Below are 72,089 nucleotides of genomic sequence, written 5' to 3'. Positions count from 1 at the left end.
ACCAAAATATATATAAATTAGAGAAGGCCAGTTCTGAGAGCAAAAAGCAAACAGCTATATTAGAATGACGGTCACTTAGGTTCTATGCAGTCACTAAATAAACTATAAATTTGGCACTGAGCTTCCTGGTTGCCAAAGCAAAAACGGGGAAAGTCATCAGTCACATGATTCTCGAGGTTCACAAGAAGAAAATGTATTGGATCTTCAGAGCAAGCAAAATTTCTCCTGGCACTAAGTCCTGAAGAGACTAGGTCTACAGGGCCACTGATTAATGTCAAACCCAGTGTCCTTTACAAAATCCCTGCAGCAGACAGAATAATGTGCACCTTAAAGCTGTTTTTGACTGTTTTAGAGGACCAAGAGTGTGACTGAAGGGGTCAATGCAGCAGAAACAATTCTCTGCGGACCTGGAAAACATGGTTTGAATTTTTTTACAGTCTGGGTAACCTAAAAATTAGTAGTATCTAAGCTGTATTTTTAAATGGGGTGGATGATGTAGATTGCAGGCTATCCTTTCTACGCATTACTTCTCTAAGCCAGTTAGAAAGTTTGAATTTACTCTCTGCGATGAGGGGCCAGTCCTCTTTAAGTTTATAAGTGTTCCCCCCTTTTTAACTCTTTTCCTTAATGCCCAGCATGTTATGCAGGGCCCCGTCTTCTACTGGGGATGTTTACTGTCCCCAAACTCTCACCTACAGCCTCTATATACAGCTCACTTCTCCTTTTGTGGTACTAGACAGCTTGTGTGACATGTATCCTCCCACTGGGAACTAAATTAAGACATCAAAATCTTGTCACATCAGGCACTTAATAATTGCTAGTTGTTTGCTAGCACTGTTCATTTGGGATGAATGCAAAATTCTGATCCTGAAAGAAAGCTGCCAGTTTCCATTAACGGTAGAAGTCAATTCAAATACCCTGACTGTGGCTAAGGGTGGAAAGCTGATAGAGAAGGGGTTAATGAGATTCTACCCACACCTTGAACTAGCGTATCCTGATTCAAGGACTGGTGATCCTTCTCATCAGTGTCCTACTGAACGCTATGTATGGGTGCAGCTAAACAGGAGACTGGGGCGGGGGTGGGGGGGGTGCGGAGGGCGGGGGGAAAGGCATGCAATAATGACCTAGCGATTATTACTATAACCTACGTGATTGGTGCCAGCCACACCCGGTCCCTCTCTGCCACTCTCTCATCGACTTTCTTTCTAATCTTAAAGTTGTCTTTCCTTTCTTTATTGATTGTCTACCTCCTCCAACTAGAATGTAAAATCTTTAAGTGCAAGGACCTTGAGTCTTTGCTATCTCCAAGGCCGAGAACAATACTTAACATTTCATAGACACTCAATTAATACGTACCGGGCTCACTGGGTGAATAACTGAGCAACTGAAATTTACCAACTAGCTTGGTGATGGCGGTAAATCATTTTTCTTCTATGGGCTTTTGTTTCCTCCTCTTGAATTTTTTTAAATTTTTTTTTATTTTATTTTTTGAGAGAGAGAGCAGAGCAGGGGAGGGGCAGAGAGAGGGGGACAGGCTCTGAAGTAGGCTCTGTGCTGACAGGCTGACAGCAGCAAGCCCAGTGCAGGACTCGAACCCATGAACCATGAGATCATGACCTGAGCCAAACTCAGATGTTCAACTGACCGAGCCACTCAGGCGCCCCCTGTTTCCTCCTCTTTAAAGAAGGGGTTTGGGCCAGTGTGTCTGAGATTGGCAGCTGCACACTAACACGTGTTCTCTCTTCTTCTGTGTCCTCTCATAGGGGATATAACTGAGCACGTGGCTACCCAGAAGTTGGGTGGTCATGTGGCTAAGCTCCTGCCACTGGAATGTGGATGGAAGTGATGTGTGCATTCTGTGCTGTAGCTTTTAAGGCAATAGAGGTGCCTCCTCCATATTCTCTTTTCTCCTTTCCTGCCAACTGCAAACTGTGCATAACAGCCCCCCACCCTGCATGAGTGCGGTGAGAACACCCAGGAGGATGCCAGAGCTGTCCAGCCAGCCTTGGCACCTGCTATCCTGGACAGAGCCCAACTACTCACCCCAAAGAGAAAAATGAGTCATTGCATTTGGGGGTCTCTTTGCCAAAGCAACTTAACACCCCCCAGTGAGTACAGCCAGATAATCTCTGAAGACCCACTCCCGCTCAGAAGAGCTTGATTGGTGACTGATGTCATCGCATCTAATCACTGGCTGCATTTAAGAAAGCTGTATTCTCAGGGACCATCATCATGTAAAAAAGATACACTTAAAATGTGATCTTAAGATTTTTCTCTACTTACAGGAAGGTGCATTTCTTGGAGACAAAATTTAGTTTTCACCTTTGAAACAACCACCTGTACCAGCTCAGTGGAATCAGGGTCAAACACTTGGCTTCTTCATGAATCACAAGAAGTACAGTAGCAATAATCTGATAAATCGCTATGGTTTTGCATAGAGAACACTACCTGTTCCGTCACGGCTCAGAGAGGTTTCTAGCAAGTGTTCCCTCAAACTGTGGCAAGCATACCAGAAACGAGATGAGATATTGTAGGCAGGACACAAATTGTTTTTAATTTAATAGCTATGTTATTTTTTTTAAGTTTATTTATTTATTTTCAGAGGGAGGGGCAGAGAGAGAGAATCCCAAGCAGGCTCCATGATGTCAGTGCAGAGCCCAACGTGGGGCTTGATCTCACGGACCTCAAGATCATGACCTGAGCCAAAATCAAGAGGTGGTCACTTAACCAACTGAACTGCCCAGGCGCCCCTAGCTATGTGTTATTTGAATGCATATTTAGTGCGCCTTCTATTTATGGCAAGCAACTGTGCTTCTCAACAGGGTAACATAGTTTTCCTTAAAAACTAATTTAAATAAATAAAAGATGAGTCCGTTTATAGAAAAGCACGATTAGCATAGGAAATAACAAAAATTATGATGGTGGTATGCACACAGCTGAACCAGAGAAACACAACAGTAACTACGGGGTAGACAGAGAACACGTCACAATATCCACATCGTGGGGATGAAATCATGGCTCTCAAGTGGCATTGCTCAACCAAATCAGCAGACTAAATGATTAACTCAAGTTGAGATAACTGATAACTAGCCCTTGTAGGCACCTTTAGGTACAAAATGCTTTTTCTCGTTATCTCTCTTAGTTTCGTAATCGAATGTATTCAAATGTAAGATTGGAGCAGGTGGAAAATAACACAGAGTTCTATCTTTTGAAAGGCTGAGTATGTACCATGTTGTGTAGAGCAGTGGTAAAGGAGAGTCCTTGTGGGCTTTAACAGCCTAAGATCTATGCTCAGAATCCAGGTCTGTCACTCCCAAACTGTGGGCCCCTGGGTCTCTCACTCAACAATTGTAGGTAAACCCTGGCTGAGAACCTGTAACATGACAGGCAGGGATTTAGTGCTTAGGATACATCCATGAACAGACCAGCAAGCACCCTTGCCCTTGGGGAGCTTAACTGCCAATGAGGGAGACATACACTAAACACAATAAATAAGTAAATTATATAATGCACTAGAAGGCCAGAAGTGGTCTGTAAAAAATGGGGAAGCGGGGAAAAGAGGAAGGGAACTGTATGACATAGAGGGATCATGGCAGGATTCAAAGGGAGGTGGCATTTGACAAAGACTTGAAAGAACCTGGGGCATGAGTTAAGTGAGTGTCTGGGGAAAGAAGGATCCAGCGCCGGAACTTCCTTAGCACATTGTAAGGGCAGGAATGATGTTGAGACAGTTTTCAGGGGCCACCTCATTGCTGTCCCTTCTCCCTGGGGGATTTTATGCTGGGTATTATCCAATTTCTGAAAACCACTGATTTATATGTTTAGTTTGTTGTTTAAGGTGGAGGGGTAAATCCAGCCCCTGTTTCTCCCAAGTTCAGTTCTGAACGTGTTGAGTCTGAATGGCCTACTGGACATCAAAGTAGAGACAGAGGGTTTACTAACATGCATCTTAGCTCCAAAGGGTCCGATTCAGTGGGTCTGGCCTGAGGCCCAGGTGATGTTGTTGCTGTTGGTCAGGGACCATTCCTATGATTTTTCCCCACAGTCTGGCCAATGTTCTTCTTATAAAAACATAGATCTGGGTGGCTCGGTCAGTTAAGCATCTGACTCTTGATTTCAGCTCAGGTCATGATCTCATGGTCCGCGAGATCAAGCCCCTCATCGGGCTCTGCACCAACAGTGTGGAACCTGCTTGAGATTTTCTCTCTCTCTTTCTCTCTCTCAAAACAAATAAATAAACTTGAAGGAAGGAAGGAAGGAAAGAAAGAAAGAAAGAAAGAAAGAAAGAAAGAAAGAAAGAAAGAAAGAAAGAAAGAAAGAAAGAAGAAAGAAAGAAAGAAAAAAGGAAGGAAGGAAGGAAAAAGAAAGAAAAAGAAGAAGAGAGGGAGGGAGGGAGGAAGAAAAGAATGTTACTTCCCTGGTAATAACCTGAGCTAGCTGCAGAGATCTGGAATGTCTGAACCTTGCTTTCCCTTGCCAGTCTTTCTAGCCTCCCACCCCACCCTCCCCCATATCCCTGTGCAGGACCATTTGTGCAGTACCCTGCAAGCACCAGGTCCTGGGGACCTCGCCCACTGCCTGTCCTCATGCTGTGTCTTCGTTCTAGAAGGCCCTCCTCCCACCACCATGATCTGCAAGAGCAAGTCTTAGTCATCATTCCAGTCCCTTCTGTGAGCCCTTCCCTTCCCCTTCTGTTGGCTCCCATCCCTCTGCCACCACTTGGCACAGAGTTTTGTTTTTTTTTTTCCAGTGGGAGGAGGGACATCTTTAATCCACCACTAGTAGAAATAAGAAAGGAAAAGATCGATTAGTACAAGGATAGAAAAACTCTGAATGTCAGGTGGTTCATAAAACAATAAAAGTAAAGGACAAAATTGGGAAAAATCTGCAATTAATATGATTAACATAAGCTTACTTTAACACCGTCAAATGTAGAGATTTGGGTTATGCTCCTTGGTTCATAGTACATTATTTTTTCCCATCTGTTAATGGAGTCGCCACCTAGTTTCTTCATAACTTATTTAACATATCTGTCTTCCCCCACTATACTTAGAGCTCCTTGAGGGTTAATTATTTTTTAATTATTCTTCATTGAATCCCTTTAGCTTTGTTCCTAATTGGAAGGTAAAGACCCCTGCGAACTTCTTTTCAACTTGCAGGAACAGTGTTAATTGTCACGATAAAGTGGGGTGAGGAGGGAGAATCAGCATGTAGAGGTCAGAGGTCACCAAAGCCTCGAACAGCACAGGTTCACACTAGCAAGAATGGTCCCATGTCCCTTGTGATTTCCAAATGTCCCTCTAGACATCATGAGAGTGAAAAGCATGTTTCTCATTATCTCCACTTAGAACCTGTTTTACAATACACGTAAAATATTTTTTCCACAATTTTAGCATACACTGAATTTTCCTGGATTGCACCTACCACATGAATGGAGGAAAGCTTGGACTTTGTTTTGCTGGGAGCTTGGCCAAGAAATGTGACCATTCGGAGAAGTCATATTATCAAAAGCAACACTCTCGGGGCGCCTGGGTGGCGCAGTCGGTTAAGCGTCCGACTTCAGCCAGGTCACGATCTCGCGGTCCGTGAGTTCGAGCCCCGCGTCAGGCTCTGGGCTGATGGCTCAGAGCCTGGAGCCTGTTTCCGATTCTGTGTCTCCCTCTCTCTCTGCCCCTCCCCCGTTCATGCTCTGTCTCTCTCTGTCCCAAAAATAAATAAATGTTGAAAAAAAAAATTAAAAAAAAAAAAAAAAAAAAGCAACACTCTCATTGGACTTGAGCCTCCAGGACGTGAAAATCACTCACTCTGCCTTCAGGGCTGTTTGTGCCACGACAACATACAGACGCAGCATCTCTTTTATTACGTCGTCCAGAGCAGCCGTGCTTAAGCATTCGAACATTAAATGCTTATTTTTTAAGCTACTTACCTTCTATTTCCCCTTTCCTTTAGAGCTAGAAGGCTAGATGGGTCTTTTTTTAAAAAAACTATCTCTGGAGGCATGTCATTCCATTTCATTGCAGGACAGGAAAGGAGCTGCACTTAATTAGAAAGTGTTACCAAAGGGTCATTTCATATGATAAGCTGTGACCACCGTCTACAGAATCATAAGGTGGCATTAGAAGCCCTTCGCTCTGATGCCTCTGCCCAATCTCCATTCCAGCCTTCTTCCACCTCACCTTCTCCAGCCATGGGGACTCCCGGCTGCTCCGGAGACACCATAGGCTCATCCTTCTTCACACATGCCCTAACCGTCCCCCACTCCCCTCCCCTGGATGTTTTTCGCCCCTTCTATTGAGTTTCCACTGAGCCCTGCTCAGATATTAGCTCCACTCTAAAATCTTGTCCAGCTCCTCTTCAGGGCCGTCCTGGGCCCACTGGTCGTATCATTCTGTGTCAGCACCCTCACCCTGGCTGTAATCACTGGTTTACAGGTCTTCCTGTCCCCCCAGTCTAGGGGCTCCCAAGGGACTGCGGGTTGGTGGAGGGCTTTGGCTTGGAGTCATCCAGCTGGATTCAGATTTACCTCTGACATGCTCTCCATGGGTGCTCTTGACTGTGGACAATATAATTAAGTTTTCTAAACATCAATGTTCTCATCCGCATAGTAAAAGAAATAATGCTTACCTATCAAAGAGTTTGAAAGAATTAAATGAAATCGTGTATGTCCAGCAAGCACCTAGCTCAGTACCTGTCCCTGAGTAAATGCTCGCAAAATAGTAGTTATTGCTGTCATTGCTGTTAGCTTTCATTCCTTACACCTTGCATATAATATGACATATAGTGGATGTTCCGTAAGTGTTTGCTGAATGAATTAATTTGCTTCTAATACACTACTCCTCTAAAAATAACTTGTTTTTAAGAATCGCTAATTGTGGAATACCTAACCTCAGTGAAAGCTATTGAGAGATTAGCCAGAAGATTTTTCTCTCTCTAGTTGCACCACGAAGACAATCCACTGAGCCAACCCCTCCCTGTGCCTCTCTTGACCATTTATAATTAATCTGGTTGGCCCAGATCTCAGATGAAGGGAATTAGCCAGAAAAGTAGAGATGGTTGCTCTTTTTATTCAAGCCTCTGTGCCAGAATATAGATAATCCTTTTAAAGGGGAATTTTTAGACTCTGTGGGAAGACCTGTCTCATACTCTGTTCCAATTTAAAGCAAGCACTGGAATTGGAAGGGAGTCAAGGACTCCGACATGGATGGGGGAGGAAGGGAGCATGCTCATTTCACCCACAGAATTGGACAGAGGGAGTAGAGGGAATTCATAACAATTCCAAAAGGAGAATTGAAGAAGGAACGTGCATTCAATCACAAAAAACAAACCAGGGAGATTTTCCTACTCCCTCCTGCACTGGCAATTACATTGATTCTCCACTCCCAAAAATAAGCAAAGAAATGAAGGATGTATTTGGATTAGAATCATTTTTTTACACAATTACCCAGAAATGTCAAATAAAAGTTGGTGTTATTGAAATAATTCTTGTATTCTGCCTTAATAAGGGCTAGATGTTCAGAAACTTAGAGAGATAGAATTTTAGAAGAATGCTAAGTGATGATTTCTTCCTGTTACTGTCTTTATGTTTAAATGCCACACAGGCGGCATTTCTGCAATTACCGTTACAAGTTTGATAAGAATGGGTTTTCCGGGAAAACCATTCGGAAGCTGATTAATTTTTCAGCTGTCCTTTACCAGCACTTTGGTTAATTGACAGCATTTGGTGCAGTTGTCAAACTTCCTTAGAAAAAAGAAGCTGATCCAGGTAGTTTTTGGGTCCTATTAAAATATAATTTATTTCAGGGGTGCCTGGGTGGCTCAGTTAAGCACCCAACTCTTGATTTCAGCTCAGGTCATGATCTCAGGGTTCCTGAGATGGGGCTCCTCATCTGTGCTGACAGCACAGAGCCTGCTTGGGATTCTCTCTCTCCCTGTCTCTCTGCCTCTGCCTTCCTTGCTCTCTCTCTCTTTCTCAAAATAAAGAAACATATATATATATATATATATATATATATATATATATATATATATATATCTCACTTATTTCAAGTATCTTTTATCTATTATATATATCATTTATTTCAAGTATCTGTTATCAATTATATACATATATAATCTATTTCAAGTACCTTTTAGTTTTGCGTTCTATTTGCTAGATATAAATGCACTTAGGGTGTGAGTGGCTCACATCAGACTCAACCGCAGTGCATCATTAACTAGCCAATAAATGCTTTCCTTGTTCACCCTTAGGAAAATGTTTTCCATCTCTCATGCTGATACTTGGGATCTCTCTATGGTTCCACCTGCCATTTCTCCTTCTTGAATAGACAGAGGTTCAGACAAGTCTCAAAATTAAAAATCCTGAACTAAAACTGGCCCGAGCACTTCTCGGTTTCATGAGCCTTCCAAATCCCTTCAAGCCCTGGCCTTTGTTCATCTCTTCTATTCACTTTCCATCCTTATCTGGCTGTTTCAGATTCCTTTAAGTTTCTCAAACATGCTCCACACATTGTTCTCTCCGCCTGAGATACTCTTCTCTTTCCCCTTCCCACTGTGGCTCATCCTTCAAGCCTTGGTTTAAACCTCACTTCTTCCTGAAGGCCTTCCTAGAGCCCCTAGATTGGGCAAGAGGCTCATGTAATGTGTCCTTGGCACGGCCTGTATTTCCCCACTTATGTAAGGATCAGTTTCCTTCACTGAATAACAGGATTTACTTCTGCCTTGGGCACACTGCTTCTCCATTATTGCTATCTCCATTATTACATACATTCTCTAAACACTAACCGAATGAGTAGATCAGTGAGTGAATCAGCTGTCCCGCACACCTTTACATGGTAAGAGCTTATTCGTTCTCGAACGTGAATTAACCAAGGTCTAGCGAGCGGAAGAGATTTGCCCAACATCACTGCAGCATTTTGGCATCAGAACTAGTATTTAAATCTCCAGCAGCCGGTGCAGTGCTATTTCCATTCTTTCGAGGATTACAAAACGTCCACTAGGGTAATAAGTGAGATGGGAGGGGCGTAAGACCACACGCAGGGGAAGGGGTCTGTGATAAACTGAATGATGCACACCCACTATTCGGGTTGAGTCAATTGTTGCCATAGAACAGGGTCCAGCGTTGCCAGAGCTTACTTTTGTATTTTAAGAATGATAAATCGAGAACTTTGTGTGAAAACAGTCTGATGTTTCACTACCAGCCAAAAAAAAAATTTTTTTTATCGTAATATATTGTGCATTCCAAACAAAACACTCAAGGACCAGGCGGGGCCTCCAAATCCCCATTGTGCTACCATCACATCTGTCTGGACTGAGCTCCTTCTTGCTACACAAGTCAGCCCCACCCTTGGAGTCACCCTCCTGTTTTCCAACAACCAACACTTGGCAATTCCACAGCCACCTCCTGAAGGAAAATCACTCGAGAATCAAAAAATTCAAGGAAAGACATTTGCCTTTTCCCAGTAAGAAACGCTTAGCTCCCCTGTCTCCAACTGCTTCAGAATTGATGGACCCCCACAGCATTAAACTCAGTTCCCACACAGGCTATGATGACTTTTCTGATCTCACGTGACAGAAACCCAAAACGACAAAAGCAGAAAACCAATTTTAGTCTTCACAGAAGGGTCCAAAGGACCACTTATATGAAGATGGAATTCTGGTTTTTATTTCTGGGAGAAGATGGTACCAAAGTTTCGACTTTCCTTCCCGGTCCGTTATGACTAATCAGTGTGTGAGGGAGAGAGAGTTCTAGCATCAGACTCAGAGGGGTTGGGTTTGGGGTCTGTCCCTTGCACTCGTAGTTCTGTGATCTCAGGTAAGTGGTGACCTACTGAGAGCCTTAGTGTCCTCATAAAACAGATAAAACAGGAGGCAGAGCTATCTCCACATAAATGTTGAGTTAACAATAAGCACCGCTAACTGGACTTTGTTATTCCTGTGGTTCTATTCTGGGTAGAAAATGCCTGGTCCCCAAATCACTGCTCTGTGCCTGAGTGTGGTACAGAACCTCAGTGGTCCAGAGAATTAACTCACCCAGAGAGGAAATCCCACTTCTGTTCCCTTGAGCCTGTTCATCTAATTTTCATCCAGTTACTCTCCTCATTCAAATACTGGCACAAAGTCATGAGTCCTCCCCACCACTAGTTCGTCACCAACCTCTCTGTCATTTCTCAGGGCACTAACTGATGTTCCTCAGGCTGCTGCAGACACCATTCTCTGCACTGGCCTGTGTTTGCTCATTTGACCCTCACGTCCAAGCAAATGGGTTGAAACCCCCCACAACTGGAAAGTGGTGAGGTCAGGATTGGAATCTTGTTTCTCTGGTTCTTGATGCTGAAGAGATGCCATGATACTCACTTCCCGCCATAATATTTACCTACTGTGGTACTTACTTCCCCCTTGACCCACAAGAAAATGGCCCCACCATTTCTTCGTTCAGTCATTCCTTCAGTCAACAATTATGGGGGAAGTGTCTACAGTGTGCCAGGCCTCCATGAAGCTTACAATTCTAGTGGGTAAGCCAGTAATAAATACCAAAGAGAAAAAAAAAAATGCAGCAAATAAGATGGATATGAGGTCTAGAGCAGAAGACCAGGCTGGTGATTGGAACATGGAGATCCACGGGCAGCTAGTTCAGCAGCAGGCACAGAGGGCACATGAACCGTAGAATAGGGGGATCTGTAGGAAAGGAACCTATTAAGTCCCAACTCTGTGCCGAACACAACGTGGGCAATGTACGTTGTCTAATTCGTCTTCTACCCATCTTATTTCTCTGAAACTATTATATCAATTAAGAAACCAGAATCTTTAATAATTTTATTTTAGCATTATTGATACTCCTCCAAGGAAGGTATTGTTGTCCCCTTTCACAGATAATGAGGTGAAGATTAGGGAGGTTGCCTAATTGCTCAAGGTTACCCAGCTGAAAGTGACAAGAGCAAGATTCAAACCCAGGAAGGACCTCAAAGCTGAACATCTGTCTTCCAAACTACCTTACAATGGTCAATAAACAAGGAGGCTAGGTGGCTTGACAATAGAAATTTATTTCTCACAGTGCTGGAGGCTAAAATTCCAGGATCAAGGTACCAACATGTTTGGTGTCTCCTGAGGCCTCTCTCTATGGCTTGCAGGCAGATACCCTCTCATGTGGCCCTTCCCTGTGTGTCCCTGGAGTCTCTCTCCTCTTAGAGGAACAGCAGTCACATTGGATTAGGTCTCCATCCCCGTAACCTCACTTAACCTTCAGGCCCCTTCTCTAAATATAGTCACGTTGTGGGTTAAGACTTCAATGTATGGATTCTGAGGGGCCATAATCCAGCTCATAATAGCAGGTGACAGAACTCCAGCTCTTTGGGAAGAGGGAAGAGCTGATTGAGAAAAGCACAGCCCCTGCCCCATTACAATGAGAGCACAAGCTCTGGCCAGAGGGAGATCAGGGAGATGGGGCCGGGGTGGGAGCTGAGGGGCAGACTGACCCTAAGTCACCAGCATCTGATGCAGAGCCCTGTACGTGTGCTCAAGCAGCAGACTTATGCCCTCATTGCCTCAACCTGCAGAGCCGCAGTAGGAGGGGTCGTAGGCAATGCGGCTACGGATTGCGGCTACGGATTCTCCAGGGAGCTGGAGAATCATTTCGCTCTGTCCAAACAGTTGGCCTCCATACCCTGGCATGTCTCTGTCAGCTCACAGCTCTCTTTACCCAGCTATCTCTTGTCGCTCGTTACAAAAGTGTGTGTGTGCGCGCGCGCGTGTGTGTGTGTGTGTGTGTAACTGTTATTGTTATTCTAACCAGAGCCTGCATTTCTTTGCACTCAATACTGGTGTATCTATTCCCATCATCAATGAGCTCTATTTAATCCATGTACACCAATATCATCCTTTTCAACTGTGCACATGTGTGTTTATGTGTCTGTCTGTCGACCTGGGAGAGTTAAGCAGAAAGAAAGAATGAGCTAGAAAAGATCAAGAGAAAGAAAAGAGGGAAGAGAATGAAGTAAGAATCATGGGGCAGGGAGAAGGGGGAAGGACAACCAAGGAATGAAAATCCGGGGAGCCAGGCAGGGGTCCGTGGCCTGTACAGTCAGGCAGATGATGGTGGAGGAATCCAGAAGGCTCTACAGACAAGACCAGTTGTCTTGCCTATGGGCCTGTGGTTACTTGACTTATAGAGTCTAGGCCAGTTTCCCAACCACCGTGCCATGCTCAGCATAGCCAGGCTACGCCTGGAGGGCTAAAGCCTCTAAGAGCATCTCTGGCAATGAGCAGCTTGTAGCATCTACCCAGGAGGCCAAAAGAAAGATTATTGTTTTGTATTCATGACAGTTCACGGAAAAGGTTAGCGAGCATTGCTCCAGACTAGCATTTCCCAAAGCAGGGGAAAAAAGCGTTCTGCTGTCATTTTAGGACATGCTGTATATTGTATTCCCTTTTGTAAATACACTCACAAAATGGCATTAGCATAGTAATTGCTCTGAGGAGTCCTAAGTGTGGGGGGTTGAGGTGGGGTTTTAACTTTGCTTAGGCCTCCTGATATCATGCTGGTTAGCGTATGTCCTTAAATCTAGTTCAATACAGCCAAGGACAGGTGCTATGATAACTCCCACCCCAGACTGACGTTCTTTCTCTGCGGGAACCCTGACCAGGTGACCTGCTCTGAAGCAGATACAATCTCTAGGATCACGTGGCCATCTTCCTGGCCAAGCAACATGTTCTGAGCAAGTCAACCAAAACATCCTTCCTGGCCTAACCTCATGCTTCAAAACCCAATACCTTCTCCTGCCAAGAGTTCATAGCTAGAAATAAACTTGTTGCAACTTGTATGTTGAAGCTTGGCCAAACAGGAGCTTGAATTCTTAAGGTTGAGAATGGGGCTAAAAATTCACTATTTAAGTTGTAGGAAAGTCGTGTGAGCCTGAGAATCTAGAGAATGTGTATGATTCCAGACAGATCACAATTCTCTTAACAGGCCTCAGTTTTCGGGGCACCTGGATGGCTCACTCAGTTAAGTGTCCGACTTCAGCTCAGGTGATGATCTCACGGTTCGTGAGTTCGAGTCCCACATCAGGCTCTGTGCTGACAGCTCTGAGCCTGGAGCCTGCTTCAGATTCTGTGTCTCCCTCTCTCTGCCCCTTCCCCTCCCCCCGCTCAAAAATAAATAAATATTTTTAAAAAACTAAAAACAGGCCTCAGTTTTCTAAATCTAAAGAGTGAGGAGAGGAGAGGATGACATTAGGGGCTGAATTGTGTTTCCCCCCAAAATTCATATGTTGACATTCTAATCCCAGTACCTCAGAATGTGACTGTATTTAGACATGGGCCTGTATAGAGGTCATTAAGGTAAAAATGAGGTTCCATGGTTGAGCCCTAGTCCAATATAATTGGTGTATATATAAATATACATGTATATATATATGTGTATATATATGTAAATACAATATACATGTATTTATTGTGAGGTGAGGGAGGGAGCAGAGAGAGAGGGAGAGAGAGAATCCCAAGCAGGCTCCTTCCCATCAGTGCAGCACCTGACTCTGGCCTTGAACTCACAAACAGTGAGATCATGACCTGAGCTGAAACCAAGAGTCAGACGCTTAGCCAGCTGAACCACCCAGGTGCCCCTAACTGGTATCCTTATAAAAAGAGGAGATTAGGACACAACCATGTGAAGACAACTGGGGAGAAAGCAGCCATCCATAAGTCAAAGAGAGGCCATAGAGGAAACCAAACCTGCTGACATCTTCCACTTGGACTCGAGCCTCCAGAATTGTGAGAAAATAAATTTTTGTTGTGTGAGCCACCCCAGCTCTGGCATTTCACTCTGGCAGCCTTGGCAGACTAATACAGATATCTGGATAGACCCCGCAGAGCCAGCACTTGGTTACCTATCCAATATCCATTCCCTCCTATTTTCTTGCTGACATAACCCACTTTTATTCAAAAATCTACCCTCTCCCATGTGACAGAAAGGAGATCTGACCACCAGCCCACAGGCACCATGTGAATAAGCAATTGTGTTCAGTTTATTCCTGTTGCCAGTGATTAGCTCAGAAATAGGCAGAAGACCAAACTCAGGCCGGAGGCCTGGGGAGAAATCTCCTGGGGGCTTCTGGGAAGGTTTCACCCTTCATGGAGAGACACAAAAGATGTGGTCTCTTGCTCTTCTAACAATTCAAGTGTCTAAATGGGACGTCTGAAAGATCTGCAGCTATTGGGGACCTAGCAGGAAGCCAGCCTGAGGGCAATTTCCTAAGGATGGCAAAGAAGAGAGGCAGGTGCAAAAGCCTCTGATATTGGCTCAAGCAATCCTACAGTACATCCCAGCTCACCTTCCAGTGATGGCAGATGGAAAAAAATGTCCTTTTAGTGAAAATCAACCAGAGTTTTCTGTGGTTGCAGCTGAAGGCATCCAATCGGATGCACTCACTGATCCTCTCCAGCCCTGTGACCTCCTTAGCAGCTGTGTTCCTAAGACTCCTGGTAACAGCTAACCCCTTACAGAAAAACTTACAAATAGCCCCCTGCAACCCTGTGAGGCAGGGACTATCTTTAGTCCCATTTAAGGAAATAACAGTGTTCAGAGAGGTTGTCACTTGGTTAAAGCCACTCTGAGATGCGGTCAGTACATGAGACCCGTCTGGTCTGGGATCCTTGCTTTACCCACCATCCACCAGAACCTCTAAAATCCAGAAATTTTCCAATCATCCAGAGGACCCGTGGGGGCCATGGGAGAAAAGTCCTTGGCCACCCAGAGGGCTTCCACTTGACATATTTACCTTTTCAGAATTTCTTATGCTCTTTTAAATTCTAAATCGCTGCAAAATTATTAGGAAGAGCTAATAAGCAACAAATTTAGTGTTGTACTCAGGATTCTTCAGCTAAGATGATAAATCTCCAACTAATTTCTACCACCTTTTCCAAAGAGATTTTACCATTTTCCAAGCAAAACATTGATATTTTTTCAATAGTCCAAAGGCGTATGGTTCTCCTTTTTCTCTCCAACGCCCCCCCCCCGACTTTGGTTAAATTTTGGTAATTGTTTGGGAATTTTTGTACAAGTTACTGGAAGGAAAAGAGAATAGAATGTAAAGAGGAAGTGATCTATCATAGAACAGAAGTAATTGACCTTGAAATGTAACAGAAGACTTTATAATGGACCTCATGAAGGAGCCTAACCAGAGGGGCATGAAATACTGAAAGCATTAGCAAGAAAGCCCATGAGAAAATCTTTCATAGAGTTTCAAAAACAAACCAAAACAAAACAGAGGTCTAGAAATTTTAGGTACAACTTTTCTTGATTGTGTAGGAAAAAGACTAGTTATCCAATCATTTGGTTACAAAGAACCCATCCAAACTAACTTAAACAGGAGGAATTTACTGGAAGAATATAAGAGTATCCTACAAAAGCCAAGAATAGGACCATCAAAAACAAAAAGTCATTCAGGAGCCAAGTCAAGTTCTCCCTTCTCTCTCTCCCTCCCTTGCTTCTCTTTCTCTCCTTTTCACCCTCTTTCCTTGGTCATTCCATTTGTTTCTAATCCATTCCCTCTGCAGATGAACTTTCTCTGTGCTGCTCGCACCTGGCCCTCCATGTCCCGGTATGGCCCTCTCAGACTTCAGTTCTGCATCACCTGACAAGGCTAAGACCTACAGCAAGCTAAACCATCCTCTCTGTGATCCAAGTCCAGACTTCCTGGAGATGGTCTGACTGGTCCAGCCCAGCCTCTGGGCTGGTTTTTCCTGAGTCAGGTGTCCGCCCCTTGCCCAATCAGCCATGACAGAAGAAGCAAGAGTATGCAATAAAAACATGGCTACAAGAGTCCATCTCCGTGTGTGTAGGATGGGATGGAAAGGCAGAAGAACGACCCTCAGGTTAGATGGTGGGTGTGTCCTCCAAAAGACATTCCCAACATGTCTTTAGAGCCTTCTTCCATCATGAAATTCTTGGTTGGGAGAGTTTAATGATGGCACGAATTTGCCCAGTCCACTCCCTTCATTTATTACCCGGAAATGCAAGCAAGCAGGAGAAAGGGATGGGAGGAGGCACCCAGCCCTGCTCCTCAGTTACAGATACTGGGCCCCAGGGTGGTGTTTTCCCCCACATGGGGCGGGGAGTGATATAGTATCTTCAGCCTGAGCAAGGAAGCACAATCTCAGTAGCTTGCTGGCCTCCCCTCAGCTAGTTAGCACTTTCATCCTCAGCCTCTGGCTCAGCCCCCAGACTAACCCTTTCACTCCCTCCATGAGTTCCAGGGGATGCCGGGTTCTCAAGTGCTCCTTGGCAAATGTATATCAGGAGTGGGGCAGTGCTCCACTCAGACCACTGGCCTACGTCCCTCACCCACACTGACCAGGGTGAAGGCTCTCTCAAATGAAAAGGGAAGCCCTGCAGGAGACACCGCCCACACCATGACCCTCACTGCACGCCTGTGGTTCCCTAACCTGCAGCATGCGGTTCCTGACCAAGCAGGTGGGCATACACTATTCCTCCCGCCTAGAGCCCATCTCTCTTCGGTCACAAGTTGCTGAGGCCCCGCTTCGGCTGTGGTGTATCATACGAGAAGGGTATTACTTGAGTTCATGTCTACCTCCTCCCACTGAGTTAACTCCTTAAAGGCACTTACTCAGGCCTTGCTCTCAGACACATTCCCTGGGCCTCAGGTGATGCCTGTGCATCAGGGAATGTTTGAAGAAAGTGAGAGAGAACACAAGTGAGGGAGGGAAGGAGGGAAAGGAACAAGGAAGGGAAAGACCCTCCTGCTCCTTAACAGTGACCCTGACCAACTCTGCCAAGGGGTCTGGGAAAATGGAGGCTGGTGGTAACCAGGAAGGGCAAACTTCTTCCATCTGTCATAACATACAAAGGCCCACCCCTCTGAGGCCACCAGCAATTATCCCAATTTTACAGAGAGGAAGGACAGGAGCTCAGGAAGGAAAGGGAGTTGGAAGGCCACCAGTCGATCTCAATGCCCAGAGCCAAGGGGATCCCTTTCTGCCAAGAGGACTCCTTCCTGGCCAGCAGAGATGCCAGAGCCTGGTGGCACCCTGGGCTGGGCAGCCTCCGTAGGGGGCAGGAGGGGGGACCTGGAGGTGGTCCCACTTTGAGCAGCCACCCGGGAGCCAGCCCTGCTCACTGTCCAGTCCCTACCAGGCACAGACGCTGCCTTGTTCCCCTGGGTCCAGCAGCCTGACGCCTTCTCAGCTTTCTGCCAGCCCCTGCTCTGTCCTACATCTGGGAAGACAGTGAATAAGCCTTCCTTTCTCTCTGGAGCTTGTTGCCTTCAAGGTATTTATAGACCGCTCCCGGCCCTGCTGAAGCATCCTTTCCCTCCTGTTTAAATTTAGCTCCCTTTGTCCTCTTCTCCTGACTTATCTCCTGATCCCGCCTGGGTCCCCTCTACCGCCTTTGTTCTCCCTGTGTTTGTTCCACATCTTTCATCTGCTGAGCCGAAACCATCTCACCAAACAGTTGCTCTGGAGCCTTTATGTAACTTTCTCCAGGCTCAGACCTCTCAGCAGGTCCCCCTCTCTGCCCACTTTCCACCTTCTCTTGTAAAAAATACAAAGGCTTCGTCTTCATCGTCCCTCAATCTAGCCTGTTTACAGAAAGGGAAAATGGGCATGACCAATTTGCAGACAGAGACAGAATCCACGGTTTCCCAGTCTCGTGTGCCCGAGGCTATTTTGACTTCTAAAAGTTCCCTGTTTCAATGCCTGTACCCTGAGTCTCAACCCGGAATCACTTTCACTTGTGCACGGAGAGATATGTCAGCATCTTGCACATCTTTGTTCTCTTAGGCCCTGAAACCTTCCCTAAGACAACCTTATCTTAGTGCTGGCAAGAGCGGCTGCTATCAAAATCCGGAGGAGGGGAATGCACTGCTTTGACTCTAATAACATTTAATAACATTTAATAGACATAATATAGGTTGAGACTAAGTGTCCCAAGTTCAGATTGTCCAGGGGTCTCCAATTCCAATGCCTCCAGGAATCAGGCAGGTAAAGAAACAAATGAAGCAGCCACCGGCCACAGGCAGTAGGGACCTACAGCTTGCGCGCTGCATCTAAAGGAAGTTGCATGCCACGCTGCCCAGATTTTCTCATTTTTCCAGAGAAGCCAAGAATCTGGACTTTTAAACATTGGCAATTATTGAAAATTTTCAAAACACTGTATAAGAAGAATAGAAGATGGGCCACATGACATCCACAAGCTTCACTCCTCACCAACTCCCTCGCCACGGCTTACAGACCAAACAGCCCTTTCAGTTCCACTCAACATTTTTGTGGCTCTCAACACGTGTGGCTCCCTGTCAACCCTTCTGCTATAACCACAGAGCTTGCCTCTAATCCAAGCTTCCTGTTTCCTCTCTGTCCTCTCTTTCTGCTTGGCAAAGTGATATTCATCTTCAAAATTGTCTTCCAGAAGGCCTTCTGTGGTGTACCAGTCAGGATGAGCTAGGTTATACTGCAAAAACAAATAGCGTTACAATCGCCATAGCTTAAAATCACAAAGCTTCACTGCTCACCCGTGCTATGAGTCCTCTGTGGGTCTGCTGGGGCCACGGCTTCAAGCCCCTCTCAGACTCAGGCTGGTGGAGCGGCCACCATCTGAAACATTGCCGTCACCATGACGGAGAAAAAATATGATGAACGACAGACTGGCTTCATTTTCTTCACTGAAGTACAGTTGACGCACAATGTTACATTAGTTTCAAGTGTAGGTGCACTGGCTTTTAAATCCGTTCCCCAGAAGTAACATTCATATCCTTTCTACTCATCCAATTTCCCAAAGTAGATGACATGGCCATATCCAGTGTCACAGAAAGTGAAAGTACATCATTTATCATTTACCTGGAAGGTGGGAAGATGGAAATATTAACAAACAGCACTTAATGACGTCCACATTTGGCATTTCCACTTTTGGAGAGGTTTTTAAGTGCTACTCAGTGGTTCCAAGTTAATTCGTTTATTTATTTAACGGTAATGACTGAGCAAAGTCCTGAGGTCGCGATGTGGGGACAAGAGTAAGAGCTTGTCTTCCTTGCCTTCAAGCGAATGTGACTTATTAGAGGGCATCCATAGATCTGTGTCAAACACTTGAAAACAAGGTACAACATGGGAAGCACCACAGCCAAGTGTAAACAAAATACCGAGCACAGGAAAGGCAGTAAGCATGGAGAAGTGGTATTCGAGAAAAATCCCCAGAGTGGGGGAAGGGAGGCATGAACAAGAAAGACTGTACATCCCAAGCTGAGTCCCTCCATCCCCGCGCTCAGGACCACATGGCAGGTCAAAATGCTACCCAGGCACAATGTCCTCATAACTAGTCCTACATCTTGGTAACCCCCACCCCTGTCTAGCTGCCAAGCCTAGACTGGAACCAGTTCTTAGATTCAAACTTCAGCTCTTGTAATGACTTGCTAGATGACTTTGGGCAAGTCATCGAACCACTTGTGTCTGTTTCCTCATCTGTAAAATGCAAGTATTAATAAGACTCACAGCATTGACGTGAGAGTTGAATCCACTAATAGAAGGTTCGGTGCATAACAGACATCAGGGCAGTGGTAGCTGGCATCCTGTTCTCCTCTTGTCATTGCCTCAGTCTGCTTGTCTTCTTGTCTCTTCTTTCTTTTTTTGTTTTTTACATTTTTACATAAATTAATATAATTTGTTGTCAAATTGGTTTCCATACAACACCCAGTGCTCATCCCAACAGTCTCTTCTTTCTTCAAACCCTTGGTTACAAGACTGCTTTTCATAAACAGTGGGCTCTTAGGTGTTGATTAAGATGGCTCTTGCGTGCTCCTTGGAAGAAGATTTGATCCACACAAAACATAAGGCAGAGGAAGAGGGTCCTCTGCCCTCAAGGTAGGTCCCCCTGAGCACATCCCATGTCTGCCTCATCACCTGTGAAATTATCATAAATCTTTTTTCATATACCCCCCTGCCCTAGTACTCTGTGAACTTCTAAACAAAGTCAATTTTTCAAAGGGACATGCCACAGAGTACAAATCTCACAAGACGGACTCCAAAGGAAAAGGGGCTTCTGTCCTATACTGCCCATAGGAAAGTCCCTTTTGGAGAAGGGCATTTTGTTTCACTTAATCCAGCATTTTCTGGGTTGAATTCTGACCATGATAACTTTATTTTGCATCTTGTGCACATTAGGAAATGGTGTGCAGAGGCAAGAACTATTTCTTATTCATCCACTGATCCACATAAATGTGGATACTGTGAGGAGTGTAATCAGCGTGGGGAAAAAGCCAATAAATTGAACTAAACTTGTTACATAATCTCAAAGAAAATGTTTCCACCCTGGGCTTCAATTTTAAAATGAAAGAATTGGACTAGAGAGTTGATAAGACTCTTTATATCCCCTGTTAGTAGCCAGTCTTTCATTAGAGGTTTTTCCTTGCCCCCTTCCAGGTCATTATTGACCCTCGTTATTTTATTCAAGATGAGAGCAAGAGCAAAACTGTCAAACCCCCACAGGCAGGAGGCTGGCAGGGGAAATGCTCAAAGCTAGCATTTACTGGAGGGCTTTCTGGGGGTCACGGCACCTCATTACAACAAGCAGAACAGAAATAATTCCCATTTTACTTAAAAGGCATCAAGGCATAGAGAGACTACGCTATTGCTTAAACAAGCCTATCCAAATGGCAGCGATGGGATTTGAATCCAGGTCATTTGACTCCAAACCCATCCTCTATATCATTAGGCTACACTGCCTCTAGGGGCGCATGAGGTGCAGGAGATCAGTCTAGTTCACTCTGTTTCCTGTTAAGAGAGGATAAAAAGCTCCAAAGATTTGCTTCATTTCTTCAGAGTGACTCAACACGTTGGCTAATGTGATGTTTGTCTATCCTTAGATTATGACTTTCTTTTTGGTGTCAGTTTTCAGGAAAGAGTGCAGGGAAGAATAAAATTCCATGCATTTCTTTTTGTCAATTACCATTTTAATAATTATCTAGAGCACTTCCGGGAAGCACTCTCATATCCATTATCAGGTATGGTTTTTACACCGGCCTCCATGTTGACTTCACAACTGAGGGAACGGAAGCTCCAAGAGGTGGTGAGGCTTGCCTAAGGCCCCACGCCAATAAATCATGTATCCCGGATTTGAATTTGGTCTTTGGGCCTCAGTGAAAAGGTCCTGAGGAGCTCTCACCATGATCCGGGGCACTTGGCTGCCAAAGTCAATACAGGTTGGGGGTGGGCCAAGTTAGTAAAGCTATAGGTGTGAATTCAAGAGGACTTGGCATGGAGAACCTGGAACTAGTCGGGAAACCCAACATGACAATCAGAGGGGAAGGAGTGTCCCTCTCTCTTCCTTGGCATTGGGAGGACGGGGACACTGGGGGTTAAAGTCCTCTTCATACGCTTGCTCTTTTGCTGCTTCCTCTCTAACCTTCCTTCCACCATCTTAACCACTTCCCAAATCATGGGACTGGGACCACTTTTGCGTTCACCCACAAACATACACCGAGACCCTTCTATATGCCAGGCCACTGCGACATGTGCTACGGGAGACTAAGATGCGATACGTACGAATCACTGGACTCCGGGGAAGGTGACTGACTTCAGGCTCAGGACACGCAGAGGTGGCGTATTTGGTCCGAGTCTGGACGGAGCCCAGGATAGGCAGGAGCCCTCTGGAAGGATGGTGTGGGCTGGAACAAAGATTGGGCCAGTAGTATTTCAGGCAGAGGGAACATGTGAAGAGATCTGGAATGCTTTCTGATTAAAACACATGAGCGTAGAGGGCAAGTGTCAGGGTTGAGGCCGGAAAGGAAAGAACAGCCAGATCTTGATGGGCCTTGAGGTCCAGCTGAACACATGGAACTTTATCTTTCGGACTGAGGGAGCATGCCCTATGAGCTAGGGTTGGTTTTCACCTATCTTTGTTGTCCTGCAAGTCTGCTTATAAGAAGCCCTCCCAAAGACCCAGAAACTCATTCAGAAATTCTCATTGTAATTAGAAAGGAATGTGAAGACCAAAGAAGAGAGAAACAAATATCACTCCCCTTGGTCACAAAGGTAACCAGAACTTAAGGCATACCATGCCATGGGGTCACCAACAGGAACAGCTAGAGGTCTCCGTCCCTTGCCTAAAGCCCGGGAGGCAAGTAGAGGCAGGTCCTCAACACAGACCCTCTCCTCTCCCCTCGATGTGGCTCTGTATGAAAGGAACATGAGTGCTTATCCTACATCCTTCCTAGTGAAGCCAGCCTCCCCATATGAAAAGCTGAGTAAATGACAGTGGTGAGCCTCTGGGACAGGACTGACCCCCTGAGCTCTCATCCTCTGTAGCCTTAGGGAGCAGCTTCTCTGAGTGTTATGCACAAACTCGGCACAGGGAGGCAGTGTGGGCCCGTGGTCAGCCTCAGCCCAGACACCTTCTAACAGGGACCAGGGACAAACACATGAGGGAAACACACCCAAATAACAAAAGTAGGAGGAAAGGGAGAGGAGTTTCTACAACAAATTTACTGAGGTTTATGTTTAACATAAGAGCTTTTCCTCTGGGAAGTACCTCTAATCTATGAATCCAGTCCTTTGAATCTTGAGACAGAACCCTGACAAGCAGAAATCTTAGAAAAGTCCTCAGTCCTTGCTCATTTCCTGGGACTGGCGCTTAACCCCACGGCCACCTGGTCTGTGCCTCCTGTACCAGTTTCTTATCCACACAGGATGCTCAAGCCAGCTTCTCTTCCCCACCCAGGCCCTTGTCTGTGTCTGTCCACCTGTTCTCTCCACCTGGAACAGCCTTTTCCAAAAGACCTCTCCTCTATTCCATTCCTGATCTAACTCATATGTCACCAACACCATGAGGACTTTCCTGACCCGTCTCAAGCCAGAAATCACATCGTTTCCCTCTCTTTCTCTCTCTTTCCCTCCCTCTCTCTCTCTCTCCAGTGCTTCCCAGAACACTCTCTGCCCCCCTCTGCCACTTGCCACCATCCGCCTTGCGTGGCAGTCGTTTGTATGTCTGCACAGAAAGCTGTCTTCATGTGTCCATAGCAGGCACTGACTGCATGTGGGCCTTGCTCTTAAGTTCTGTCTGAGGAATGGCCGGGGACGTTCCTGTTTGCCATCCAAGAGGTAAACTTAAAAACAAAACAAAACACAAAAGGCAAAGTACAGAATACTATAATGGTGCCACATCATTCACTGAGGAGGGAAAAAATGAAATTTTGTACACATACATACAATTGCACATAAATAGAAAAGTTCCGGAAGAACAGAGGTTCTATACGGCCTATACGTCCATGGGGTCAGGTAGCGAAGCAACGTAACAGGGCAGTTCCTGTTAGGAATTCCAGGAGGAAAGGAGAGAGAAAAAGGGTCCAAAAAAATATTTGTGGAAATAGTGTACAAACTCCCCAGGGCATGTCAAAAGGAGAAGCACAAAGGTACTCACACCTAAACACATCGTACTCAAATGACCAAACGCCAGAGACAGAGAAAGTCTTGAAAGCAACAGAAGTGATTTACCTCATCACTTACAAAGGAAAAACAATTTGATTAATGACGGGTTTCCCATCAGGAACAATGGAGGCCAAAAGGTAGCGGAAAAACATATTCAAGATACTAAAAGAAAAAAAAAACTGTCACCAAGCATTCTCTAATCAAATACAGAGCTTTCAACATCAAAGGTGAAATAAAGACATATCCAGAAAAATAAAAATCAAAAGAACTCATTACTAGCAGATCCTTATTATAAGAAATATTAAAAGTAGTCCTGGGAGCTGAAAAGAAAAGATATCAGATGCTAATTAGCATCTACTACTAATAATAATAATAATTTTAAAATACAAAAAGCATGAAAAACAGTAACTATGTGGGCAAGTATAAAGGCTAGTATACATCTGTTTTTCTCTTTTCTTCTTTTAACTTCTTTAAAAGACGTAAGATTATGTAAAGCAATACTTGTGACACTGAGATGTTGGATTATACATATAAAAATGTCATATATATGACAATAATAGCATAAAGGAGAAGTAAACGAAGTTATGTTGGAGAAAATGTTTTATATTTTACCAAAATTAAGTTAATATTAATATTGAATTAACTGCTGAGAAAATAGCTTTAAAAACATAGTTTAAAAAAAATCAACCCAAAACTACCAGTTAGGAAGCAGATTATTGACAACCAGTAAAATAGCAAAATGCAACCATATGCTGACTATGAGATGTGTACTTAAAATACAGGCACATATTGCTTTAGAAGAGAAGGATGAAAAAGAGACATTTTTTAGTGAGAACACTAAATATAACAAAATCTTTTGTGACTATAATAATATCAGACGAGGGGCACCTGGGTGGCTCCGTCGGTTAAGTATCTAACTGAGGCTCAGGTCATGATCTCACTGTTCATGGGTTCAAGCCCCACATCAGTCTCTGTGCTGACAGCTCAGAGCCTGGAGCCTGCTTCGGATTCTGTGTCTCCCTCTCTCTCTGCCCCTCCCCCGCTCACGCTCTGTCTCTCTTTCAAAAATAAACATTAACATTTTTAATAAAAAATAATATCAGATGAACTAAATCAGAGTATTACCAGTTTCCCCACGGAATAGTAAGAGGGTTAAAGGCACTGAGACCTGTCTTCCAGCCCTGCTCAGCCTCAGATACCAGGCAAAAAACTGATAATAAGAGCTACATCATACCAAACACCCTACATGAATTATCTCTAATTCTCACAAAGCCCTATACAATCAATATTATTATCCCCTTTTTTCCCCTGTATAACAGCATGGTACATAATAGATACACAGTTCACTATAATAACAGTAATCATTATTTTTATTCTTATTTTTCAAAAAATTCTTACTATGTGTAAAGCACTATCCTGGGCTCTAGGGATACAGTGATAACGAGACTAAAGTCCCTAAGTTCATAGAGTTTATTTCTAGTGGAATAGAAAACACCGGGGTAAAACAAAATTACAATAGTTAATCAGATAGTGATAAGTACAATGCAGAGATTTAAAGGAGAACAATATGATAGAATGATCCGATGGGTAATTCAGATTGAGGAAATAATATTTAAGCTAAAATCAAAATTATAATAAGAGACATGAAGATCAGGAAGAATAGCAGTGTTGGTAGAGGTAATAGTACAAAGGCCCTGGGGCAGGAGCAAGCTTAGTATATTGGAGAAAATTTCACTGTGGCTGGAGATGTGGTGTAGGCATGGCATATGATATGTGATTAGAGAGTCTAAGTGTGCAAGGCTCTGTAAACCTGAATAAGAGGTCTATGTATTATTCTACATGATAGGAGATAATCAAAGGGGTTCATGTCAGTTAGTGATATAATGTGATGCACATTTTTAAATAACATTGTCTGTCATCTCAGAGAGGAGAACAGAGTGCAGGGAAGCATGAACAGATGCAAGGAGATCATTTGGGACTCATTGTAGCAGTCCAGGAAAGAGGAGGGCAGGGTTGGTGAAGGGAAGTGGACAAATTTGAATGGATTTGGAGGTAGAGCTCATTTGGTGATGGGCTGGATTAGGATGGGGGAAGGGAGGGAGAGGAATCAAGGATGAGACTCAAGTTTGGAGCTTGAACAACTGGGTGGATGGCAGTGTTGTCTACCAAGAAGAGGAAGACGGGAATAACAGAACCACTCAGGGTAATGACACAGAGGCGGGGTGGAGGGGTGGAATCGGGGGTCTTACTTTAGCTATGGTGCATTTGAGAGACCTAGCAGGCTTCTTTAACTATTTACATCCAGGCAACAATATAAGCATGAGCAAGACAGCGTTCCCATCTTCCAGGAATTCACAAGCCTACTGGGGAGAAGAATGGATACATTAGAATTAAGAGAACTGCAGGTGCTTTTTGGAAAAAGATAACAGGAAAGCATGGGGTAAAGAGGGATAGGACCTACCAGGGCCACAGGGCACGGGCATGTGGGGAGGTCCTACAGAGTAACAAGTTCTGAGTTCAAATTGTAAGCATGGATGAACTTGAACAAGCAGACTGGAGTGTGGATAGACTGCAGCAGAGGGAGGAAACTTACATTTGAGTTTTTCTAGAAGTGAACCGCGCTCAAGGAAGGCTGAGCAAACAGGTGCTATTAGGGTTTAGTGTGTGTTAGGGGATGATGATGGAAGACCCTGGAAGAGTAAGTTGGAACTGAATCAGGAAAGATTTGGAAGGCAGACTGGAGCCATGGCTTTCTCCTGGGGCCTTGAGTGTATGGGGAGATAGAGAGACTTTTAAGCAGAAAAGTGACCTGCTTAGAGATATGCATTAAGGCCACACTGGTGACAGTGTTTGAAAAGTGGTGATGATGGATGGCAGAGATGGGGACGGGCAGGAAGAAACAAAGCAGGAAACCAGTTCTGAGATTATCCTATAGTCTAGGTGAGGGTAAAGAAAGCCCGAAGGAAAGCATTAGGAAAGAAAATGAGGGAAAGGATGAGACCTGATGGAGTCTGAGAGATAGGGTTTGGTGATTGATTAGATATGGGAAAAGAAGGCCAAGATAACTGAGACTGAGCATGAGTGTCTGGGAGAATCATGGTGCCATGAACCCAGATAACGGACCTGCGAGAGAAACAGGATGAGGAGAAAATGGGGAGTGAGAGAGATGGTGAGTGATTTTGATCAGGTTTAGTTGGATGTGCCAACGTGACATTGGTTTCCAGGCAGAAATGATCAGTCGGCAGGTGGACATTTGGGCCCATGTTCAGGAGATGGGTCTAACCTCAAAGTCAATATTTGGATGTCTATGGCAACAGTGATAATGGTGACTGATGTATCAGGAGCTGAGTTAAATCCTTTACATAACTATTCCGTTTCCTCCCCTATAACAGCCCCATAAGGTGAGTACTATCATTATTCCCATTTTACAAATGAGGATGTTAGAAGTTCAGGGAAGTTAAGCCCCTTGCCGAAAGTCACACACAAATTAAATGTTAAGGTCAAGACTTGAGCTCATGTACCTGGGTGCTTCCCTGCATGGTAAAATCAGGGGTGCAAGGGGGTCGGGGGTCTCATAGGTGCCCCTCATCCATTCTGCTCAAATGCCCATGGACCTTAGGAATCCCTGAATCTCCCTCTCCAAGCTCACGGATGACACCGAAGCCCAGAGAAGAGGGATGGATTTCCCCAAGGTCACGATGACCTTCCTATAGCCTTACTCCTTATACTTGATATAAAGTCTAGACTCCAAGTTCTACACACTTGGCCTCTCCACCTCTCCAGTCTCACAAGACAAGCACACTCCCATCTCAGGGCCCTTGTGGCTGCTCTTCCGCCTGCCTACAGGGCTCTCTTTCAATGTTCTCATGGCTTGTCCTTCTTATCGTTAGGTCCCAGCTCCCATGTCACCTCCTCACAAACACCTGCTCTGACCAGCCAACCCAGTACAACCACCTCAGGTCCACTCCCTGTACCCTGACATAATTCAATTTTCTTCCTGACAGTTAGGGCTATCTAACTGTCTGTTTGAATGTCAGTATTCATTTTTTACCCATCAGAATGCACAACAATCTTTTCTGTGTCCCCAGAATGTGGACCAGAATTTAGTGCTGGTGAGAATTTAACACTTAGTGAGTGCTAAGTGAAGGAAGTGAGAGGGAAGGAAGGATGGATGGAAGAGACGGAGGGAGGGAAGAAGGAAAGAAGGAAGGAAGGAAGAAAGGGAGGGAAGGAAGGAAGGAAAGGAAGAAAAAGAGCAAAGGAAGGAAATAAAGGAAGGAAGGAAGGAAGGAAGGAAGGAAGGAAGGAAGGAAGGAAGAGAAGGAAGAAAGGAAGGGCTTAAGAAGGGAGGGAACTCTCCCAAGGATATAGGGGGCAAAAGACAGTTTATCCAATGCCTTTACTAATGAAGGATCCAGCCAGGCCTTCTTGGAGCCCCACCTCCTCTACTGTGATATCTCTACCCCACTGGCTAAAGAGAGAGTCCTGAACTGGGAAAAGCCAGGGCTGGGCTGAAGAATGAAGAGAAAGACATCATGCAGGATTCCCCGCAGGCCGGCCATCTGGATCAGAGCTGCACTAGTGCAGGTCTCCCTCTGCGTGTGTCTCCTCCACCCCACTCCGGCCTCTTATCTCCTCCTCCTCCCTTTAATGCATGCCCCCATTCCCCATGGGCCACCCTCACCCTGCTTCTTATCTGCTCACCCCCCCATCACGGGCTCCCAGGCGATGTCCCCCTTTCATCTCCCCATCTCCTTATCTCACTCTTGCCCCCCCAGCCTGCTCACATCTGCTTCCTTTGGGCCCCCCCTGGCCCCTTATCAAATGTCCCTCTCTCCATCACTGCCCCCTTATCTGCTCATCCCTCGCCCACATGACTGTTATTTTTTGTCTTCTTGATAGAAGCCCTACAGGAAATGGCAGAAGCTCAGAGGTTGCCTTCCAGGCTCCCAGGCACAAGGGAGCTGAGGGAGGGAATGGCCGGCCCCTCAGAGTCAGGAAGAGGGTGTTTCTGAGCCTTTCTACACAAACCAGGACAGGGGCTTTGGAATCGGTCCAGGCTGGATTCCTCCTGTGATGCTTGAACTCTCCCTCCACCACACACTAAGAGATGTTGGGCAAATGGCTCCGACCTCCCTGAGCTTCATCTGTACAGCCAGACTTAAGAATACTTCCCTCCAAGGATCAGTGGAGGCCGAGGCTAGTGCATGACAAAGACTGGCCTTCTTCCAGAGGCTGGGTGGTCATGCTTCCCCCACTACTGGCATACAGAGGCACCTTCACTAACTCCTGTGATTGTTAACTGCTGTATACCCATGTAACCCCTAGCAATCCTGTAGGGTAGAGGCTGTAAGTGCTGACATCCCACGAGTGATGGAGCTGAGACCCATGGCCTGACATCACAAGGTCTGCCCCCAGTTGGCCTAGAGGGGAATCCCCCACCTTTTCCACGGAGGGCATTAGCTCTCAAAAATAGGGGAGGAAACTCTCAGCACACTCCAGCCCATAATTGTCTGCCATGATTCTAAATTCCAAAGCCAAATGGGCCCTACCATGACCTTCGCTTCACCTGGAACATTTGCCAGGTTCCCAGGACAAAAGGTGAAGGCGAGAACAGAGTTTTCTCTAAAGAAATGTAAGGGTCTGCCTATTTCCACTGGCTTCTCAGGAAGTGACGTCAGCAGACCCACTTGGCCCTTTTTCTGGTGTTAATCATGTTCTCACACCCAAGAACACGTTGTCCCCACCTCCTGAGCCACAGCCACCTCCTGAGCCCTACTCTTCCTGACAATAATTAAGGATGTCACCTGGGTGTTGCTGTGAAAAGTGACAGCAAGAGCCCTTTACATACCTGCTCTGGGAGGCAGTGCTGAGCCCAGACCCAAGCTGCTGTAAGCTTGCCCCATGGGGACAACAGGCTCGAAGGTGTGGTGGGTGTCACTGTACCGGTGGCATAATGAAGCAGCACCGAGCAGACTGGAGCTGCTGATCACACTTCTGGACAATCTGGGCCACTAGAGAGAAAGGGTCCTGAGGGACCACCTACTGCAAACAGCCACCCTACTTTTTGGATAAGAGCACTGACACCCAGAAAGGGGAAATGCTTTGCCTTGAGTCATACAGCACTAACCCGCTGGTGTGAGAACCCAGGTGTCCTGACTCCCCAGCTCATGCTCCCTACTCCACCCACACCCACATTTAGGATGGTGGTTCTTAACCAGGCTAATCTTGCCTCCCAGGGAACATGTGGCAATGTCAGGAGACAGTTTGGGTTGTCCTTACTCCAGAGGGGGCCATGGTAAGAAGGCAAGGATGCTGCTGCCCACCCCCCAACAGTGCACCCACCGCCCTCTGATGCAGAGGATCCATAGTGCTGCCATGGAGAAACCCTGACTTGGAAACACTGCCACTGGGGCCCATGACTCCCAATCACATCAGACGCCCTTTTACGAATCTCCATCAGGCCCTCTTTGGCAATGGTTGGATTTGGACACAAAAAGAAGTGTATGAGGAACCCCAGCTCCCGTGTAATCCAGTGACTCTGGAGGAAGAACATTCCTAGCACTTCCCCACTTCTGTGCCTTTGTACAAGCTGTCCTCTGGGCCCGGCAGGCTGTCTCTGGCCCTGTCTCTGTGTGCCAAATCCCACTCATCCTTGTAGACTAGTCTGGTACCGCTGCCTCCAGGAAGACATGTTGGTTTTCTCCTGCTGGAAATCATCTCTGCAGCTCTAAACTTGGCAACACATCAGCAGTTCCTCTTCTGACACTAAGAGGAGCCCAAATTGTATTAGAGCAGGAGACAAGATAATTCCATATCAAGTCTCTGGGCTCTGGAGGTCAAAGCCCTGAGTCCAAATCCCGGCTCTCCTACTTCCTAGCTGTGCGGCTTTGGACAAGTTACTTAACTACTATAGCCTTATATATAAAATGGGAGAGAAGGTGGTAGCAGCGGCTGCTCATTGGATTATTGTGAATATATCATTAGCTGATCCACGTAAAGCACTTGACACAATCCCTAATGCATGGTTAGCGGGCCATGGAAGTTAGCAATCATAGTTATTACATCAGAATATCTGCCAAGCTCTGTGCGAAGCCCTGTGCATTCATTATCTCCGAGAAGCCACAAGCCTGAGTCACAAAGCCAGTGCTTTTGCATCTGCAGTTTACAGGTGAAAGCTCCGAGCCCCAGAAATGTCCTTCAACAGGACCTCGGTCACACAGCTATGAAAAGCCCAAGCCAGGACTCAAAGGGAGGTCTGTCTGACTCCCTGGAGCTTGTGTTTACTGAACTGGGCCACACCACTGTTGTCTGCTGTACTCCATCATGGAGCCTTTCCCAGATGGCCCACACCCACTTGCTCGCTTATGCCCAGGCCTTGCATCGGTACCACACTGTAGTTTTCAGGACTCATGGCTGGTGATCATGGCTGGATTTCTCCGAGCTGGATACCTGCATTAACTCATGCACTCTTCCTAGCAATCCTATAAGATAGATGCCAGTGTTGACTTTCTACACAGGAAAGAACTGAGACCCAGAGGGGCTGGGCTGCTTGCCAAGGTCACACCGCCACCAAGGCAAAGCTGGGACTTGAATCCTGGTAGTGTGGATCCGGAGTCCACAGCATGGCCACTACATCCTAGTCCTCCTGCCACCTCCACACCATCTACCCAGACCCCCAAAGATCCAGAGGACTTTGGAACTCTCTAAAACAATGCCAGCTCATTGTAGGTCCAGTCTGCTGATGGGTGGTGAGGGGCTGTCCACAGCCTGGTCGGGAAAGTGGGAAGGCAAGAAGGTGGGAAAGAACCACAGAAATGGAGGCTGGGCTGATGGGAGGGGAAAAGGAGAACAAATGAGGGAAAGGGAGAGGAGAGGGGTAGCTAAGACAGGCCTGGAATGGAGGACCAAGAAGATAAAAGAAAGGAGGCTGGGAGGACAAGAGAGGAGGAGCAGTCTTCCTGAGCTATTTTTGTGAACCTGAGTGCTGCCGATTTCCACGTTTAGCATCTCTTTGCATATTGAGGTCAGAAGGTCCCAGCTCCTCATGTGAAAATGAGTAGGAATTCATTAGTGCAGCCTTCTGGAAGGCTCCTCCACACACACACTGTGCCCAGCCTTCCCTTGATGGAACAAAAAGAATGGAGGAGAGAGAGCTAGTCCACCATCCTGCAAGGGTACATGATGTGCACACCCACACTGCTTCTACTCAACGGAACAGGTGGTTTCACCTCTGGTACCTCAGTTTCCCCACCCCCAAAAGGAAGTGAAGTGAGCTTAGGGCTCTGGAAGGAGACTAATCAAATTAAGCAAATCATTCCATTAATGAATTCATTGAAAGAGTTCCTACCTCAAAAGAGGATGGAGTCCAAGGGCATAGTAGGAAAGCCATTGGCCAGCATCTCAGATGCCTTACACTTTGTCCTGAATCTTTGGATGTAAGGAAGGGAGAGAGGAAGGAATGGGGGTGGGGGGGGAGGGAGGGAGGGATGAATAGGAGAGGGAGAGGGGATAGAAGAAGGAGGCAGAAAAGGAGGAAAATAGCTTTCCAAGCGAACTTATGTACTTGTCACTTGCATTGTCCTCAAGCTGCTTTATGAAGTAGATACTCAAAGACACCCTATTTCTAGATAAGGAAATTAAGGCTTGACTTGGCTCAGCTACTTGCCCATAGTCACATAGTCACTAGGGGCAAAACTACGGTTTGAGCTGAGAGTCTGTGAGTGCAGAGCTGACACTCAGGTATTGCTTATACTGACCGGACAGATACACAAGGATAGATGATAAAGGAGAGTCCCAGCATGTGCGATGGGAACAGAAGTGGCCCACAATGTCTCTCCCTCTCTCCCCACCTTCTCTCCGCACATCTACTCCATTAACTTAGAGCAGACCACTTTGGGGAGTTACTTAGGGCTCCTCTGTGTCCCCAAACCTTTGGCTTATTCGGAGTTTTGGTTTGTCATGGAAGGAACTCTGACCTTAATTGTATGTAACCTCTTGTTTCAAGTCACCTTCAGCTGACTGACTGAGCTCCAGTGTCACTCAGTTCTAATCCTTCAGACAAGATGCTAGGTGCCCAGCCCATCCTGTGGGAGGATCCTCAGATATCCACGCCTGGCCCACCTAGTAGTGGCCTGGAGAAACAAGGACAGGGAGTGAGAATAGGAAGATTAGATGCTACAGGTAACCAGGAGGGAGAGACAGCGATGCAGCAGGGAGCTGTGGCTGGCTTCTCTCAGGGTTCACTCTGAAAGACAGTGGTCTCTGCTCGGGGTGGCCTTCACTAAAAGGGAGGTTCATTATCTCTACTCAAGCTTAGTTCAAAGGGAGAGTAAGCAGTAGAGAAGTTCAACAGAAAGAGTGACCGCCCACATGAGAAGACAGGAAGGCACTAGAGCTCTTGCCAGAAAATGTCTCCTCTCCCTGCCTGCCTAGTGGCTGAAGATCTACCATTACGGATGTTCGTGTAACCTTTGACAGGTCGTTTGTCCTCCTTCTGCATGAAAAGCATCAAGGGCAGCTCTAGACATTTTGTTCTGAGGAGAGGGTTGGAGCCCACCTCAGTGTTGGAGCAGAAAGTGCTGGTTATCTCCCCAGTATCCATTCTCCCTTCTATAAACAGATGTCTTCTCTGGGCACATGGCCACCCAGCTAAAAACCAAGTTTCCCTATCTCCCTTGCAGCTAGCTGTGGCCAACTGCTTGGATTGAGGCCAATGCCTTATGAGCAAAAGCCATGATCAGGCCCTTAAAAAGAAGAAAGATCCTTTGCCTTCTCTCCACTCTTGCTTACTGGAAAGATCCACATGGTAGTGGGAGCTGAACTGGCCATCTTAGCCACCAGGTGGGACGTGCGTTTTAAAGATGGCGTAGCGACAAGAAAGAAAGTTCCAGGTGCCCCATGCTGTAAGGCCATTGAATCAGCCCTGGGTTGCTGGTGTTGACATTGTTACATGGAGGAGACATAAACTTCCTTCTTTGGCATGTCGGTCAATGTATTTCCTGGCCTCTTTTAAAGGTACCCCTGGTGCCCATTCCCACACCATTTGGCAAGCACAGCTCAGTGCCCTTCACAGAGCCAGCGAGGGAGGACCTGGGCCAGGTAGCCTGAGTACAGCCCCAACTCCAACTCAGAACCCTACCCTCAAAGGCCTCTGCTAGGAAACTTTATTTTCTGATCTGCAAATGAGGTCCCATCCTCTGACAAAGGCTCTGGAGACCTCTTTGGGGAAAAAGAACTCTAAGAGATATAATCTGGATGATAACATGTCAGTATTTACAGGACATTCCAGAGAAATGCCAGAACACTAGCAGTCTACGATGCCCAGTTACACTAAAAAATGCAGGCTGTACAACGTTTAGTTTAGGACAGGCGTGTACTCACAGGCCCACCCCTTCTCTCCTGTCTTTCACCCCACCACCTCACACATTTAAAGTACTTCTCTGCACTGGGAAAGTATTGATTTCACAATCTCTAGGGTAAATGAATCAAAGTAGAAAGTGGCCCCAAGAGAGAGGGTGGTCTGCAGGAACCCCAGCTTAGACCGGCCCTGAGTTCCCCAATCCAGTCTTCAGTGACAGGCCCTCCCACTGTCTCCATGCTCCCAGTCAAAGACTAAATATTTAAAGTCCCAGGGAAGGAGTTTCTGTTTGTCTGGGGCCCTACATACACCAACTGGTGGCTTTTCCTAAGAGTGGGGAAAGATGTATGTAACTGGCCCTCCCTCACTTCCCTAGGAAAAGGTGAACACTGGGAATCATTTCCCCACCAAAACCCATTCATATAATGATGGACAGCTCCTCCCTCCACATTAATTTTCAAATCCCATGGAAATTTGGGGAAGGATCCTGGGAAAAGCAGTGGAAAGTAGCCAAGAAGTGGAAAAACACCTATTAGGTCCACTTCATCCACCCAAAAAATAAAAATGAAATCAAATAAAGCAAAGGCAGAAGAATAAAACCCCAAGGAGAAGCTCTGCAGCTAAAGGGATTTCCTTTCCCACAGAGATATTATCACCAGCGGCCTAATTTGATTTTCAGGCAATGCCTGCGATTCAGTAAAGGAGAAGGAGTTGACGTTGTTAGCCCAAGTCACAGAACATCATCAGGGTATGATCTCACTGTGGTCCTCAGGAAGAGAGCCTTGAAAGAGGAGCTGGTGGGGCACTTGGGCAACTCAGTTGGTTAAGCATATAATTCTTGATTTCAGCTCAGGTAAATGATCTCATGGTTAATGAGATAGAGCCCCATGCTGGGCTCTGTGCTCACAGTTTGGAGCCTGCTTGGGATTCCCTCTCTCTGTCTTTCTGTCTCTCTCTCTCTCTCAAAATAAACACTGAAAGAAAGAAAGAAAGAGAGAGAGAGAAAGAGAAGGAAAGAAAGGGAGAAAGAAAGAGAAAGAGAGAAAGGGGAAGGAAGGAAGGAAGGAAGGAAGGAAGGGGGGATGGATGGAGGGAGGAAGGAAGGAAGATAGAGGGGCCAGTGGTGAACATTCAGATATCAGCACCATGCAGGGAAAGGACTGCCTAGGGAACAGGCCTGGGTACAACGGTCCGGTTTTGCGAATTTTCCCAGACTTCACATTCTCTGGCAAGATTCCATGGTGCCCCCTCTTCCACCTGGACCTAGTAGGCTATCTCTAGAAATGTAGTTTATCTTATTACACACCTGAATGCCACTCAGCTGTTCTTGCAGACAGAAGGGACCATGTTTCCTGTCATTACCATCTGGCCACCTGCTATGCTTCTCAGTAATGCCTCCTAAAAATACCCTTCTCCAATATCCCCTGTGAATTTAGCAGAATAAAAAGAAAAATTAATCTTCTCGGATTGGCTTTCCATCAAGGAATAGTTTTGTAATGTGTGATAGAGTGGGAAAGCAGAAACTTTAGAGACAGATTCGAATTGGAAGGATAAGTGTTTTTGTTATTACAGCTAACATGGATTATTACCACGTGCTGCCACTGTTCTAGTCACATAATATGGACTATCATTTCACCTTCTCAACAACCCTCTGAGTTGAGTAACATTACGTTCCCCCATTTCACAGACAAGGAAACTGACACATAAGTATTACCAATGTCACCCAGCAAGAAAACAACAGTGGCAGTGAGACTCCAGAGCCAAGCTTCCAGTCTTCCGTCTGCAGAACTGCTTCTGGATGAATGTTGCTGCCTTTCTTATCTCCCAGATCCTGGTTCCGACAGACTCAGGCGTGACACAACTGGACAGGAGAAGAAGGGAGGGAAGACACAGTTTGAGAGGACAGAGGGGTGGGAAGCCAGCAGCCTGGTTGTCCTGAGGACCATCAGACAACAAATAGCACACGAATGGGGTGGGGGCAGTTTGGGCAGCCACTGGTATCCATGGGGAGCCCATGAGGCAGCAGACATGTCTGTAAATGACACAGCTCCAGCCTCGTGGTTCTGGGCTCTGACGAGAGCCAGGCAGGAAGGAGGTTGTCAGGGACTCAAAGGGCCTCACCCCAGCATAGACAGGTCATGGTCATAGATGATAGATGATAGATAGATAGATAGATAGATAGATAGATAGATAGATAGATGATAGATAGATAGATGATAGATAGATGATCCATCCATCCATCCATCCATCCATATATACACACATACATACATGTTGGAGCCCATACTGTATCAGATGCTTAGCCACAGAGGCAGAGCCATCTGTGAGGAGGTGGGCATATGGATGACATAGGCTGGTACAGCACGAGAAGGTGCCAGACCTCTGACAGAGGGTAGGCTGGGGCAGCTGATATACCTGCCCTGGTCAGTGTGACCTCTGACACTGGTCTGGGCACAGCCTCCTGACAGGGGCTTGGGGGACTCAACCCAAGGAGGGCTTAGCTAGTGTGAGATACCACCTTCCTGCCCCTTCCCACGTCTGGGCTCCATGTGGGACTCCAGTCACCCCTCTGGCCTACTGGTCACCATTCACAGGTATGGGGCACTGACTTTGTCTGTGGCTCAAAATGCCTCACCTCTGATGTTTCATTAAACTGTCTCAATAGGCATACGCACTAGTCTGTCATTTTAGGTTCTCAGGTCAAAGGTAACAACCCAGAGACCTTACCCCACTGTCTCTCTCTTTACCACGGTGTCCTTGAAGGGCACATATTTCAGCAAAGGAAGGTTTAAAAAACGGCCCAACTTCTTTCGGCCTTTAAGAAACTGAGAGATGAACTTTTATCATGTTAATCCACTGAGGACGGAAGATTAACTTATTTACGCCGCTTCGCCTGACGAATACACTACTCATGACCTCATGGGTTTGTTGTGAGCACTGAGTTTATGGACGTCAAGGGTTTATAATCTTTCCTGAAGTGCAGTCAGCACTCCATAAATGCCAGCTGGTGTTAATATCATTCTTTGATGACAGACTACTGATATTGATCCCCAGGGAACTTGAGATCTTATGGAGGCTGGCGTTTATTGCCCCAGCATGAACCTCCACTCCGTTCCTGTTCATAACAGCAGCGCTAAAGATGCTTTATGTTTGCAAAGGGTTTTATTGGTTTTCTTTAAGAATTTTACAATAACCTCAGACTCAGAATCAGAAAGGACCATAAAGGTCACCTTGCCCATCCCTCACCTGGGGCTTAACTGCCTTCTCCACCTTCAGCCTCATCTAAAACACCCACAGGGCCTACCCAAGAGCTCTCACTGCTACAGAGTTTCTTCCCTGGGGCACCTGGGGGGCTCAGTCAGCTGAGTGTCCAACTCTCGATTTCAGCTCAGGTCATGATCCCACGGTTGTGGGTTCAAGCCCTGTATCGGGCTCCGTGTTGAGCATGGAGCCTGCTTAAGATTCTCTTTCTCTCAGGGCGCCTGGGTGGCTAAGTCGGTTAAGCGGCGACTTGGGCTCAGGTCATGATCTCATGGTCCATGAGTTCAAGCCCGGCGTCAGGCTCTGTGCTGACAGCTCAGAGCCCGGATCCTGCTTCAGATTCTGTGTCTCCCTCTCTCTGACCCTCCCCCGTTCATGCTCTGTCTCTCTCTGTCTCAAAAATAAATAAACGTTAAAAAAAAATTTTAAAAAAAAGATTCTCTTTCTCTCTTCCTCTGCCTCTCTCACTCTCTATGTCTCCCCCCCCCCCGCCAAAAAAAAAACAAATAAATAAAGGAAGCTTCTTCCTTACGCTTGCCTGACTGTCTCCAGTAGCCCCACCCTGGCCAGTACACCTGCCCAGTCAATCCAGTGGCCCAGTGACCATTCATTCCATTCATTCAGCAAACAGTTACTGAGTTCCTACTTTGTGCCTGGCCTCGCTGCTTCCTGTGGCCTCAAGTGAGTTACTCACCCTCTCTGAGCTTCCAATGCCTCATCTGTAAAATGAGAGTAATAACAGCACTTGACTCACTGAGTTGTCATGAGGACGGACGAGATATATACGGGGCACATATACATAGTGAGCGCTCAGTAAGGATTACTTTCCATTGTCACTGCTGTGGTCGCAACGTATTAGGAAAAAATAGGAGCCGGGTCAGTATTTACAAGTCTGGGAAGGCCTTGCAGAAGGCAAGGGTGACCCGTTACAGAAGCGCTGACTGGCTCTGAGCTGGGTCCTATTACTCCACAGGAAGAGAAATGCCTCGGCTGTCAGCGGACCCTCGGAAGGCCTAAAACACCAAGCCAAGAAAAGCCACAGTAGGGAGCTTAGTGCCCCCCCCCCTTGAAAAGCCCCAACATACACAGTAGGAGAGCTGTTCGTGGAGGCAGCAGCAGAATAGGGCTGGTGGCATCCGAACCAGGAGAAGCTCAGGATTCAGTGCGGAGGCTGACCAGGAAGCAGGATGCAATGGTGTCCACGACCTGCTTTTGTGCTGCATAGAGCAGTCCCAGCAGCTTAAAACAACTGGACAAGAATGACACCACAGACAGAAAACAGACAAGGCAGGATGGCTTGCACCTTAGAGCTCCCTGACAGGGACGGAAGCACAGCCAGGGACGTAGAACAAGGAGAGACACAAACCAAGGCCCCCACCCCACCCCACCCCCCACTGCTGCCTGTGAACAGCTCCTGCTTCAGAGCCACTGCTCCCCTTCTGCAAAAGGAGAAAGCTGGGGGAGGGGGTGTTGGGGACAGAAGGAGGGACTGACAACACGCCCTCGCCAGCTCGCCAGCTCGCCACGATGGCCCAGCCCCACTGTGGAGTCAGACCAGCCAAATGGAGCACACGCAGTGGGAGGCAATTGGCCCACTCCCACCCAGCGCCCTTCCAGAGCCTGGTTTGTGGTTTTCTACAGTCTCACTGCATCTTCTTTTGGAGGGGAGCCTGGGAGGAAGGCCTTCTTTCCTCCCTGTGCCTGCTGCTTGCCTGCTGGTTCACTGATCACTCTTCCCATTTCCTGGTGGCTGCTAGGATGTGACCCGGGAGGGCGGGCAACCCTACCGTGGGCGGAGGCTGCTCCCCGCTGAGTCACAGAGGATGTCCCCCACCCCCACTTAATTGCCAATAAAACCAAAAGCTCCGGCTCTTCCCGGGAGAAAGCAAAGAAGAATCCTGCTGTATCCCCTTTTAAAACAAGAGTTGTCAGGGTTGGGTTTTTTTTCTGTTTGGGGAAACAAAGTGGAAGCACCCTGCCCCCACCAGCAGCAAAGACCCTGAAATGGATCAGGAGGGAAGTCAAAGAAAGGATGTATTGGAAAAAGGCTACCCGTTGGGCCACATGGAACACAAACTAGCACTGTTTCCCTGCTGACGGCTGTCTCCAGCATTCAGGCACCGGGCCAGGCCCCGATTAGCCAATTACAGTGACAGACACTGACAGTCCCCATCAGGTAACCAGCGGGGGTCACTGCCTCCACCGACGGAGTCCTGGGGAAAGCCACAACCTGAGTTTGATTCTGACTCTACTGTGTATATTTTGTGTGACAATCAGTGAGTCATATCACATCTGTGCACCTCAGTTTCCTCATCTGCAAAGTGGAACCAATAATAGTAACCTGGTAGGATTCCAGGGAAGAATAAATGAAACGAACATATATAAAAAGCTTCACACAGGGCCGAGCCCACTGGAAGCACTCCAAAGGAGCAGCTATTAAAACCTCCAGCTATCATGAACATGACACTGGCTGCAGAAAGTTATGCCTCCAGAGGGGAAACAAAAATAATATTAAAAAACAGGGAGGGGGACAAAACATAAGAGACTCTTAAATATAGAGAACAAACTGAGGGTTGCCGGAGGGGTTGTGGGGGGGGGGGGATGAGCTAAATGGGCAAGGGGCATTAAGGAGGACACTTGTTGGGATAAGCACTGGGCGTTATACATAGAGGACGAATCACTGGGATCTACTCCTGAAATCATCACTGCACTATATGCTACCTAACTTGGGTGTAAATTAAAAATAAATTCATTCGTTTAAAACAAAACAAAACAAAAAAGACAGCTTATGCTTCCAAAAGGAAACAAGGGACCCAGGTGTGTGTCACTCTCTGAACCATGATGACTCAGCTCCTAACACTGTAAAGACTACCCCTTGGGAAGATGACAAAGTCTCAGCTTTATCTCTCTCCACGCTATTAGTTTCTTGTATTTAAGACTCCTCCCGCAAATCACTCGCTTATTTCCTGCATCACAGCAGAATCAAAGGCTGGTGAAGACCCCCAAGCAGAGGGACTGCAAAGTGGTGGCCTGGCAAGTGCCCTTGCTTCCTGAGGGAGCAGAGGATGTGGAGAGTAAAGCATCTTGGGGGAGGTGTGTGTGTGTGTGTGTGTGTGTGTGTGTGTGCTCCTGCGTGAGTAAAGACCCAGTGGAGAAAGCTCCCAGCATCTCAGCTGACATTTGCAAACAGAGCTATATTGAGAGGTGTCACCTTCTCCAGCAAGGTCAAAAGACTCTTGCCTGCTAACCTGGAGAGGTGGGAACGGCAGGCAGCAAAACAAAATCACGCTGCCACTTGGAACCCTGCCAACTGCTACAATCAGGGTAAAAATAATTAGAAAAGTAAGTCAGGTGTGAATCAGATGCTCTGGCACTGAGTGGAGTACGGAACGCCGTGTCGACCCCCTATTCTTCCCGAGGCCCCTGCTGCCTCGGCTTCTAGGACACAGTTTCTGCCCAGTGCTTGTCTGATCGCCAGCCATCCCTGTCCCCTTCTCTGGCTTCTGGTCCCTTTCCCATGCCCTGGGGCTTGGCCCTTGGCACCCTGCTCCTTCCTGCTAATATTGTATTCCCTGGAGGGTTCATCCCTTCTAGGATTCATCTCCTGCCACCCCAACCTCACTGCTGCTAAGCACCAAACTGGAGCCCCCCATGACTCATGGGCACTCCTGAATAAGTCATTCTTCATTCACTGGCTTATTCCATCCATAGACACTTAGTAAATACCTGCTACACATCAGGAACTGGGCTAGGTTCTAGGGATACAGAAGTAAGACCCACACCTGATTGGAGAGTCTATTGCAAGGAAAGAAAATTTAAAAGAAATGTTTAAAAACTAGAAATTGTGAAAAATGTTATAAAGAATATAACACGGCCTCCCATGGACAAAACTGAGGGGCGAGGGAGGGAAAAAAAACTTCCTTTTTATAAAGTAAAAATCATTCTGAGTCAATGGTGTGGAAGCTAACGCTCAATGGGGAGCAGGAGTTGTGTACCGAGTGGGGAGAGATCCTTCTAGAAAGATGGAAAAGCAGGAGAAAGGCTCTTATCCATTTCTTCACCAAATAATTTGACTTGTGTGAGGGGACATGAAATGGAGGGTCTCCAATTTAAGGATTATCAAGCAGAAGTTAAAAGCAGACAGATATCAGCTTTTATAAAAGATGTGCTTCAGACAGACATCCAAATAATTACCTAAATTGTCCCAACCCTGACATTTATCACCAGCCCTTCCCTTGGAGATATGTTAGTAGGAAAATAATGAGAAGAAAGTTATTTTGTAATTACACAGCATGAAATATGACTCTGAGAGGCCATTTCCAGGGGTGCTTTAGTGTAATTTAGTTCAGCATTATCGGAGTTTAATTTAAGACGACATTATCGTTGCACAGAAACTCCGGAACAAGACTCAGAAGAACGGGATTTTCATCCTGGTATTCCTAGCCATCTGTGTGTGGATGGTAACCCTGTTAAGCTTCGGTTGCCTTCTCTATGGTATGGGAATAATAATCCCTGCTTTCCCTACTGCTCAGAAGAGTTGGAAGAATTAAATTAGGCAATGGATATAAAATGCTTTGCAAACCATAAAGCACCTTTCATGGGAGGATCACTCTTCATGCCTTTCCTTGAGGTTGAAGGACCCCTTTTGGTTGCCACTGGCCAAAGCCTAACTCAAACTGGTTTGGAGAAGAAAAAGCTTACTGGCTGCAATAATGAAAAAGCTGAGGTTAACTAGCTTTAGGTACAGTCTGATCCAGGGGCTCAAATAATACCACCTGTGACCCAGACCTCTCTCCATCTCTCAAGCTCGTCTCTTCTCCATGCTGACTTTCTTCTTAGGGACTTCATGGTGGCTGACAATTGCTCTAAACCTATACTTTCCCAGGTTTAAATCCAGCAGGAAAGAGAGAATGTCTGTCACTCAACAACTCAAGGGAGGTCTTGAGCCCAATTCTCACTGACCCAGTGGGGTTATGTGACCATCCTGCACTGACCACTGTGTCCAAGGAATAAGAAGCCTTGATGAGCCATGTCTGAGTCACATGCCCAACCCCCAAGCAAGAAGCACATAGACCTGAGTGGAGGCCAGATGGATTCCTGGGGAAACCAAGAAAGGATGAACAACAGTTGGCCAATGAAGCAGCAGAAGCTCACTCCACCTCCACATCTTAGGTCCCTCCGCTGGAAATGCCTGGTCAGACTTCAGTACGTCAGGATCAACAGTAACCGAAGACCATGAGATTACAGGCTGGGGCATGGAACTCAACCCTGCTTAACACCAAGTCCTTCAGAAACTCATAATGTTGTGCCTTTTCGCAAGCCACCAAAGTGCAACCTGTTCTTAAGCATGTTGTCTTTCCTTTCAGACCCAGCCTGCTTCTTTCCCTCCAGGCCAACTCCCACCAGGCAGCAGATCTGGCCTGTGAGGACCTGCATTATGAACTTCACCACTTCTACCAGTCTTGATTCCATCCACGAGTCAACAATTCTACAACTTTTGTGTCTTGGCTTCGTTCCTGATCCATAGCCCTTTTCCCCCCTAAGTATCAGGGCGTGTAAGTGATACAATGGAATACAAAGATATGATAACTACTTGGAGGCATTTGGGGAGGTGGAAGGGTGTGTGACAAGGGCAAGGGGGTGATGGGGAAATCTCTGCAGAGGAGAACTGAACAGAGTCTTAAGTAACGATTAAGAATTTGCTAGAACCAGAGTGAGAGAAGATCATTCCAGGCATGAATCTTTGGATCCAAAACTATTTTTGATCTCTCTTTACAAAAAAAGAAAACTCTTTTTCTCAACCCAGAAGTTGTAAACCAGTGGCCTGCAGACAGATCGGGCTGACAGATGTGTTATATTTGGCCCACACAGCATTTTGTAGAATTTAAATTAGTTGCCAACATTTAAAAATGGTGAGATTTTACATAAGGATCTGGATTTTTGGCTGCTCTCGAAAAACTCGGGAGCTCTAGCAGCCCTGACTCCTCACTGGGGCAACAACTGACTGAGTTGAGTAGCATCTGCTCTTTTGAGACAGGGCAGGGGCCACACAACCTGCTAGCCTCTTTGTTCTCCTACATCATCTGCCTGGCTTCTGTTGGCATTTGAGTCTGTGCCCTTGTCTCTACCCAAAAAAGTAGCCATTTATTCTTCAGACAATTTCCTATTATTAGTAGTATAGTATAGTACAGTATAGTATAGTACAGTATAGTATAGTATATCATACCCTATTAAAAAACCTAATCTGTTTTCATTACTCCCTTCCTTAAAAATCTTGAATGATTCTCCACATCAACAGAACAAAGGCTAAACACCCAGTGCAGACTGGTGGGTTGATGCAGGGGGAGTTTACCCCAATGCAAGGGGAAAGTTGACCTCAGCCACCCTCTTCTACCTTATCCACCAACTTCCAAGCCCTCAAACCCTCTATTCTGAGCTGTTTGTCATCTCCTAACCCCTTCCTTTCCCATGAGTGCATGCTCTTAACACATACTGTCCCCCCAGCTGCTCTCCCCTGGTCAGCCTTCCCTCAGCCTTCAGTGGTCCATCAAGGGGCCATCTCCTGTCTAGTAGAGACCGCCTGACTCTTCCCTCCCCCAACAGGGCCCCTGCAGTGGCACTGTGTTCCCGCCTTGGTGTCAGCACCTGCCATGTTTCTCTCTAATTATCTGTTTACATGGCTGCCTCCTCCACATCCAGCCAGTCTGAGATCCTTGAAAGCAGAAACCGTGACTGATTCATCTTTGTATATTCAGTGCCTTTCTGTATACCTTGGCAGATATCAGATGCTCAATAAATTCTTGTTACATGAATGAAGAAAGGAACAAACACATGGGGAACAAACTGGCAGGTGTTCATGGAATGTCGCACCTCAGCAATTGTAATGAAAGAAATCCCTTTCACGGAAGCATTTCTGTCTACTCTAGCCACAAGACAGGGCTCCCTTCTCTGGATCCTTGTGGAAACAGTACTTTATGATAGATCCTCGCTGAGTTATTAGAGGAAGCTAGAAGGAAGGTCGTATATCCCTTGGGTATTGACAGACAGAGAATTACAGAGCCATAAAAGGCCTTAGTCCTGGTCTCTGGACTTCCCAGCCCCTGGCAGGCAGATACAGGCACCAAAACCCTAGAAGCTGTGGCTGAGGTCCCAGCACTAACTCATCAGACACAGGGTAGCACCACCACCAACACAACCAGAGAGAAGTCCAGAATAAGTTCTTACTTTTTCATTCAGCTGGAGTCCCATCCGGCCTACTTGCTGTTCCTTGAGTATACCTCAGACACCTTCCTGCCTGAGGGCCTTTGCGCTTTCTAGAATTCTCTTCGGTGTATTCACGGGGCCCACTCTCTCACTTTATTTAGGTATAAGATTTTTTTTTAAGAGAACAAGCACGAGCAGGGGAGGCGCAGAGGGAGAGGGAGAGAGAGTCCCAAGCAGGCTCCACACCCAGTGCAGAACCCGACACGGGGCTCGAACTCACAAACGGTGAGATCATAACCTAAGCCGAAATCAAGAGTCAGACCCTTAACTGACTTAGCCACCTAGACGCCTCCTAGGTAGAAGATCACATTTAACCTCACTAGAAAAGGCTTCCCTGATCATCAAAATAAGACTATAAGTATATCTTCTACTCCCCGACACTCCTAATCCTTTACTCTCCTTTAAGGAAGAATGGTAAGAAACAGGACATCAGGCCCCAGAGAATACCAAGGCCTGATGTCACTAAGACTCCCTCCTGTCTCCTTTTCATATCTTATGTTGGTTTGTTCTGCTTGTCTCCATTTTTTCTACTCAGACAGGCTTTCCCTACACTAAGGAGTAGTCGTGATTCACATCCTTCAAGCTCATGACAGAAACGAGAAGGGATCCTTCCCACTCATCCTGGTGAGAATAATCTCAGAGAAATAATCTGATTGGCCTAGTTTGGGTCCCATGTCTATTTCTAAACCATTTCAACAGTGAGAGGATGTGTTTTATTGGTCTGGTCTGACAGGGTCATTTTGGTTTGTCAACCTATCACTGTGACCAGAGAAAGAAATGCTTGCCTGCCCAGACCTGGGTCGCCTGCAGCCGAGGAACTAGGGCTGCAGCAAGCTCCATCTGAACCAGATGGTTAAGAATGGGTGAGTGGAAAATTGAGGTGCAATCGCTCCCCGAGACAGAGGATACGGGTGGACACTGGGCAGACGGGTGCTTCAGGCATGCGATTATGGCTTCCCAATTCCCAAAGCACCTCTTTCGCTGTTTACCCCCACTGAGTCATCACGACAGTTCTGAGCAATTTCCCTCCCAGGCATTATTATCCCCAGGAAGATATTCAAAATATTGAACAACCAGCACAACATGGGCACTGGCCAAGCATAAGGGAACTATCTTAGGCATTTGGGGCTGTGATAACAAGGTACCATAGTCTGGGCGACTTCTGAACAATAGAAAAATTTTCCCACAGTTCCGGAGGCTGTGATTCTGAGATCAGGAGGCCAGCTCTGTCAGCTTCTGGTGAGAACCCTCTCTTGGGTTGCAGACTGCCGGCTTCTCACTGTATCCTCACATGGCAGAAACTGAGCTAGCTAGTTCTCTCGCCTCCTCTTATGTGGGCATGAATCCCGTGATGAGGGCTCCACCCTCCTGGTTTAATTACCTCCCAAGGCCCCAGCTCTAAATACCATCACATTGGGAGTTAGGGTTTCAACATATGGATCCTGAGGGGGGACACAGACATGCCGTCTGTAACGGGACTCCAGCTATGCACCCAGCTATGCAGGGTGGGATGGCCACCCTGGTGAACAGCAGTGGAACCACAGCCTGATTGCCCTCATTTTCCAGGTGAAGATACTGAAGGCAAGAGAGATGTTTAGGCTTGTGCCCAGTCATGTGGTAATTTGGTGGCCAGGAACTCAAGACCTCCGCCACCAACTCTGGGCCTTTTTCCCCTAATCTACCCCTCTGTCCTCAACCATTTGGGAGGTGAAGTGAGGCAAGTTTGGGGGAACCAGAGAAGAGTCGCTATTCTGATCCCAGCCGCTTGCAGGAAGAAGCCAGAACTCTGTAGCACACGGGCGGGCTGCTTAGCAGGTGCCACAAAACCCTGGAAAGCAGCGCCTGCCAGACAGCAGGGATCGAGAGCAGCCAATGGGATGGGAATGTGCCGCCAGACGGCAGATGCCAGGAGGGCTGTGGCTATTCTGGGGTACAGGCAGCGGCTGCTCCATCACCCCAGCCCTGCCCCCTAGTCCCCCAGATCCTTACTGGGGGATGTAGGATCTGGGACCTGAGGCTTCTGGGCCAAGCAGTCAGGCCAAAGGGAGGCAGACCCTTGCAGAGAAGAGAATGAGTAAATACTGTCTCGAGTCATGGTAAATGCCTAGTCATTGTCCCTGTTCAAAGTCACCCAGTTTGCTCAGAATCATCTGGGCCAAACGCTCCTGTTGGTTCACCACCCTCTGGGAGTCTCCCAGGTGTAATCTTAAACAGCCCTCTTCACTGGAAGGGTGGGGAGAGACAGAAGGAGGCAGGCCACCCACTCCAGGTTGGAAGGTGGCAGTTTGAATAAACAAAAGGAACTTACTTACGGAGCTTGTCTCGGGCAGCAGCAAGATGGATGGGTTCCCCACACCTGCTCGCCAGCTCTTAAAGGTTTATATAAAGAGGTTTTAACCTGGTCCAGCCACATATACAGTGTGGGTGTTTTCAACACCACATCACTACGTCAAGGCTGTGTCCCTTGGAGCAGACTCTGGGAACAGAAAACGCAAGCAGGACCTGTATTCCAAGGACAGGGGAGGGGCTGAGGAGCCTCCTCATCTCCGGGTCCAGCTCACATGTCCACTTGGCAGTCACATCTTTTTGGTGACGTTCCCTATGTTATCAGATGAAGAAACTGAAGCCCAGGGAGGGGCTATGACTTGCCCCAAGGACCCACAGCAAATGTGAAGGAGAGTGGGCATTGCTTGATTTCTCATTTCAGGACCCCTTCACCCGGACTGCCTAAGACTGGGAGGTGGTCCGATTCCCATTCTTAAGGTCACCATCCTTCCACTTCATGGGGCCAGTTGAGCTTGACCTTCATGCCCCCAGTAGCTGCAGGCCGTGCCATAGCTGCAAGCATGAATTCCTGCCACAGCCCCTCTCCCTTCCCTCACGCTCTGCAGTGAGGACCACACTGTGTAGGCCTGAGCCCCCCTCCGCCTTCTGGATTCCGAGCCTGAGCCAGCCCAGAGCAGCTCTCTGGGCCAAAGACACCACCCAGGCACAAACACCTTGGCCCCCAATGTCTCTCCTGGAGACAGAAAAATAAAACATGGGTTAAAAAGAAATTCCTTCTTTTCTGCTCCTGACAGGAAACCAACCTTCTTTTTGTTGCCTCCGCCTTTACAGCCTGAGTGGGCAACCAAGAGCTCTTCATACTCACCCCTGGGACAGACCTCAGGGACACTGTTGCTGCACATCCTCTTCCGGTCTCCATCTGCTCAAGCCTCTGTCTCTTCTGGGCACTGAGCCTGGAGCATACCCGGGAGAGAGAAGGTGCACCTGCGAAGGCTGTTCCCTTCATAGCTACTCACCAAAACAATCAGTCTCTGCTGCACTTTGCAGATACTACAGGAATGTTCCATTTTTAACACTCTGGGGTAAAAAGGAGAATTCTGATCCCCATTTCACCCAGGGGGAAGACTGAGGTTCAGAAAAAGGTATAGGCTTGGGCTTTGGAAGGAGAATGATCAGGTTGAAGGTCTTCCCCTGCCATCGACAGGCTGTGGGAACCGGTGGAAAGCGCTTAAAACCTTTGTGCCTGGCACAAAGTAGGTGGTCGGTAAACGTTATCTATGCATTGTCATCCCCAGGAGCAGAGAGCCAGAAAATGACAGAACTACAGCTCTGACCAAGGCCTCTGGCTCTCATTCAGCAGCCCCGGGAGAGAGTGACATGGCGAGGACAAGAAATCAGCAGCGGTGGCCTCGCTGACATGGGCAGGAATAAATCACTCCAGATGTGGCAGCTTCTCTGTGCCTAAAACAAGAGAGAGAAGGTGCACCATTATCCATGTAGACAGGTGAGACAGAGCAAAAGGGTGTGGGTCACAAGAGTGGGCATGACCTCGAGGCAGTTCCAGGGTATTTCCAGCAGGACTTACCAAGAAGCATCCTGTAAGGAAGAATTACTTCCCAGGACCTGCGAAGAAAGCCCCCAGCTTTTCCTGATCCCTGCCTCCCATCTCCTCCTCCTTCAACACTACCACTCTCATTTTCCAGAAAGTCCCGGGGCAGCATCGGGGCTCCCTCCCACCATCCTCTTCCCAGAATCCTAAGGATGCCTGGGCAAAGGTGACCGCCTTAAATGAATGGGCCAGAGCCGTGATTCAAAGTTGGGTGCTGATAATTGGAGCCGCTCTGTGGTCTGGCCGTGGAGTCCAGGGCTGGCTGAAAGCATCTGGACAGCATCAGAGTCACGAAGGGAAGACATGTTAGAAGGACTCAGCCCCAGCAGCTACCCACAAGGGAAAGAAGATGCAGGGAACCAGACAGGAAGGGATCATGCTTTTCAAAATCAACGAGTTTATATTAACCCTATTTTTTTTACATTTCTCTGCATAGCTAGAGAAAAGAGATGGGTAAATTATCAAGAAAGGAGAGCATTTTCTATCTATCAGTCATGAGCAGAGTAATGCCATTCAGTGCTCTATCAAATAAGCTGTAAACAACTGGCTCTTTTTATCAGTCATTATCGCAACATTATTTTTATAAACTACGTACATCTTACTGCCCCCTCGATTCATATTCAGAGGACTTGGGAGAAATAATGTTTTCCTTGTTGTTGCCTCCTGGTGCATTAAAACCTATATTTCATAGAATGAAGCAAGTTATCTCACCTGAGAGATGCAAGGCTGTAAAAATCACCTAAGGGGTGAAATCACGCCACAAAATGTTAACAGTAAATAGCTTGTAGAAGCACCAAAAAAAAAAAAAAAAAAAAAAAAAAAAAAGCCATCTAACGAAGGTGATAGCTGCAATTAAAAAAAAAAAAAGCCAATGAGCTGCTAAAGAACACCTGATAAGGTAAAAGAAGGAGGCTGGGACAAATGCACTCAGAGAATGCATGGCTTTCTCAGGGAGGTACCCCCCCACCCCATGTTAGCACAGAGCCCTGCTTTTCCCTACCTGCCCAATCCTGCGTTCTCCCTTCTACCAACTTTGCATCTTTCTAATCCTTTAAGATCTTTTTTCCCTGTGTCCCCCTCCCCAGGAAGAGACCTTGCCTGTTTTCTTGACTGCCCTATTACCAGCGTTTAGCATGGTACCTGGTGCATAGTAGGGGCTCAAAAAATATTTCATGGCCATCACACAACAAAGTCTCTTTTAGCTAGAACTATAGGTTCACGGCCAGCTGCGTCCACAGTCCCTTCATCACAGGCTGTGTGGATGGAGGCCAAGTAGTCGGTCATCCTTCAGATCATCAAACCTAGGTCACACCTCTCATTTGTTGTGAAATCTCAGGCAAATTACTAACTTCTGCCCCTGTGCCCCTATTTTTCTTCTTGATAGCAGTTATCATCACCCGCCATACATGTGTTTATGTGTGCGTTCATCTGTCTCCTGCAAACAGAAAGTGAGCTGGGACTCGTTTTTGTTCACTGCTGAACAGAGAACAGTCAAAATGTGTAACCACCAGCCATCACGGACACCAATCTGAATGGATGTTGGCCCCATATGCCCTACCGGTGCATATTGTGTATGCATCAAACGTGGCTATCGTCCAGTTCGTAGGACAGGGTCTGGAATATAGTAGGTGCTCAGTAAATATGTGTTAGATAAGTGGATGGATTTCAGTCACCCTCTCTGTAAAATGGGACATTACAGCTACGCAGCATATATGGGTTCCTTTCTGGCCCTATGCTGGTCAACTCTGGTCAGCTAAGGAGGCAGTAGGTCCCTTTGTTCTGTCCCCAGTCTCCCTCCCATCCCAGCAAATGTAGCCAGACAGCCTCTCTCAATGGGCCCCAAAGCGACAATGCTGCTGTTCTGACCTCCGGCTCTCCTGGGAACTGATGGTAAATTTCCATCTGTTATTGCACCTCTTTATATCCTCTTCTCTCTCTTCTATCAGACTCCAGGAGCCTCTCTTACCATTAGCGCCAGTGGTAAAGAGTAGTGTCCCTAGACAGACATTGAACCAGCATAGGCCGTTTTACCCAGAGAGGATTAATGTGCTCTCAGCAAAGAGGGCCCAACAACAGGTACAGCTGACCCGAGGCTTCAGAGTGAACTCGCTCATTCACACTGCAAACACTTGTGATGTTTTCACGCTCATTATGTATCAGACACCAGGGGAAAACAGTAAACAAAGTACCATACCTGCCCAAAAGGGGCTCAGAGCCCAGCAAGCGAGACAGGCAGATAAGCATGTAATTACACTGAGAACTTCCAAGAGAAGGACAGACCCAACAAACTTCAGTTTGTTTTCTCGTTTTAGGAAAACTAACGTTGCGAGAGAAACATCCCTGATAAACACCCAGCGACCCGGGTCCATGTCAGCAGGAACAATTCTGGACCTTGCAGCTGTCTGGGACGTACAGGGCAGTGACAGTGACCCCAAGATAGATTTGGCCAACAGAATACTGGGTTCCAAGAGCAGCTACCTCAACTCACCCCTCATTCCCCATCACTCCTGACCTCCTCGCCACGTTTCCCTGTCCCCAAGGCGGGGAGAGGGGAGTGAGGGGCAGAGAGTGGAAGCCAACCGCATCACACATGAACCACACGGCAGATGAACGCGCCTCATCTTGACGCGCGTAACTATGAGATTTTACTCTAGGGGTCCAGGAACCAAGGAGTAGAAAAAAAGTGAAAGCTGGGTCACAAGTAAAAAGAATGGGCTGGGATTACTGCCCAAAAACGATTGCTATGATTGGAGCTGTGGTTCCATACTCACCTCCACCAACTTCCTCCTGAAAGAATAACAACAACAGTAGTTAAGGTTTGTGGAGAGCTGATGGTATGCCAGGTACCATGACCTATTTTATGTGGGTCATTTAATTCTTCCAACAACCCTGAGTCAGGTATCATTATTGTTGTCATTATTGTTGTTGTCTCGTATCCCTTGTTGTAACCACTGTGTTACACAGGCTCTCAGGTTGAATCAAGAAATTTTTTCTTCTTTTTTTTTTTTATTTTTTATTTTTTTTTTCAACGTTTATTTATTTTTGGGACAGAGAGAGACAGAGCATGAACGGGGGAGGGGCAGAGAGAGAGGGAGACACAGAATCGGAAACAGGCTCCAGGCTCCGAGCCATCAGCCCAGAGCCGGACGCGGGGCTCGAACTCACGGACCGCGAGATCGTGACCTGGCTGAAGTCGGACGCTTAACCGACTGCGCCACCCAGGCGCCCCTGAATCAAGAAATTTTAAGAGTGAAAAAGGCATTCAACTTAATGCCTTAATTTGATTTATATAATTAAACTAATTATAACAGTAATAATAGTAATGAAAACTAATAAGAATGGTAATGGCTCTTCACAGAGCTTCTAGAAAGGACCAAGAATTGTGCCAGGTTCTACCCGCATTGCCTCTTCCAAACCTCCTGGCAGCCCTGTGAGGTACGTACTGAAATCACACCCATTTTAGAGATGAGAACACTGAGCATGGTAAGGATAAGTGACACAGCTAATGACTGGTTCAGGATGAGTTAGAAGTTAGCAGTCCAACTATGAGCTAAGGGTTGCTCTGCTTTATTCAGTTAATGTGATTCTTCATGCTTCCCAGGCAGCCACAGTACCCATCCGGGTGCCACGATTAACAATGTTCTCCTTGGCATTTCCTTTATATGAATATGGTGTTCGCTTAGCACCCTCTGTTGCCAGCCATTCGCATTATTTCCTTCTTTTTCCTTATCATAAATATTCCTGCCCTGAATATTTTTGTATGAACTAATTTCTTACTCATTACTAGGTCAAAGGGGCAAGCAGTTTCCGAAGTGGGTCCGAGCCGGTTCCCAGCGTCTGCAGTAAATGCGCACGTATCTGGTTCCTCCATACCCAGCATGTGGAATTTCACAGATGTTTTTTACTGTTACTGGGTTAACGGGGTATCACAAAGTAGATTTTATTGCTCTGCATTTACTGTCTAGTGAGACCATGCATTTTTCCACACGACATAACAAAATTACCACAGACTGATTGGCTGAGAACAACACTCATGTATTAGTCTATGGCTCCATATAGTCCTGGCATAGTCCCGGCACAGCGCGGCTGGGCTGTCGACCCAGCGTATTTCAAGAGGCTGAAATCGACTCATTGGCCAGCTGCATTGTCATCCGGATCCCCAGGCCATCTTGCAAATTCATTGGCAGAACCACATCCTTGCAGATTCTTTGCTGGCTGTTGGCCAAGGATCAGACTCAACAACCAGAGGGTTCTCGGGCCCTTCCTATCTGCCCCCCAACCCATTCTCAGGGCTGGCAATGGACAATATCTCTTCTAAGGGTTCGCCTGATCAGGTGACACCAACCTGGGTAATCTCCCTTTTGATTAACACAAAGTCAACTGACTATGGGGATAGTCATGGGAGCGATATCTCATCATAGTCACAGATTTGGCTGAAACTCAAGGGGAAGGGAGTAAATGAGGTGTCCACACCAGGGAATAGGACTCTTGAGGGCCATCTCAGTGACCTGTTGCTGTAACAAATTACCACAAATTTAGTGGCTCAAAACAACTGTATTACCTTACAGTTCTGGATGTCACAAGCCTAGAATAGGGCACCAGGGTTATATTCCTTTGGAGGCTCTAGGAGAGAATCTTGCTTTTTCTGGCTACTAGAGGCTGTCTGCATTCCTTGACTTTTGGCCCCTTCTTCCATCTTCAGGGTCAGCAGGTAGCATCTTCAACCCCTGCCTCCCCCATCAGATCTCCTTCTCTGACTCTTCTACCTCTCTTTCCCTTTGAAGGATCTTTGTTTTTATATTAGACCCACCTGTTGATCTAGGGTAATGTCATCTCAAGATCCTTAATCTAATCACATCCACAAAGTCTTTTTTGCTTTATAAGGTGACATATTCACAGGTTTCAGGGATTAGAATAAAAACATCTTTAAGGGTCATTATTCGACCTACCACGAGGGCCATTTTAGGACCTTGCCTACCAAGGCATTTTGGGTTTTGTTCTATTTTGGTTTTTATTGAGGTATAATTAACATCTACAACACTTTATTTTCTGTATTTGCATCAGAGGAATTTATGTATTCTACCAATTTCAAAATGATATCCGTAACATTTCTTAACATACTTTGCATAGATTATTTTAAATCACTTATGTCTAAAATCTGGTTTTTCATTGAGTTTCTTTCCTTTCTCTCTAATTTTGTTTTGTCATTTTTTTTTTGCTCAAGGAAACCTTGTTGTTTTTCAATGCTGTGTGTTTGTCAGAAGCCATCTTGTCGCAAATGACGTTCTCTGTTTCCTTGACACAGAAAGACATCTTCCCTCCATTGTGGGAGAAACGTGCTGTTCTGTTCTCTCCCTGATTTGCACTTTGTTATTGTTTGTTTCTCTCTTTAATTCTTTGGGCCATTTGGAACTTCTTCATGTAGGAAAGTGAAGTATGGCTTTAATGTCTCAACAATAGTTCTTACTCGGAGATGACTTTGAACGCTGTGGTTTTGTTTCTCATTTTTCTTTTCTCTATTCTGATAGTGAGAATCACTTCCTCAAAGGATAGTGTAGCCCAAGGTCCTTTTCTGAAGCACAAACATTGGGTAATGCCGTTGGCCAATTTTCAGTTTGCAACCTATGTTTTTATAATGTTTGTTTATTTATTTCGAGAGAGAGAGCAAGCCAGGGAGGGGCGGGTTGGGGGGGGAAGGGAGAGATCACAAGCAGGCTCCATGCTGTCAGCATAGAGCTGGATGAGGGGCTCGAACCCAGAAACTGTGAGATCAGGACTTGCGCTTAAACCGAGTCAGACACTTAACTAACTGAGCCACCCAGGTGCTCCCGTTTGCAACATATGTTTTAATCTTTTAGTTAGGAAAGCCACCACTTCCACTCCTCAGCTTTGCCCATCATCATTATTGTCTTCATTAACATCATCTGTGCATTCCTGTTCATTTTTCCCCGATGGTTTCTACCACCAGTTCACCAGATTCTGCTAAATACTTCACTAAATTATTATGCCATAAAACGCAAAGTCATCTTTCCTATTTTAAGCCTTCCCAGTAACTAGAGAGATTAACTTTCCATTCCTTTCTGTATCTTCACTCTCTTGAAGTTTCATAATTGTCCCTGAACAAATTTCTTGGGTGGTAGATTGCGTTTATTTTCATGTATTTAAAGGTTTTCTGTCATCATCTCCACTCATTCACTATGTATGTCAAGAAATCATAATTAGGAAAATGATTTTTCGACTCATTTGTGTCTACAACTCTAAGATTAATTTCTGCGTATTTTCCCAGTAGAGTAAATCCTTGACATTCCTGATTGAACAGTCACGGTTTCAATAACTTGCAAGAGACCAGGAAAGGCCATGGTATGTAATAATTTATCATTTTGCTGGGGCTCAAAATTGAATCACTCCTGCTGTAAGGCTGCTGTGCAAGAAAAAGTCACTCTGCTAAAAGAAGCAGCCGGGCACTCTGCATAAGAGTGGTAGTGGGTGTGATACATCCTTCCCCCTTCCCCAGTCCTTTCCCTTCGCGGGTCATCATGAATATTTGCACATTGAAGGCCCTGAGAAATCTGGCAATAAATAAATCTGTTTCATTTTGTTTAATGAAAGAAATGTTTCACGCTCTCAACTTATGTGAGAATAAACTTTTTTGTCATGGCACACAGCGTACCATGAGACACGAGTTTGGGATACAATGCTTTAATACTTAACCTAAAATGATTCTGGGCAAAAGATCATTTTAAAGGTGTCTGCTCCCATTTAATGTCTCTCTCTCTCTCTCTCTCTCTCTCTCTCTCTCTCTCTTTTTGTAAAGAAGACATTCTATGCAATGGTCAGTGAGGGTTTTTTGATCCTGCCCCAGAATACATTCAAATCACGTGCAGGTGTGGTATTTTCCATCCTTCGTTTCCCACTTTTGTTCAATTTGTTTTCCCTGCTGCCTAACAATTCCAGCAATTTTATGCTCTGCCATGTGTTTTATTTTATTTGTTCACTTAACAAACACGTCTGTAGTGCTCACTGTGTCTATTCTAAGTACTTTATTAATAAAGACTCCTATACCATAAAACAACCCCATGAGTTAGACGCCATGATTGTTATTATCCCAATGGTACAGGCCAGAAAACTGGAGTATCAAATGATGACAAGGCATTCTCGTGTACTTATTTTTTAAGAACACTGTCACAAGTACTTTCCTCTACTCATAATAGTGGTTTTATTATAAATAAATTTCATATTATGTAAAGGAAGAAAACCTCCATTCTTTGTGATTTGTTTTTTAATGTGCCTTTAGTCAACACTAAATATTGAAATGTTCTGATTGGGTGGCTCAGTCAGTTGAGCATCCTACTTCAGCTCAGGTCATGATCTCACGGCTCGTAGGTTCGAGCCCCGCGTTGGGCTCTGTGCTGACAGCTCAGAGCCAGGAGCCTGCTTCGGATTCAGTGTCTCCCTCTCTCTGCCCTTCCCCCACTTGTGTTCTCTCTCTCTCTCTCTCTCTCTCTCTCTCTCTCTCTTTCTCTCTCTCTCTCAAAAATAAATAAGCAAACATTTAAGAGAAAAAAGAAATGTCATGATTACCTTTCTTCGTCTCTATTGAAATAACTATGTTTTCTATCAGTTTTCACTTAATGTTGATGCTAACTTTGCTTGACTGAGGCCAACAGTCCTTGTTTATAATGGATTACTTGTCTCAATGTGCTGTTCTGTCTTGTGCATTAAGATTAACATTTTATTTCTAAGCTCATAATGAGTTGAAGGACTCTTCCCTTCTTTAAGCAAGGGGGAAATACAAATCATATTTACCTCAGCCAATTCAATATATAAATATTAATGAAGTCGCTACCATGCTACCCTGCACTGTAGAACATAAAAGATTCAAAATGAGTATAATATGAGGACGAGGCTTAGCAGCAGAACTTCTAAGACCATAAGGGAAAGAGAATCATGTTGGAGAAGACAATGATTTTGAGGATTTTGTACATGCTTAGGATCTGTGCAACTTAACACATGTTTTCTGTTCCTCAATTTTGGGTTCCCCCAAAGACTTAAGATATTGCTTAAACAGAAAAGGTCCCAGATCAACTGAGTGAACACACAGGACTACGATGCCCTCTGCAATGGAAAAGGCTTCATCCGCCTCACTGACAGCTACATGCCCACCATGTACCCAAGTGCCAGGCACACGGTAGGTGCTCAACAAATAATTATTAAAATGAAGAAATAAGCCAGCTCGTTGACCATAGCCACTGGTCAAGCTGCTTTTTCAAATGCAGGTCAGCTGGAGATTTGTTCAATGAGATGTTTGTTGCAAAGTCTTCACCCTCCCTGTGAGGTCAGTCCATGGCGGGGAGGGACAGGGAGCTTGGAGACACGGAAACCGGAGGGCAAACAGAGTCCTTGGGACCTGGATAAAGAGGTCAAGACTATGAAGTTTTCTGGCAGCTTCCACACTCCTAGAAACAGAGCTGAGTGTATCTGCGGCCCCAGGTACCCGACCTGGACCTGTCACTTTGCCCTTTGCCACCCAAAACTCTCTGATTTTTTGGGGTCAGTAATGAGACAATGAACAAACACAGAGAAGGTATCACCTTCTGTAATTGTCCCTGACAAGCCCTGAGCCAGTCCAGCCACCTGATACCTGGTGACCAAAATATCTTCAGCCCCAGGGAGACAGATGCTACATAGGGACTGAATGGATACATCCCATCAAGTGAGCAAACTTGTCACACGCACTTCTCTTCTTTCCTTCCATCCTTCTTCATGTCTTCATTGCCTTCCCCAGCTTCTCCCCCCTCCCCTCCAGAAGTTCCTTTCTCCATTCCAACCCCTCTCTATTTTCCCTTCTGGGCCCAATGCCAAATGCCCATAAGCAACCCCTCCCCCATCTCACGTTCTAGACCCTTGCTTTGCCCCCACTCCAGCCTCTCCCACAGGGCCCTTTTGCCCTCTCCCCCTGCCTGCCCCCTCTGCCTTCCTCCCTGCCCTGCCCCTGCCCCCTCCCCCTATGTCTCCCTTGCCCTGTCGCTGGGACCCAGGAGGTGGCTGTGGATTCTGCCACTGCCTCATTCTCTTCTCTCTCTTCTTGGTGGGGTCCATAGCCAGCTCTCCTGTTGCTCAGAGATGTGGAGGCAGTTGCTAAGAGACAGCGAAACGTCAGTACCTGGCCCTCGAGGAAAAAAGGGAGCGAAAAAGGGAGAGAGGAGGGGGAGAGAGGAAAGGAAGGCGGAGGGAGGGGAAGACCTGGCGGAAGCCTCATACCCCAGCAGCCTCAGCACCAGCTGAGTTTCGGGAAGAAGCATTCAGAGGATTCTGTGAACTTTCTTCTAAGCATCCTCTCTCAGATTCCCCGTTTGAGTAAAAGAAGGGGACCGGCCAGGCACCGGGAGCACAGGACAGGAAACCACAGAGGATGCTGCCCTGGGATCCAGGAGCCATGGAGAACGAGAAGCCGGGGGAGGGGAAGTGCCGGGGAGGCAATCTGTTCTGAAGCAGCAAGCGGGATTCCAGGATGAGGGAGGGAGACCCACGTCTGCTGCAGATTGATGGCTGTGTCCTTGGAACAGAGTAAGTGGGCTCCTGAGGGCCTATGGGAGTGCAAGGGGGGACCTTGGGGTTCAGAAAAATGGGTCTGGATAAAGGAGCTGGGTGATTTCCCGGTGGGCGGGATTGAGGCTAGAAGTGCTGGGAGGGGAGGCATTGCCAGACCGAGGGGGTTAGGGAGGACAAGTGAGGACAGCCAGGGGCCACGGAGGATGCGGGGGGCCACAGGGGATGCGGTGGACGGCAGAGCTGAGACACCGGGTATGTCATCGCTCTCTCTGCCTGACCAAATGTGGACGTGGGCTCACACTGGGGAACAGAGAGCAGAGTGGGGTGCTTGTAGAAAGGGGGCTGGGATTAGGGGTGTGCAGGAGGGTGGAACACGGGGGGGGGGGGCGGGGGGGCGGACTGGAAAGGGGGTTCTGCAGTGCGTGTGCAGAAGGCAGTTGGACAGAAAACTGGGAGGTGTGAGCACAGGGCAGGGCAAAATGTGGGGAGATCACAGGAGAACAATGTGTGTGTGTGTGTGTGTGTGTGTGTGTGTGTGTGTGAATGAGAGAGAGAGAGAGAGAGAGAGAGAGAGACAGAGAGAGGAGGGAGAAGGTAAGGGAGGGAGAGGGTGGGGGGGGGAGTGCTAACCCTGTTTGAAAGGGGTATGCAAACAGCCAGCCTGGCTGTGTGCCTGTTTTAGGGAGTTGCCCAGGGGTGGGGTGTTTGGTGCTGAGGGGCGAGGCTGGGAGGAGAAGCGAATGCATCTCGCCCAGGACAGAACCCCGGGAGGAGGACAGGCAACCACAGTGTGAGGGTGGGGTCTGAGCCCAGCGCTGCCCACACCTGACACACAGCATGCAGAGAAAACAGTGTGGCTGGTGGCAGAGAAGAAGGGGGCCAGGGAACCTAGGAAGGACAGTAGGGAGGCGAGGGCACTGGAGATGTCCGCCTGAGTGCTTTCCTTGTTGACAGAGGGAATTCTGCCCCCGCCTGCTGAACGCAGAGCTGGGCTGGGAGAGAGGCACTGGCCGGGGAGAAGTCGCCAAAGCGGTCCTAGCTGATCTCCATCCTGCTTCTCCAGGACACATGGCTCTTTCCAGCCTTGGCAGCCGGCAGTGGGTGTCACTCAAGGTCCTCCCCAACCTGGGGGAAGAAGAGCCTCCTTGGGGATTTCAGTAGATGCTGAGGCTGACGACTCGGGCTTTCAGGAGGCCCATGGAGACCCACTCTGCCCCAGGCTCCCTTCCCAAAACACCCACCCCAGGACCCCCTTGGACTCGAGCCCCCTGGGCCACCAGAAGAAATGGCTTCTGAGACCTCAAATGCCGGAGACCCACATGCAGCCCTGGCCTCCTAATCGGTCCCAGATTCGGGACGGGGCTCCGGGTTTTTAGATGTGCCAGGAGCTTCAACAGACACAATCTATGTCCTTCACCCCCTCCACCACCTGTCCAACGTAATGCAAGACAGGAAGCAGCCAGGGGTCATGGGTGAGAGGAACACAGACCCACAGGGACCCTTCCAGGACCTGCTAGCAGCTGGTCCAGCCCTACCCTCAGTCCCTCACTCTCTCAAGCGTTGATCATCTTTTCAGACCCTGTAGGACCTCGGCTGGATTTATTGCCCCCTCGGCTCTAAAGGGGACTTCCTGTGGATCTCACCTAGGGAGCCCTCTGGTGCTCAGAGGCTCCGGGGAAAGGCTTGAGCCATGATGCCACGTGCCCAGAAGCCCCACCTTCTGGGGCCCTGGCCATGATGTAACTGTCTTTCGGAGCCACCGACTCTTGATTCATGAACACAGCCCCGGCCCCAGTGGGCTCCCTTCAGCAGGGTGGTTGCCAGCTGCCTAAGATGGGTGACACCTGGTCCCAGCTGCCCTGGCCTGGGCCCCCCCACCCAGCTGTGCTGCTGGTCTCCCTCCTCTTGGCAGCTGGGGCCATGCGCTCGGATGCTGGCGCTAGCTGCCCGGTCCTCTGTACGTGCCATAACCAGGTGGTGGATTGCAGCAGCCAACGGCTGTTCTCCGTGCCCCCAGACCTGCCGATGGACACTCGCAACCTCAGCCTGGCCCACAACCGCATCACGGCCGTGCCGCCCGGCTACCTCACATGCTACATGGAGCTCCGGGTGTTGGATCTGCGTAACAACTCCTTGGTGGAGCTGCCCCCGGGCCTCTTCCTCCACGCCAAGCGCTTGGCACACCTGGATCTGAGCTACAACAACCTCAGCCACGTGCCGGCTGACATGTTCCAAGAAGCCCACGGCCTCGTGCACATCGACCTGAGCCACAACCCGTGGCTGCGCAGGGTGCACCCCCAAGCCTTCCAGGGCCTGGTGCAGCTCCGAGACCTGGACCTCAGCTACGGGGGCCTGGCCTTCCTCAGTCTCGAGGCCCTGGAGGGCCTGCCGGGGCTGGTGACCCTGCAGATCGGCGGCAACCCCTGGGTGTGCGGCTGCACCATGGAGCCCTTGTTGAAGTGGCTGCGGAACCGGATCCAGCGCTGCACGGCGGGTAAGGCGGGAGGGCGGGACTGGGCAGCCACGGGCACAGAGGGGCTTGCCTCCCTGCCAGCAAAGGATCCAAAGAACAGGGAGGGACTGAGAGCTCTTAGCACCCGGTGCGTGCCCTGGTCTGGGCTGGCCTCTGTGCACACCAGCCCTGTCCCCCCACAAGTTTCATCCGTTGAGTCCTTGCCCTGCTTGCTGGTGCCGTTCGCCAGTGAAACACACACCACCCTTGCATCTGCGGCACTTGGGACCTGCGGAGGCAGACAGATAGTAAACGAGAGTTGCTGAGCTTTTGCCGTGACCTGAGAACTTGGCACGCGTTACCTCCCCTCATTTTGGTGACTCCCATTTTGCAGGTGAAGAAACTGAGCTCTAGAACAATGAAAAGACTTGCCCGGGGTCGCTCATTTAGAAAGTAGCAGGGTCGTGGATAAAACCCAAGTTTATTTGACTCTTAAGCCCTGTTCTACTCTACCAGGCTGCTTTTTAAAGTATTCCAAGTGCTGGAAAAACTCAAAGAAACAGAAACAGGCAAACACTCTTTATTTTAGTACTTACTATCTGCCAGGACTTACTCTTATGCTTTATCCTAAACATATGTCATATTTAGCTCATCTCATCCTCAGAAGAACCATGATGAGATCCCTACACACGCTGTTCTATAGAGAAGGAAACCAAGGCGCAGAGAGGGTCAATCACTTGCCCAAAGCCACACAGCTGCTAAGTGTTGGAGTCAGCATTCAAACTCTGGCAGTCTGGCTGCCTTCTGGCTATATCCTGAAGAGTCAGGTCCAAAGCTAACAGGAAGAGTCGGGGCCTGAGTTCTGGGCTGCCCAAAGGGCCTTAGCAGAGCTCTGCAAGGTTAGGGCATGGGGTGGGAGCTGAGAAGAAAAATGGATTTGGCGACTTAACCAATCAATCCCATTTGGGGGTGCACTGGGGACTGATGGAGAGTGAATCACAGAGGTTGGATGGGCCCTGACCTCACCTGGAGGCAGGCAGTGCTCAGATGCGGCCCCCCGTCACTGGCTCTCTTGTGTGGCAGCACCGAGCCTTGGCATCAGCCCCCCTGCAGTAGAATGACGGGAAATAGCTGGGGGCACCATCTCAGGGGCTTTCCCAGAGCCTGGCTCAGCATGTGTTCCAAAAGAACGATGCTGAATGAGGTAGGAGGGAGAGGAAGACTGAGTGGGGAGCCCAGGACCAAAATAGTTTGGGGGAGGGGTGTGGGTCACGATTCCACTGTTTCTACACAGTTGTGGGAGGAAGTTCTCCGGGACCAAAATAGCTGGGGATGGAGATGGGACAATGCTAGGGGGCACGAGGGGGAGGCTGCCTAGAGCCATCTCCCCACCTGCTCACCCCTTGAAGGCTGCAAGCTGTCCCCTCTTTCCTGTGTACTAAGGACAGAAAGGGCACCCTGGAGCACATCTGCCACCACATGCACCTTCCACCTCCTGTGATCTCTGAGACCCCTGCTCCCCTTCAGAAGAAGCACAGCCTCCTGGGGAGCAAGAGAGAGGTCCAAGATCCCATTTGGGCAGACTCATGACAGTGCAGATGAGGGACCCCAGCCCCAGAGAGGGAATGTAACTGTCCATTGGCCACTAGGTTCCCCACTCTCCACCAAACAAGCTCTTCAGCACATGACATCCTCCAGGATATTTCCTCTTGGGCGCAAAGAACCTGCCCAGCATAGGGAGGACCAGACAATCATCTTCCTTTTGTCTTCTTTTTGTTCTCCTACAATTATCCATGGTTTTTGGACAAATCCCAAGAGAGAGGGACAGAAGGGTGCCCTTGGGATATACTCAACCTCAAAACTGGCCCCTTGAATTACCAGAGGGCTTTATCAGCCCTCAGGGTCCCATCCTGAACTCCCCCGGGGTCCTGCCAGTTGTCCTCAGAGCCTCCTCTGCAGGGTCCATACCAATTGCCTTCAGTTTCCCCCACATTCCCTGACTTTACATTGTCTTGCCACCACCCCAGTCATGCACACAGTAGACTTGGAGTTATGCATCTTCTGGTTCTAAGAGGAGAGCCCTTAATGGTTAACTTCAGATGCCATATTGTCCTGAGCAGGGTCTGGAGTGCTGTGCATGTGGCCAACAGGGACCCCTCCACGTGCACTGCAGATTGCATCTTCTCCCCCAAACTGACTCCTCATTTCTAAGGAGAATGATGTTAATCCGTTTCTCAAAAGGGGCAATCCAAATCCATCATTTTATTCTTTGCCCTCAAAAACTACAGGATGAATAAGCGTTTATGTACCACCTAATTTAGAAAACTTCTGCATATTGACTCTTATACAATTTAGGTTGAATTATCCCCTTCTTATGGAGGGAGAGCACGAGAGCCAGAAAGGCAAAAAAACAAAAACAAAAACAAAAACAAAAACAAAAACAAAAACAAAAAAACGACTTGCCCAAGGTGAGAGCTTAATTAATACTTATACCCTGAGCAAAGAGTTGACTGCCTGCTACAAAGCTGGTGCCTGGCAATGCAGGACAGAGCTTCCAACTGCACACCACTCTTACTTCCAAGGCAGAGTAAAATGAAACCATTTACAACCATGTGTTTGTACAAGGGACCCTGGAAAGGTGAGGTGGGACCATCAATGATGGAGAGAAAAGTAATCCCATTGAAGGAGAAGCTTCTCCTACAGAAGACTATCTAAAGAATATGACCCTCACTGACTTGTCCAGGGAGACCAGCCTAGGATACTAACAAAAGCACATGTTTACATAGTGCTTATTATCCGCCAAGGATATATTATTTATATATGTTAACTCACTGAGACCTCACTACAATCCTATGTTACAGATAGCATCATTATCGTTATTTTACAGATGAAGAAAGCAAGACACAGAGGGGTTAAGTAAGTCACTCACAGTCACACAACTAGTGTGGGGTAGAGAGGGGATAGAACCCAGATCAATATCTCCAGAGTCCATACTCATAACCCTATACTCTACATCCCTGGAAAAGCCACATGGGATAGTAGAAAGACCCAATGCTTTCAAGTTGGACAGAGTCATTCATCCACACATCCACTTAACAAAGTTTCATTGAGCACTTACAGGGACAGGACCCTGTTCAGTGACTAGGAACACCATGGGAAGAACTTATATTCATGGAGGAGGAGACAGATAATAAAGAAACAGTGAGACAAGATAAATACAATGGAGAAAAATTAAGCAGAGCAGGAAAGTAGAGAAAGCCCAGAGAGAGGTGGTGTGGAGTTACTATGTTATATAGAATCATAAAGGAAAGGCTCATTAGTAAGGTGATACTTGAACAAAATCCCGAAGGAATAAGGGACTGAGCTGTGCCAAGATTCAGGGGAGAAGCACTCCCACACAGGACAAATGCAAAGGCACACCCTCTCCACCCTGAAAAGGGATGTGCTCAGGGTGATGGAAGAATGATCAAAATGTGTGTGTGGATGGAGCAAAGTGAACAAGGAGCAGAGGGAAAGAAGAGTCCTTGTAGCTCACAGTGAGGACCTTGGCTTTCATTCCATGGGAAGATAAGAAGTCAGGGGATGGTTTCAAGCACAGAGTAGTACATGATAGGACTTCGGGTGTCAAAGATACTCAGCCAACTGCATCAAGATGGTTTAAAGGCAGAAGCCCAGAAACTAGTTAGGAAGCTACTGTAAGAGATGAAAATGTCACAAGACAGTGGTAGATCTACCATCAGTAGTGACTATTGGACTTCAGGCAAGTGACTAAACTCTCTGAGCAGTGATCTCCACAACTTTAAAAACAGGTATAAAATATTTGATTCAAGTGTTGTTGAGGAGAGTAAAGAAGGTAAGTAAAATGTTTGACACATAGAAACTCAAAAAAAGGACTCAACTTCTCTTGGGGGGAGGGGGGTGGTGGGAGACTCTCCATTCCACTCACTCTCCTCTGGCCCCTCACCTTTCCTGGGTTCTGTGTTGCAGATTCTCAACTGGCTGAGTGCCGGGGGCCCCCTGAAGTCGAGGGTGCCCCACTCTTCTCCCTCACTGAGGAGAGCTTCAAGGCCTGCCACCTGACTCTGACCCTGGATGATTATCTCTTCATTGCATTTGTGGGCTTTGTGGTCTCCATTGCCTCCGTGGTCACCAACTTCCTCCTGGGCATCACAGCCAACTGCTGCCACCGTTGGAGCAAGGCCAGTGAAGAGGAAGAGATTTGACGTGGGTGCCTAACATCTCTCATGCTGCTGGCCACCACTGCTTCTGACCACTGGACGCTGCTCACTCTGGCTCCATGGTACCCTGGCCACTTCATGACCCAAGCAAGGTCAGGAAACCACCTTTGTGCGAGCCTCGACTGTGGGCCAGACACTGTGCCAAATGGAAATGTCAGATGACTCTAACCTAGCCCCTGCCCTCTAGGCTCTTACCTCTAATAGAAGAGAGAGATTCAAAAACTATTCCCTATAAGACAATTTGTCAGCACTCTGAGCACATAGTTATGAAAGCCCAGAGGAGGGATCATCAATTGTGCCTAGGAAAGTCTAAAAGAATTACAAGAATGGAGGCAATTTGCAAACAGAGTTATCAAAAAATGTCTGCTTTGTCAAGTAGACAAAGAAAGGGGGACATAAGCAAATGACGGAGGCCAAAATATGCATGGTGTGTTGAGAACAGTGACCACTCCTCATGACTTAAGTGTATAGAGCAGATGTGGCACAGGACCAAAACTTCCCTCTGACACCCAATCTTTCTGCTCCTGGAGTTGCCCAACACTGCCTCCTGAAGAAGAGAACACCCCCATGCCAGCCTCCTAGGTCTCCTGCCAGGAGCTACGAGGTGAGACCACCCCATGTTGACTGCCTCCCAAACTAAGTCCACCAAATGCAGCCTGCAAGTGAGGTCCCAGGTACTGAGCTGAGGGTGGACACTTTCAGTGTCCTTTCTCCTACCCTTGTCTCCTGCCTCTCACTTGAGCTTCAGCTTCAGAAGAGGGAAGCAGGAGGTCCAGCAATTGGGCAGCAAGAGTCTTGGCACCCCGGAACTCCTAATCTTGTGACTGTTCTTGCCACGGTGCTCCCACCAAAGGATCTCATCAAGAAAGTGCACTGTAGCACGAGGGTAGCCAGGACTGAAGGAATAGAAGGCCACCACAGTTGTGACCATAGGAGGATTTGCTCTTTCTTCTGAGCAATTCACCCATTTAAGCATCAGGGTATGAGAGCTATTAATTAATTACCAAGCTGTTGCCAGTGTCAGGCACTGTGATAAGCTCTCTCCACAGACAATTCATTTTAATGCATACAACAATCTTCCGAGGTAAGCATTGTTGTTCCCATTGTACAGATGAGGAAATAAAGGTTCAGAGAGCATTCAAAGTCACATGTTGCTTAACAAGCAAAATAAAGTCTGTGTTCTTTCTACCCAATCCAAGCTGAGGAACATCACAGTTCCCTCTGAAGTTATATAAGTTTGAATTCGAGTAGTGCTGATGAATAAGTGCTCCCAACAAGGGCCAGGCACTCTTCGGGGCACTTTTAAATTTATTGACTTATTTATTTCAATTCTCACAGCAACACTGCCTGGTGGTTTTTATTATTCCCATTTTATAGATGAATTAAGTGTAGAGAGATGAGTATCTTACCCAAACTTATCCGGGTACACTCTAGAAGGAAGGTGATAGGCAGCTCTATTCAGGGAAACTGTCTAATCAGTCTGTCAAAAATCAAGTAACTTGATGTGTGAAGCTCTATTATCACCATTGTTGCCGTCATCTCCAACTTTGCCATCAGCTTCATCAGCTTCCACCCTGTTTTTGTTCAGCACTGGACAGCTCCTAAAATGCTGTGGCGTCATTCTTGACTTTTCACAACCCATTACTCCTATTTTACATATTGGAAAATAGAGACTCAAGAGCAGATGTGACTTGCCAAAGCAGTAAAGCTGGGACTCAACTCCAACTCGGTTCTCTCTTCAGCTTTCCCAGGTGTTTGGGAAAGAGAATGCCCAGGATGGCTGGGTAGTAGGGCCCTCGGATTCAGCAGCCATGAACGTCCAGTATGTCAGCTAAATAAAAGGCAGTAAAACCCAGCTCCTTCACAGATTTAGATGTTCTCACAGTAGAGCAATTGGAGCCTCTGAAACACAGGAGCAGCACAAATAGCACATGAATAGGAGTCATCTGCCTTGCAACGTGCAAATAACACATTAGAACTGGTGGCCTTGGTGGAAATCATGGAAAAAAGAAGTTCTTTGGGAAACGAGAGATGAAGCTGTGCTAACCCCTCCTACTCAAGCCCTGCTGTGTTGTGTTGCAAGAGATACAATGGTTGCAGGAGAGATGGGGTGAGAACCTCAGCAGGACAGAGGAGGACATTAAGGCACAGTCCAACATGTTGGTAAGGCTGGCCAGGATGAAGGTTAAAAACAGGGGCGTTCTACCTAGCCCTCAGATCCAACAATTTTGCATCGTCCCATCCTCCTAGGAAAGGAATAAAGAAAAATAACATGTCATCTTCCAAGAAGTCTTCCCTTACTCATGCTTCCTTGAGCTAGTCAACCAAAAGAGCACCCAGAAACTTTGCTGGACCTGGGGTACTTGAACCTCGTATCTCACAACATCTGAGCAAGGCCCCCACTCCTGTGACATCTGGAGTAGAACTGTGCCTGCTCTCTTCTTCCACTATGCCCAAGGACTGATGGACTGGGGCTGCTCTTTACCAATCAAGCTAATAGCCTAATGTACTTGGGGTGAAACTTTTAGAAATAATAGTGTTGACACAAATAGTTAAACCTCCCATAGAGGGGCACCATATACATCTATTATAATCTCCTAGAGACTCTTATTTGATGAAATATAGTTAATATATTTTAAGATATGTACCTTTTTTGCATAGAACTAGAACCAAACAAGATTCCAAATGCCCCTTGAATTCAAATGTCCTTTATAATGAGATTATTTGGTCCCCGTTAATGGCACACCTTTCTGAGTAGGATACATGGCTTTTAAACAACAGATTCCTCTCCAGCTACTAGAAGGTCCCCAGTTAACTAAAGCACAATGATAAAACTCCCTTACCGCCAAGGAATTCCATTTCTCCCACCACCATCTTGCACAGGCAATGAGAAGCAAGCTTCTAGAAGCACATTTCTCTGGAGGTAATCTAACTGCCCAGTTGGAAATGTTCACACAACCCTTCTGACCAAGAAACCATGATGGTATCCCTACAAGTCTTGAATAAGTTTTTCCAGACTAGTTAACACGTAAATGTTGTGGTATCTTTGAGTCCATGTGTCTGTTCATGAGGTTCCATATATGTTGGGTATCTACTGATATGGGGACAACTTCTCTGGAACTTGAGTTCATTTCCCTGACATTACTCAACCATCTCTTTATTGCATCACTTGATACACTAATATGGAATCCCATTAGGGCTGGGTTAGGTGTAGCTGCTCAGAAAAATATAAAAAGAGAAAAATATGTGGCTGAGGCAGCCCAGCCACAGCCTGACTGCTTCCTTCTGTTCTCTATCCTCATCACAGAGATTTGTCCTCATCACAGAATCTTCCTTCATGCTGGGTCTGAGGATATCAAAGTTTAACTAACCAACAGAGCTGTGACAGTCAAAGTCTGGGCCATGAAAATTGTTTTTTAGAAAAGACCCCAATCTGCACCACACCACTCTGGACCAGTTGCTTCTGGTCACACTCAGACAATCTCTCATCTGTTTCTCCATTCCTTTAGGGATTACCAGGGAATCCTGCAAAAATAGGTCCCCAGAGTTGCTACAGTTTGCTAGCTCCTCTCAAGGAAGATGGCATATGGAATGTGAACAAACCAAGAGAGGCATTTCTCTTCAACCATCAGGAAAGACCTACAACCTCCATTTTCCTTGTAGATGTCTTTGTTGATATTGCTCTGACATTCTTTTAAGCTCTGGAAGAGTATAAGGAGACATCTTTGCTCATCCCTCAGAAGAAAATTTTCCCAAAGCTAGAGAAACTTGTCTGCTCTACCCACCTCAGAAGGAGGCAAAAGGGAAGCGAAGGAGGCAAATTGCAAGGTCTTGTGTAAATCACTGCCATGTTTGCCACAGTTTTGGATAGAGAGCTCTGGATCCACTGAGCTCTCAGTTTTTCTAAGCACTGTCCTGTGGAATGCTGATGTCTGGGGGTGGGAGGGTTAGGGAGGGGTGGGGAAGGGGAAGATGCCAACCTTTGTATGGAGATGATTTTATAACCATGCACTTTTGTAACTGTGAAGAATTTTTCATAAATGTACATAAATAATAAAGAGTGTATAGTTTAACAAATTTTCTAAGGAGTTGTGAAGAGGAGGGAGAGGGAGGGAGGCAGGGAAAGAAAAAAAGAAAAAGAAGAACTAGGCAGAATCAAGAGAATGTGTGCCAAAATATACACACAAAAGGTCTATGGGGAGGGAGTAGATGGGAATAATTAGGAGACGTGCCAACCATGGAGGGGCATGTGTGGGAGTAGAGGGAACATCACAGAAGCATATTTCTACCAGGCAAAAAAGAATATGTGTGTGTCTGTATGCACACACCCCTGTGTGTAGGCATATTTTGGTGCCTGAAATTACACAAAGAAGAGAGCATATGTCTTATACATGTTGGTGTTTGCAGCTTGGGTCAACTATAAAACACGCCAAGGCAAGTGGGTGTGCCTACCTAATTAGCATCACTAAGGAGCATGTGCCAGGGAGATGGCCCACACCAGCTGTGTGCCCATAAAGACCCTAGCTCAGGCATACAGGTAAACCAGGCATTTAAATGCATGGTGTAAGGGTTGAATGATGATATCACTGGTATAGGTTCAGTTTCTGTTCTCATAGGCTAATAGAGAAGGGAAAGGATTCTTAACCACTTGGATCTTGCAAATGTTACCTACACACCTTTGGAAATGAGATGGTTGGATAGTGTACCCTGGGAAAAGGGACAGAAAAGAGGAGCAAAGTGTACTTTTATAAGTACAATGGCAGCCATTTTTTACTTAACACTCTAAAGAGGAAGTGGCTCTGAGCAGGAAGTTGATCCAAGCAGGAAGTGGATCTGAGCAAGAAGTGGATCCAAGCAGGAAATGGCTCGAGGCAGGAAGTGGTTCCTTCCACCAATAGGGATTTTCACCTTCCTGTATTCCCCCCACTCCAACTGCCACAGGGTATGGACAAATATTGCATTCAGAGAGTAAAGCCACTAACAGGAACACACATACTGACTCAGAACACTCAGACAGAAAGACAAAGAACATGCCCAGCCATAAGCGATGTTTTCCAAAGTAGATTGGAGAGATGCAAAACCTTTCTCTTAAAATTAAGTACTTAATAGAAACTATACTGAACAAGTACGAAATCAAACACAAGGGTCATGAAATAAGCAGATATCTCACAGAAGTCCAGAATTTGTATAATTTCTTCAGTGCTGTCCCTCGTGCCAAGCATATACTTAGCAATCTATGATGTCAACAACAATGATAAAATAAATTTATTGAGTACATACTATGTGTCAGATGCTGTGCTGATCACTATACATGAATTGATTCACTTAATTCTCACAACAACCCAAGATAGGTAGTATTATTATACCTATTTACAGATAAGGGAACTGAGGCTCAGACATGCTAATATGTGTCTAAGATCACACAGCTAGTAAGTAGTAGATCTGGGTTTAGGCATTCAGTAATCCCTGGGGACTAACTGACTTTAGGGGACAAAAACACCGTAAGACATAGAGAAAATCCAGTCTCAATCAGAAGTGAGCTTTAGCCACAGAGATCCTCTGCAATTATCTGGTGAAAGAAAATTGGAGGTAATAGGTAACACCAAAACATATCTTGTATTTTTAATTGCATGTATCTTTGATTGCTGCATTAGTCAATGCTAATTGTGATAACAGGTGATCCCAAAACCTCAAAAGAAGAAAGGTTTGTTTTCTGGATTATTTAATTTAATGAAGCCTTATCTCTTGCTCATATCACATCCCAATGCATATAAAAGGTTCTGCCCCACATGGGTTATTCCTTCCTTCCAGTGGCTCCAGCATCCCTGAGGCCACAGAGCCTCCACTGCATCCTCTGCAATGGGGTGGATCTCAAGGGAGATTTTGGAGGGGTTAAGCTGGAAGTATTGTACATAATTCCAGCCATATTTCACTGGCCTGAACTCGGTCCCATGGCTCCATTTAACTTCAAAGGAGTACACTAGTAGGTACCAAGAATCAAAGGAAACAGGGTTAGATAAACCCCACCAGTCTCTAACACCATCTGCTCTCCCTATCACCTATCTCCCTATCACCGTTTCCACATCCAGCTCAGAGCTCAGGATCTGCAATTTTGCGGTACTTTCCACTGGGCCTTTTTGTGGTCTGGTGTCCGTGCACTAAAAAGGAAAGTTACCTCCCACCCACTAACACCTACCAAATATACAACAGTGGCCCAAGGACAGCTTAACGGAAGATGAAAATCTTTGTTTGGAACGTGGGAAACAAAAACTCACAGCTGTCACATTCCATAGCAATTCTGAAATCCTGGTGGGAGAGCATTACGAAGGCCTCAGATCAAATTGCTTTATTAGTCGCTGGTTCTGCTTTCTGCTAAGAACTTCTTTGTCAGTCATTCTCTGTAGCTTCTGACTCTTCGCTTGGAGAATCTCCCTTTTCCATTATCTACCATGGCCATATCTAAAGTGGGTACTGGGGAGCATGCACTCTTTGGGGCTTGCCCATCTTCTTCAACCAGCCTCCCGTTGATTTAGGTCTCAGTGGTCAAAATAGTCAAATTTTTGAATCCACGTTCATAGTTTCCTAGCAATTTACCTCTTACATTGGTAGGCCTTTATTCTATTTGCTTCAACTAAGTTCCAGGTTTCAGCACACACAAAAGTTGTTTCCTAAAGATGTTTTCAAGCCCATCATGATTCCTTGCTTTCCCTTCCTCTTCCGTGGTGACCTCTCTTTTAATGGCAACCTTCGAATTATCTGAAACAATAGATAAGAACATTCATATTCTTAATTGTTTCGCCTTGGCCAAGTTACTTAAACTGAAAAATTTTAGTGGGCCTTGTTGCTGAAAGTCTTTTTCAATTTTATCTCTTATCACATAGGCCTAGAAACAGTTTTTCCAATTTAATCTCTTATCTTTTAAGTCTAGAAATAGTTACCCTTTCCAATTTTTTAATGCTCCAAATTTTTTATTCTTTCTCTTCCTTTTCATTCCAACTTACAAACTGCTTTAAAGTTACTTAAAACCTTACAGACCTGACTTGGATCAATTTGGACTGAGACCAGAAGTGTTTGAAGCACACAGACAATAATGCAACATGAACTCATAATAGGAATGAGCCTCCCCATTTTTTTTTTAATTTTTTTTCAACGTTTATTTATTTATTTTTGGGACAGAGAGAGAGAGAGCATGAACGGGGGAGGGGCAGAGAGAGAGGGAGACACAGAATCGGAAACAGGCTCCAGGCTCCGAGCCATCAGCCCAGAGCCTGACGCGGGGCTCGAACTCATGGACCGCGAGATCGTGACCTGGCTGAAGTCGGACGCTTAACAGACTACGCCACCCAGGCGCCCCTGAGCCTCCCCATTGAAATGGTCATCGTGATGACAGGTAAGGAAACTGTGAAAAAATATGACCAAGTTAAAGAGCTGGCCTATGGATTCAGAGTTCAGAATGTCTACCAGAAATCTTTGCTGTAGGACAGGTTTGCTGTTGGAGGGATAACAGGGAGTGATGGGAAAGAGCTACTGCCCATGGTGGTTAAGAGGCTATCCTCTTTCTGTTACTGGTCATTACCCCTAACCCACTCACCATGGAGGGCAGAGATCATAGTTTTAAAAAAACACTATGAGGGGCACCTGGGTGGC

General features: G+C 46.8%; 1 protein-coding gene across 1 annotated transcript; it reads left to right on the top strand.

Moving 5' to 3' along the window:
* The first annotated feature begins 57,411 nt into the window (after window positions 1–57,411).
* Window positions 57,412–65,589, top strand: LRRC55 (leucine rich repeat containing 55). Its single transcript, XM_086677396.1, has 3 exons — window positions 57,412–57,767; window positions 58,707–60,246; window positions 64,192–65,589. The coding sequence occupies exons 2-3, from the start codon at window positions 59,526–59,528 to the stop codon at window positions 64,425–64,427; spliced, it is 957 nt and encodes a 318-aa protein (XP_086533522.1). The 5' UTR covers window positions 57,412–57,767; window positions 58,707–59,525; the 3' UTR covers window positions 64,428–65,589.
* Window positions 65,590–72,089: the final 6,500 nt, after the last annotated feature.

The sequence above is a fragment of the Puma concolor genome, chromosome D1 (assembly GCF_028749965.1).
Source record: "Puma concolor isolate L17-30 chromosome D1, mPumCon1.1.hap2, whole genome shotgun sequence".
Classification (NCBI taxonomy): domain Eukaryota; kingdom Metazoa; phylum Chordata; class Mammalia; order Carnivora; family Felidae; genus Puma; species Puma concolor.
This window is presented reverse-complemented; position numbering and strand designations above follow the sequence as displayed.

Excerpts from the sequence above, each read along its gene's own strand:
- LRRC55 (XM_086677396.1), top strand. The coding sequence starts at position 59,526 with ATGAACACAGCCCCGGCCCCAGTGGGCTCCCTTCAGCAGGGTGGTTGC. Across the intron at positions 60,247-64,191 it reads GATCCAGCGCTGCACGGCGG|ATTCTCAACTGGCTGAGTGC; the intron begins GTAAGGCGGGAG and ends TCTGTGTTGCAG.